The 58,412-nt window shown below is 37.1% G+C and overlaps 2 protein-coding genes across 6 annotated transcripts; one reads left to right on the top strand and one right to left on the bottom strand.

The window, feature by feature from the left end:
• The first annotated feature begins 998 nt into the window (after nucleotides 1-998).
• Nucleotides 999-4,686, top strand: LOC143864861 (GDSL esterase/lipase At1g71250-like). The gene is made up of 5 exons (XM_077375725.1): nucleotides 999-1,322; nucleotides 1,611-1,738; nucleotides 1,958-2,200; nucleotides 2,992-3,247; nucleotides 4,334-4,686. Exons 1-5 carry the CDS (start codon nucleotides 1,055-1,057, stop codon nucleotides 4,552-4,554), a joined length of 1,116 nt encoding a protein of 371 aa, XP_077231840.1. The 5' UTR covers nucleotides 999-1,054; the 3' UTR covers nucleotides 4,555-4,686.
• Nucleotides 4,687-6,604: 1,918 nt separating this feature from the next.
• On the bottom strand, nucleotides 6,605-45,240 carry MAD1 (mitotic checkpoint family protein). Of its 5 annotated transcripts, none has more exons than XM_077375685.1 (17): nucleotides 44,842-45,240; nucleotides 39,342-39,441; nucleotides 38,104-38,264; nucleotides 32,542-32,739; nucleotides 32,367-32,459; nucleotides 31,761-31,871; nucleotides 30,537-30,784; nucleotides 29,747-29,918; nucleotides 17,136-17,240; nucleotides 16,839-17,042; nucleotides 15,340-15,502; nucleotides 13,933-14,020; nucleotides 13,760-13,829; nucleotides 7,493-7,621; nucleotides 7,356-7,394; nucleotides 7,075-7,205; nucleotides 6,605-6,942 (listed from the first exon to the last, which is right to left on the bottom strand). In XM_077375685.1, exons 1-16 carry the CDS (start codon nucleotides 45,004-45,006, stop codon nucleotides 7,116-7,118), a joined length of 2,136 nt encoding a protein of 711 aa, XP_077231800.1. In that variant the 5' UTR covers nucleotides 45,007-45,240; the 3' UTR covers nucleotides 6,605-6,942; nucleotides 7,075-7,115. The 5 variants fall into 5 exon arrangements, with proteins under 5 accessions (XP_077231800.1, XP_077231799.1, XP_077231798.1 ...); XM_077375684.1 differs by having other exon boundaries at nucleotides 31,761-31,883; nucleotides 38,104-38,258; XM_077375683.1 differs by having other exon boundaries at nucleotides 7,085-7,205; nucleotides 31,761-31,883; nucleotides 44,842-45,238.
• Between the last annotated feature and the right edge of the window lie 13,172 nt (nucleotides 45,241-58,412).

The following is a 58,412-nucleotide window of genomic DNA, read 5'->3' as shown; positions in this document are numbered from 1 at the left end:
CTGGTGCCTAAATGATGTGGATTTGGTTGAATTTTCCAAGTCATATATTCTCCAACTGTTGTCATAGATCCTCATGCAACCTTAGCCATTCAAAACTTCCCCAACTCATGCATTATGGTATTAAGGATGAGCTCCATCCTCTCTTTTGGTTAAATGATTGAAGAAAATATCATTCCATTAGGAAAACGAGATGGGCCATTCAATCATCCAGAGACTTTCTTCCCCATGTCGTCCAATTTTGCAGTTGGGTTTTGGTCAAATTCTTGGGATGTACTTTTCGTTTGTTATGGGTTACTTGTGAGAAGCCACAATCAGAGGTCCATCTCTAACCTCAGCTCAAATGGTTTTGGGCCTCCTCTTTTGCTTTTTCTGTTGAAAAAGAAAGCTTCTACCTTTGTCTTTCATGTATTATGGAAGAATGTTTGCCTAGCTTGTTTCAACCAATCTAATAATATAATTGATTTGCTCTTTCTATTTTAGAAACCTGAGTTGCAAGTTTCAACATGAAATAGGACCTAAAAAGAGAAACAAACTAGCACTCAAGGGCTATTATGTATTCATATAATTTAATGAAATGATATTTCCACCCACTTTCCCAACATTACCACCCCATTTTCTTTTGCCTTTCTGAAAAAAGACATCATTTTCTAGAAAAGACAAAAACGGGGTACGTCATTTTTATGAGGTGACAAATATAAGGGGCTGGAAAAGTGGTGGAAATATACTTCCCATGAAAAAAAGTTTCACATGTTCTCATATATCTCATGGGTTATGCCCTATATGATACAAATAAGTACTAAAAGAGCCAAGCCAGTTTTGCACAAAGGAAAAAGACATACCCACAAAATGAAAAATAGTGTAACAAAACCGCCCAAAACCTGCAAGAAAATAAGGAAAAGGAGCAAAACAAAAAATGGATTTCATGGGTTTGCTTACATGAAAGCCGTTTCAAAAGCTTCAGCTTTTTCACATCCACCATATTTATAATCAAAACCCAACATCACATGTTTTTCCATGTAAAACTACTTCAAGGTTTTTCTTGATTAAATAAAAAATGGAAAAAACAAGCTATGGGCTCGCCGGACCAGCTCGATTTTCCGGTTGGCTTGTCGTCATTTTCCTGTTCTTTCAATGCTCAATCATGGTGGTTAGATCAACTCAAGTTCCAGCCATGTTTGTGTTTGGGGACTCTGTAGTTGATGTTGGAAATAATAACTACTTAAACTCCTTAGTAAAGTCTAATTACTTTCCTTATGGGATTGATTTCTATCAAGGGCCCACTGGGAGATTCAGCAATGCAAGAACAATTTCGGATTTGTTATGTAAGTTTTTATGTGGCAATGATCTTGTCTTAGTAGATCAGACCTCTTTATTTTTCAGCTCATCTCATTAGCCATATTCATCAAGTTTTAGTAAATTTAATTCTGAAATGCATATTCCCTCACTCCCTTTTCTTTACTTTCTCCCATTTTTTTGCATGTTTCTTGGCCTAATTAAATTATTTCAATAGTAAGAAACAAAATATTTGTGATCTTTGAAAATTAATAACTTATATTTCCTTTTACTAACAAATACTGTAATTTTCACTGTTAGAACTTTGAATTCTTCAGGTGAGATGTTGGGTCTTCCTTATCCTCCAGCCTTTGCAGATCCTAGCAGTAATGGAACAAAAATACTTGGTGGAGTGAATTATGCTTCAGCAGCTGGAGGGATCCTTGATGAGACAGGCCAACACTATGTATTTCTTCCTATAAATCCCTCATCTGAAAAGTATTTCCCAATCAGTGATAAAAAATGATGAAACAGCCAAATAATTTGACATTTCAAAAAATATTTCTTTCGAGTCCCTAAACACTACACCAATCTATTTTGATGAAAATGCCCCTAAATGACTTCTATAGTCGTGATTATTTAAGAATTTATGTGACATCTAATCTTCTATTTGATTCACTGGCAGGGAGATCGTTTCAACCTAAATCAACAGGTTCTTAATTTCGAAAACAACTTAAATGACTTGAGAAATCAGATGGGTCAAAGGAACCTAAATCAGTTCCTTGCAAAGTCGATTGCTGTATTGGTCTTTGGGAGCAATGACTACATCAACAACTACCTTTTGCCTTCCTTATACTCTTCAAGCCAACAATACAGCCCTCAGGACTATGCTAACCTTCTCCTCAACCATTACACTAGACAGTTACTGGTAAAATTCCATATCTACCATATTTTCTAACTACACACATGCAATCAACATACATGCATGCATGGTGCATTTTTAGCAAAACCACAGTTTAGTCTTTCTCAGAAACTTCACATGTATGACCAAAGAAGTCCTTGCCAGAAGGGGTGGGCAATAGATCATACACATGGTGCATTTTAGCAAAGCCACAGTTTTATCTAGTTAATCTTTTGGACATCATATTAGTAAAAGACCTATACTCAAAACTCTGAAGGGGTGGGTGATCTCAAAACTTGAAGGAGAGTGCAATAGATCATACACACATTGCGCATGTTAGCAAAACCCTGGTTTTACATGGTTAATCTTTTGGACATCATATCAGTAAGAAATTAACCTAATTAATCTCAAAACTCGAAGGGGAGGCAATAGATTATACACACATGGAGCATGTTAGCAAAACCCTAATTTTGCCTAGTTAATTTTTTAGTGTTGCCTAATTAATCTTTTGGACATCATATTAGTAAGAAATTAATCTAATCTCAAAACTCTGAAGGAGAGTGCAATAGATCACACACATGCATTGCACATGTTACCAAAACCCTAGTTTTACCTGGTTAATCTTTTGGACGTCATATTAGTACGTAAGAAATTAACCTAATCTCAAAGCTCTGAAGATAGTACACATGGCGCATGTCAGCAAAACCCTACTTTTATCTAATTAATCATTTGGACATCATATTAGTGACCAGAAAGACAGAGAGCTAATCACAAAACTCTTTTATGTACATCTAACACTGCATCTATCCCTCTTACAGGCACTTTACAGTGTAGGGCTAAGGAAGTTTTTCCTGGCAGGGGTGGGCCCACTGGGTTGCATCCCCAACCAATTAGCAACAGGCCAGGCCCCACCTGGGCGGTGCGTTGATTATGTGAACCAGATCGTGGGACCATACAACGTAGGGCTCAGATCACTCGTCGACCAGCTGAATGGCAACCATCCGGGCTCGATCTTCGTCTATGGCAACACATATGGGGTCGTTGGAGACATACTGAATAACCCTACTGCTTATGGTGAGTCGTAATCAGATCTTACAGTAAGATTGGGGATTCACCTTTCAGAAAATGACAATTTTGCCCCTGGATCTTGGTACCAAAAAATCTAGTGACTTAGGCCATGTTTGGCAACCATGAAAAATTATTCTATGGAAGAGCCCAGTTGTGTGATTAGGGAAGAGTGGAGAGAGCATAAAAAAATCCCCAGAAACTAGTGAAAAAATATTCCAGAAATTTATAATTGATTTTTTGTTTTCCTGGTTTTTAGGATCTTTTTGAGCTCACCTTACTCCCACCCTCCAACAAGTCACTACTAGCCCAACAAATATTCCATGGAATATTGTTTCATGGTTGCCAAACATGGCCGTAGTTACTGAAAATTAAGAAATTATCAAAAGGTTTAATTTTTTGGGAAATAGTTCTAAAATTTAATAAACCAAATGTTGTTGAGGAAAATACCCTTCATTCAGTTCAAAAAATATGATTTTTTTGCCAAAAATATTTACTCTTACTGTTTTCGTATTCAGAATGATTAAAGTTTTCATAATAACACAAAAAAGACAACAAAATTGGGGAAAATATCATGGTTTAAAGTTAATTAAAGGGCTTTTTTTTTTTTTTCAGAAAAGGTGTCTATGCATATGAGAACTCTACTATGTAGAAAGTTACTTTTACAATCAGTGGTAAAAGACAATTTTTTGGCCTTTAAAGGGGCATATGGGAGCATGTCTATCAGATCAAACCATTGATCATGTTAAAAAAAATCAACAGTTTATCTTTTCTTGATGGAATCTTAAACGAGGCTCGATTAAGGCCTGATAAATCAAGGGTCTAGAATCATCCGATCAAGGTATTCTCAAGGGCATTTGGCCAGACCCATGATTGCCGTTCAGATCAACTGATCTGATTGCGAGTGAGGCCCAATAAGTGTCGTTTAGGAAGGAGCATAAAAGTGACTTTCTTGTAAGCATTATCCAATGTAATATTAGCATTAGTAGTATTTTGGGACTATTAAGAAAATCATGATTTTTAGGGGTAAAAATCCCTTAAAACAAATAAAAAGACTTTTAAATTTGTGATCTAGATTTGGTGCTGATGTGGCAGGATTTAACGTCAGCGATCGAGGGTGTTGTGGGGTCGGGAGAAATCAAGGGCAGATCACATGCCTTCCCTTCTCAACCCCTTGTCCAAACAGGAATCAATACATCTTTTGGGATGCCTACCACCCAACACAAGCTGCAAATGTAATACTTGCTCAGAGAGCTTTCTTAGGAGGGCCCAACGACTGTTATCCAATCAATGTGCAACAGATGGCGCTTATATAGCCCTCCACGTCACCTTTATTGTGTTCCTACTATATGCATGTGTCATGTGTGTGTTTATGTATGTAACTGCATACAAATGTTTTTAAGTGTCATTGTGCCATGTATAAAGTGAAGCAACACTCAGTATTCTTATCTTCGTGTAGTACATTGGATGCCCGTAGCCCGTCTTCAAAATTTTATGAAAATTTCAATTTAAAGGACTTGTTAGATTCCTAGGACAAAAAAAAATACATTTGGGCCATGTTTAGAAGCCATGTCATGGAATATTAGCTTAAAGTGTTGAGAGAAGCCTAGGTAGAGTAGGAGACGGAGAGAATTGAGAGGACACGAGTGAAGAGATGATGCAAAGGGGCTGAAAATAAGGAAAAGAAAAACTTTATTTTGATTCCAGTTTTTCTTTTCCCTGTTTTTCACCCACTTCTCACACGCTCCTCAGTCATGCTTTCTCAATTCACTCCCTCTCCCACCTTTCTTGCCCCTCTCTCACCACCACTTGATAACTAGTATTCCAAGGAAAAACCTTTCATGCCTGCCAAACATGGCCGTCATCTTCTTCTTCTTTTCAGAAGTTGCTGTCTTGCCCTACCAAGAATTCTTGGAATCAATAATATATTTCAATAAATCTAACGGTTATAATGTACAATATGAGGAAAATGATTATATTGAGAAGCTTAGAAAGGAAAATGCTAAACAGAAAGGTGGTGACGCTTATTGAGCCCCACTTCAGCCTTGTGAACATGAACAGAGCCGTTGATCCAAACAGAAAGTATTAAGTCCAGCCAAATGCTGTTGGGAACACCTTGATTAGATTATGCTAGAATTTCTGTTTGGGAGGGACCAAGCTCATATGGGTCGCCCTACAATATCAACGGTCTTGATTTCACATACATGTCCCCCAAAGGGAAGAAGTGAGGGCCGTGTTTAGCAACCACGAAAAATTACCCCCCACGGAATATCGGTGGATCCAATCGTGTGAGAAGGAAACAGAGGGATAGGGACAAAGTTAGAGGGAGTGGAGTGGAGTGAGCATAAGAAATTTCTAAAAACATGCCAACTACAAATTCTTGGTAGGGTGTCTGCTATGTAAGTTTTTTTTTTTCAATTTTTTAGAGCTTTTCCTGCTCTCCACACTTCCCCGCTCTTTAAGATATTTTAGCGCTTTTAGAGCTTTTTTCTAGGTTGCCAAACATGGCTATTTGTGAGAATTAACTAATCAAAATGGTAAATTTGTCTCAGTATTCAACAAAAAAAAAAGGCAAAGAAACCTAGAAGTGTTTCATTAGACCAATGAAGTAAGAATCCGACAACTGTCCAAAGAAATCCAAGTAACAACGATGCACAGAGATGTATGTATGTAAGAAAAAACCACTAGACTAGAAACATGCTGACATTTAATAAAAGAAACTATAACTCTCTCCCTCTTTATTAAAAAATTCAGGAATTAAACCAACAATAATAATTTTTTTCCCGTCTCCTCGTGTTTTCTTCCTATGCACATACATGCATTGCATGAAAACATATTCATGAGTAACCAAGGCAATAGAAATACAGTGCAATTGATGCAAGAAATTGTGAAATTCTGTGCCCATTAGCAAAATCAGGATAGACAACAGTTCACTCAAAAGGATGGAAAAATTGGTTTTCTGAGTCCTTTCAAATATCAAATTCCCATATAGATATATAGCTCCATTGGATCACCTTAGGGTGTCTATTTGTGGGGCCAGAAATGGACAGATTTGTGGACAAACAGTATCTATCCATTTTTCGCCCCACAAATGGACACCCTATGGTCCAATGGAGCTGATTTGTGGTAGGCCCCCCATCCATGATGGAGCCTTGCAAATGAATGGTTTGGATCAACCCCCCCCTCCCCCAAACACGCGCACACACACAGTTTCCAGCACTCGAGCGCAGGAACCCTCTCTCTCTCTCTCTCTCTCTCTCTCTCTCTCTATATATATATATATATATATATATATATATATATATATATATAGAGAGAGAGAGAGAGAGAGAGAGAGAGAGAGAGAGATGTGATTCTTGGAAGAGATCGATTGTAATTTTAATCACAGATGCATCGATTATCACTACAAAATATTCATAATCTCAAAAAATCAAGGACTTATACAAGTACCAATACATGGCATGCTTATGACACATTTAATGTACCCTTGAATTTTCATTAAACACAAAGAATTCCAAAACATATCAACATGACCAGAGGTATGAAGAACTTACCACGCAGAACACACAAAGCTATTCTTTTTCGGTGAAACAAACAACAAGAGGGGTTGTGCCTCGTGCCAATGCAGTGAGAAACTTGTGTCTGAGCCATCATTCTCACCAAAAGAATAGGATCATAGCACAGGCATTTCACAGAGCCTGAAACTATAGTTTAAAATGTCAGGCCAATCCTTCAAGAAATAGGTGAAAAGGGAAAGAAATAAAGAAACCTTGAGACACTGAATCGCATAATTTATTTTCAGTAGAAAAGACATGGAAATAAATTAATGAACATACTGTGGATTACATATTTCTTTCGTGAATTTCATACTTGGATTTCAGCTTAAGGTTCGCCTGTTGAAAGACTCAACTGTTAAGTTGGCTGTAAATGCAGGAATAGAGCTCATTTTCCGTATGAATATCTCAACCTGCAAAATTGTGCCCCAAATGTCTTAGACAATCTTAATTCTTAAATATGTATCTAAATGTATGCATGAGTGCATGAATTTATCTGCATTGAAAACTAAATACAGTAATAATTATCTTCATAGAAAAGAAAATAGATGGTTTGCAGATACCTGACGGGATAACTCAGGCTGAGAGGTATATTCATTTGCCTGTTAGGAAAAAAGAACATAATTTTAGGATTTAAACCCAGTTTAGTTAAATTCCAAGTATAATCACCATACCATAATTCAACTGAAAGGTCAGTTACCAAAATATTCATGTTCCCTGATTCATATTCGAATTCGAGCTTCTCATCATCAGTTTGGGCATAAATAGATTGGAGAGTAAATTGTGTCACTGGGATCCCGTTAGGGCGCTGGTGATCATCCATCACAATCTGACAAAGAAGTGGAACAGGCATTAAGATAGAAATAAAATGACAAGATTGAGAAAATGAAAATTGGAAGCCAACTAGCGCAAAAGATTGAATAGGGACTCAAACTAATAACTAGAACGGCCTAAGCACATTGAATCAACAAACAATGACCATAAAGTAAATTAACAAGACAAGCATAACCACCATAAAAACAGAGCAATGTATCGAGAAATGGAAATAACAGCACCACAGACAAGGACTTATGTTATTTAGGTACCTCATGCTACTTGGGTATAATTAACACATGCTATTTTGGTACAATTAATTTATTTTTAAAATAATATATCAAGGGAAATGATATTTCCACCCACTTTTCAAGCAACTCCACCCCCTCTTGTTTGTCTTTTCCTAAAAATGGCTTTATGTCCTCTGATTGTTTGTCTTTTCGTGAAAATAACTTTATTTGCAGGAGAAGTCAAACAAAAGGGAATGAAAATGCTAAGAAAAAAGGTGGAAATATCATGTCCTAACATAACATTTATATATAAAGTAATGGCTATTGATGTTGACACTACCATGTTTTAATAATTGCACCAACTCACCTTGTCTTCTATTTTATTTAATTGGAGTTCTAGAGCTTTTTGGGAATTGTAATAGCTATTGACAGCTCATTAAATAATAGCAGACACGATGAGTTAGTGCAATAATCAAGAGATGTTACTGCCAATATCAGTAGCCTAAGTAATTTTTGGTATATTAGGCCAAGTGATAGACTAAAGTTACTTAAAATATATGTTGTTTTGCCTTGCGATATAATAAATATATTATTTTTTTGAATGGCAATTATAGATATATTATTATAATAGATATATAATTAAGTTATGTTTTTAGGCTAAAATTTACTTAAATATGTCTATAATTATGTTATTTAGGTATATTATTAAGTTATAATTAAGCTCTCTGGTGTTGAAGAAATTGATGTGCACTACAACACGAGGTTGAAGTCAGATACTTGAAGAGACGCCCACGAAATAATGGCAACTATGACCAATAGACCTACATTACATATTTTATGGATCAAATAAGAGGGAAAGACTGATGCTTGCAATACAAGATGTGAAAGCACAAGCAGCAGAAGTGGCCCAAATTAGTAGTATTTCTCCCCTTACTGCAACTCCACTTAATAGTTTGCCACATCCACATTGTTTTGGTTATGATGTGGACGTTTCTACAACTATTTACAACATGTTGAGGATTATGATGAAGGAAAGTAGATCCTGGGACCGGTAGCATTACATCTCTCACAAAAATGATGATGATGATGAGGGTCGGGTGACAGCAATGAACACAGAGGTGGCAGACAATCAGTGATTTTTTATTATGCATATGGAGAGTATAAATATGACGGCTATCAGAGCTATGGACATGATCCTTAACCTAATCAACAAGTTGGAAAAATTGATCCTCCTGGTGATCGGGCATAATACTACTTTCTCTCTCATCAACTCGAACCTCCTTGAGGTTATGAGTACAGATGATCAGGGCAATTATCAGCCACCCCCATCCCCAACTCCCTTTGTTAATGATGATTCGAGGTAAGTAACTACAGTCTATGGTATAGAATAGTTCTTCGGAATCTGAATATTTATCTTCAATTCATGAACTACCATATGTAGTATATATTATACTGCTATTGCAATATAACTTGTGTTGTACAGTTCTTGTGCTAGGTGGAACTTATAAGTATTTAATTATTAATTAATTATGCAAGTATGTTAGTGTTTTACGTATTTTTAATGTTTATTTGAATGTCATCAATTCATGAACTACCATATGTAGTATATATTATACTGCTACTGCAATATAACTTGTGTTGTACAGTTCTTGTGCTAGGTGGAACTTATAAGTATTTAATTATTAGATAATTATGCAAGTATGTTAAGGTTTTACGTATTTTTATTGTTTATTTGAATGTCATTAGTTAAAATAATTTTTTTATACACTTTTGCTCGAAGTAGTAAAAGAAAAACTTGACAAAGGAGCAAATAGGCAAGGGAGTGATACACTCTCTGATGTGATCCGGCCTTCCCCCGATGCTGCTAACCATTTAGGAGGCTTTCTAGTGTGTTATTATTTTCAGCACACTATTTTAGTATGTTATTATTTTTAGAGCCTAGATGTGAGGGTTGATCACATCATCTTTGGCCCATAACACCTCCCACACACCTCATCACCTATATAGTCCAAATTTCCCTCGAGTTGTTTTGTTTCTTAGACCTTTAAGGGCACCTACGTCATTACTTAATGACTTAAATGGCCTTAAGTGGTTTAGTTCCATGGAGTTTTAACCCCTGCGCCGCGCCTTTAGTCCCATTAAATAGTATAAAAGGAGGCAGTAGGGAAGAGAAAACACAAGTTTTGATTGCATGACACCGCCACCCCTGCATTTGATGCAATTGCCAAAGAAAAAAAAAATCATCTCCCTCCCTCTTCTCTCCTACCTATCCCTTTTTTCTTTCATCGTTTCTCTTCTCTCTCCTTTTCTTTCTTTCCTTCTCCTTCGCTCTTCCTCTTTCCTTTTCCTTCTCTCTCATCTTCCTTTCTGTGTTTTTTTCTTCCCCACCTCACGGTTTTCCCTCCAAAATAAGTCTCTTGACAGTCCTTATAGCCTTGGCTGCTACAGTGGTATCACAGTCCTTCTCCGGGTTCACAAAGTGAACCACCTCGGTTTGCATCAAAGTGGTATCAGAGCCCAGCGTACAGAGTCCTAGTTGCGTCCAGACCTCTATGCCATCTCGGCGTTCGATAGGTTTTCATTTAGGGTTTAGGTTGTTTATTTTTCTTTGTTAGTGTGTCCTAGCCTCCTAGGTAGTAGTTGAGTTACAAGCAAGGTTTCAAATTTCGGTTTCGGAATGCGTTTCGCTCCCCACCGAAACCAAAATTTCAGGCGAAATTTCAAATTTTCAGCCGAAATCCAACGAAATAAAAAAATACTATTTTATCCCGTACGAAATTTCAGCCGAAATTACCGGAATTTCAGAAAATATTAAATAATGAATAAATCCAGGATTTTTTGGTGATTTTCCTTAAATTTCAGTCCGGAATTTCCGGAAAAAGGTCGAAATTTCAAATTTTCAATCGAAATAAAGTATGGTTTCGGATATTAAAATTTCGATTTCGGTCAGAATTGACCGAAATCGGAAATTTCGGATTTCGGTCGAAATTTAAAACCTTGGTTACAAGTATAGTGGTTGTTGACCATAGGATCTGTCTAGGTAAGCCAGTTGACATTTCTATTGTGTCTTAGCTAAGTTTCAGTTTTCTCATCTAGGGTTATCTTAGACTCTAATTAGGTCTGTTGTTCCAGAGTCCGTAGAGCTGTCCTGTACACGATCACACATTTCTAGGTTATAGCTAACAGGGCCAACGCTCCACGACAGGACAGGTTGACCTCAGCCTGGAGGATGCGGCAACAGCAAACAGGTCACGTTGGATAGCATTCACGAGCTTATCACGGATAAGGTTACTATGTATCTTTTTGGCCTTCCATAGATATGTTGGCCAATATCAATTTTTGAAACCTTGGTCTTACATCACACAAATAAGACTCTTTTTGCCTCCAAAATGTTTCCCTTCCTAAAAGTACACTTTCAAATACTTTCCCAGAAAAGTATCATTTTCTTAATAGAAATTCACAACATTCATTATGGTTAATGCGCTAAAAGCAAAATATTTCTGTGAGAAATCCGTTTGCAATTCAAAAGTCTTTTTTTTTGTTTTGTGATAATTGTTGCATCTTGCATTGCTATTTTTGGGCCATAAGGGCTTGGCCTGATATCCCTGTTTTGTAGTAGTTAGAGATGATTCTGCATTGGATTTAATTTTTCTGCTAGTTCAGATTATAATATTACTTAATGTCATTTATAAACACAAAAAAAACCAAATGTGTGAATGCTGTCAATGAATTGGGTGGATGTCCTGTGATGTTGGTTATCAACAATTACTGTTTTGGCCTAATTATTACTCTGTTAGCTGCCATGAACTTCATGGTTTCAGTTCTTAATTCGATAGGAGCTCTTCAGATTAGTGTAATCCGCATCGAATCTACTGGTTATCTATGGGAGCAGATTCTATTGAACGGAGAGTACAACTATCGGTGACCACTCTCTCATTTTACCATCTTTATTTACTCTTTTGCAATTTTACATGGTTTTTTATTTTTAAAATAATTTTATTTAATTAAAATAATTATTTCAACACTTTTGCTTAAAATATTATAAAGACAGACAAGCAAACAGACAGTTGACCAATACAATCACGAGCACAGTATAAATATAATAAATCATGTTCAAAATCGAAGTAAAATTTTTAGTTGAAATAAATATGCCAAAAGTCATTAAAAATAAAAGATACGGACCACAGATTTTATCTGGTCAAGTTCTAATTGTTCATGTTGACTCCTTAGTCATAAGATCAGCTAAGCCTCATTTGGCCACCCCAGGGGCAACCGTTCATGACCATTATAGAGAAATCCTTTACGAAGGGGATACATTAGTTACATTTATATATGAAAAATCGAGATCGGGTGATATAACGCAAGGTCTTCCAAAAGTGGAACAAGTGTTGCATAACCTCGAAGCCAAACGCCCTATCTTCCTCGATCCCACTCATGTTCGGATTCACTAACCATTCCCTTTCTCTTTTTGCATTTCTTATTTCTTGGTCGGTCGCTTCCTTTCGCTTTCATGCGGAAGGCCCCCTACCGGCCAGAAAGAAAGAATTTTTTCAACTCCCATCGAATTATTTGGTCCCACTTGTTATCAGTGGAATCAAGGATACTTCCAGCAAGAAATATATCGAAGAGTTGGCGCCGGGCTAGCCGAAAATCTGAGTTTATCAGAAGCTTGGTCTAAAATTCCCAAAAAAAATCTCTTTTTATGATTACATTGGTAATAATCTAATCCGGCGAAGGGGGTTTGATAAATCTCTAACTTTAGGTCTTTTTCAAATTGATTGAACTGTGAAATACCATGACGTATGTATCTAGGGAACATGACGATACTAGGTAGTATAGATATCATTATGGGAGAAGTTGATCGTTGAAATGATAATTGATACTACAGAAGTACAAGCTATCAATTCTTTTTCCAGATCGGAATCTTTAAAAGAAGGCTATGGCCTTATAGGGATGCTTGTCCCTATTTTTACTCCTGTATCGGGGATCACAATAGGGGTACTCGAGATTGTGTTGTTAGAAAGAGAAATATCCTCAGGGATATAACGAAAACTTTAAGGCCATAGCCTTCTGATGTTTCAAAATTTAATGTTGGTTCATTGGAACCGTATAAACCCATAGCTGGAACTCCCATTAAGAGAAAAATAGAACCAACACCCACCCTCCCCCCCCCCCCCCCCCCCCCCCGCGCCCCCGCAGTGTACAAAATGAACTTTGTAGCTAAGTACAGACATTTCTTACCTCCCCACATGGATAAAAGTAGGTAAACAAGAATTAATTCTAACTCCCACATGATGATAAAAAGTAAAAGGTCTCGAGAAGAAAATGATCCTATTTGACCGCTGTACATTGCTAACATCAGGAAATGGAGCAATCGCGAATCTCAAGTAACTGGCCAAGCCACTAAAGTAGTGATGAATCCCGTCAGTAAACAGATATATATGGTTGAACATTGTGCACCTCTCTGTTTCTACGACCATAAGAATCCATATCACCCGATTCACGGGCGTATCACTAATACACATTGGGACCTTGTTTTTTAGTGAAGCACACGAAACAAATGGAAGCATAAAGTGAACACAGTACCAAGCTCTTTAATCAAAAGACTAAATGTATCAAGGGCAAGTGTATCAAAGGTATGTCCAACTTTTTTTTTATTTAGGCCAATATGGTTTCTGTGTACATTGGAGGAAATTATTAATACAACTCGGATATCACTGACAGTGCATCTAGAATAAAAGAGGGAGACACAAAAACATTGTAACAAAGATAAGTACAATACTAGCTTATCTGGGAAAAAATTGTCAGAAAAGCATACTGATGGTTTTCAAAGACTGAATTGTACACTTCCTCCACAACAGCATGAGGAATGTGTAAGAAACATAGAAGAATAGTTGCACAACCTAAAATAATAAAGATGGTACCTTGTAACCAAAAAGTGAGCAACAAGCCCTTCTGAAAACTGAGATTTTCTCTGCGAAAACTGTTTTGTATCTGGTCCATGTAAACATGCAGAACCTTTAGAAGAAATTAAAAAAAGATGGAAAAAACCCTGTCATAAGAGCTATATTTATGAAGATAATCAACTACCAGTCACCTTTCTTCACGTTTCTCCAGTGTTGCAATCTGCGCCTTGAGCTGTGCAAGTTTTTCAGGTATTTGAGAATCTACCAAGTTTCCAGCATCTGCCAAAAGATACATGAAAAAATCCATCAGACAGAAATGTTTACATGATATAAAGGTTGCGGTTATACCCTTCGAGCTGTCAAAGGATTGTCACTTTGCTAGAGAAATAGTAAGCATTGAACACCATGCATACTCCTAATATAGAGTCGAAGATCAAAGGATATGATCACAAGGATCTAGGTTGTGTGTGAGATTGCACTAACTATGAACAAGTTTGGCATCTCAGATTGACGCATTGCACGTACGAAATTCAAAAAATCTAGAAAAAATCAAGTAGCAAATGGAACAACTAAGAGAAACAATGACTATAAAGAAAATCACATTAACTTCATTGGAAAGCAGAAAATACGAATCAATAGTGTCTTCTTTACATAGATTTTTTTGTGTATATATGAAACACTACTATCTTTGGAAAGTAGAAAATACAAATCGTAGGTTTCTTCTTTACATAGGTTTTCGTGTATATATGAAACCCAAAACTCCAACTAAAAAGTTCCAATTTAACATAAGAGAAAACATCAGTTCATATTTCAGAGAATAGTTGATATTCTAATTACGTAAGAGAAAACATGACGCATAGAAAACCAACCTACGAACCCTCACATATTTAGAAATCCATCCAAAATGTATCAAAAATAAAATATGTAATAATTCCCTAGATAAATTAGAATGATGCATCTTTTATCTCCTCTTTGCAATCAGACCACATGTTTGGGAAGAGTGAGAAAGAGAGGGGGGAGGGAGGGGGGGCATTGTGACATCAGCATGATGTCATGACAGAATCATGGTAAAGGCCTATTTCGAGTCTCAGCTTCATCCTTAGGTTGTATATCTTAAGTGAAGTTAGAGTTTCAATTTGGAGCAACAAAGTAAATGGTAATTTTCCTTCGATTCATAAACTATTATTTTCATGACTTTGGAGAGTCAACATATTAACTGAACAAAATATCAGGAATTCAAATCACCCAAAACTAAACAAACCAAACACCGTTAAACCAATAAGCTGTTGCCTGTCAGCAAAGATCAGGAAAAATTGTAGCATTTACATCACAAAACTGGAAGGTAAAAAATGGCAAACTGATACGTGGTTAAGACTACTAAATTATCTAAGCAATAAATGTTAAAGAAATTGCTAATTTCAAATTAAGATAGCTATTTACATAGGCCATCTTCTCCGAAGCAACGGTCATGGATATAATCCAAATATAAGGCAAGAAATTGATCAAACTAACTATAACGCAAGAGCTCCTTTCCCAAAATGTAAAAGAAAATTAATATAATGCTCCTTTCCCCAAAAACTCTAAGACGTCAATAATACCTGACTGTCCTTTCAAATCTTCGACAGCTTGTAGCTTTGCCCGTGTTCTCTGCAACTCAGTTTGTAATGCCTCTATAGTATGTTTTGCCTCATTATCAACAGCCAAGGTGTTCACCATTCGCAAGACCTTCGTGCTTGCGGCAGAATAATCACCGTGACCCAACTGTGGAAAAAACATATGATGAATGTTGAAAGGCATGAAAATAGTTGGCATGCTTATAATCAGAAGAAGATACTAACACTGAAGAATGTTGATCACAGTCGTAAAATCTATCCTAATTTAAGCCAAATATTTTTTAGGTACATAAAATACAAAGTCTACTATCATTCACAAGTAGATAACATTTCCATTGATTTAATGTCAGATTCAGCACCCATGAATATGTATTTCACACAAAATGTGATACTCAAACCATGTAAAGTAATTATTTCATGGGATACTCTTTCACTGGGAAAAAAACAGTGTATCCAAATGTCCACCTAAAACCTAATGTTGAGAAATGGTCATTATTTCCCTATAATATAAAATCAATCATGCATTTCTGCCAAGGGTTACACAAACTTGGAAGAATGACAAATAACTATTGTTACCACAAAAAATGGGGGGAAACATCAACTATTTACAGAGATAAAAACAAATAGCATAAAATCCTTTCCATACATACGTACAGGGAAAATACAAGAACAATAAAAAATTCCCTTTATACACTTAAAGATCAAATATAGGGGTGAAATTTGGGTCAGGTAGGGTCAACCAAAATTCCCCAAAAATCGACCCGAGTTGCACTCCTATTCCAAAACAAAGATGGCACAAACGTAGAGGCACACTTCGCCAACACACAAGGAGACAGTCTGTCTAGGTGAAGACAGATAGATCCAGTTTTCGTGAGAATGATTTGGGGCTGTATGGTCAGCTCCTCCTTTTGTTCACTTAAATGACATTTATTAAAAATGAAAAGTATACCTATGTACATAACATAGAGCCAAAAACCCATATTATTATTATATCAATTTAAACAAAGCCTCCATAAAAAAAACTACTCAAGACCTCGCTGCATAAAATGCAATACTAATGCATAAACAGAAAATGCAACATTAATAATATATGATTACCAACAGGTTTATGTGGCTGTAGAAATGACCAGTAAGGATTTTCCCCATCATAAGGAGTTTCACCTATCCTAGAAAGGGGATTTTGTTTACAGATTTAGCCATCCATTCTTAAATCCAGAATGATGATAGCATTTCAACACCATTACAGTATATTACAAATATTCCCCATCATCTCTGTCCCTAGCTACGAACTACATGTAAACATGCATGGCGCATAAAGGAGACACTGAAAGAGCACATATCACTAGCAATCTTTAGTGGCACAAATAATACGTTCAGCCCACAGGAAAAGGGAATGGTGATACAAGAAAATTGAAAAGCTTAACACATCTAACCACAACCAACAAGTTAGTATTAATAAGAGTATCGAGCTTTCCAAGCCACACCTTAGACTCCAATAAAGAAATCTCAGAACGAAGTCGATCGCCCTCCCGCTCCAAAGACTTTATTCTTCTTGCTTCATTATTCAGTTTTTCATGCAGCAACTTCAATTCCTCTCGTTGACCATTAATGATTCCCCTTTGTTCATGTAAATTTCTTTCCAGATCTCCAATTGTGGCTTCCCTTTCAGCAAGGGATGACTCGAGCTCCTGCATTTTTCGAAACCAGGGGAAAAAAGAGAACGTGATATACTACACAATCGATAAATAAGTAACAACAAAAGAGAGTTGTTTGACCATTACAAGGGATTCATTTGTCCTTCCACTTTCTACTTCCCCACTCTTCTGCTTCTTCCATCCAATCGAATCATTCCGTAGTCTATCTCTTTCTTCAGTGACAGAAGAAAGCTGTTATTCACATAGAAAAGTTACTACAAAAAGGAACATAAAACAACCAAGATAGAGAGGTTTCATAATCCAAAGAACAAAATGAATCATAAATACAAAAGTTAGGACATGATCATAAAATAGACATCTCTAGGTATCCTATATTTCCAATGAAGAGAAGACATGACATTGAACAAACGGTAGCAAAAAAATTGAGTAGAAGTGGTACATGATCATCCAAATTAATCAACACCAATCAATGAATAATAAAAAGCACATAAACGGCATAAAACTACAAGGTTGATCAATATTGACAAAGAAAAAAAAAAGCCCAAAAGTAAAAATAATATGAGTAAACAGTTCCTGCGCTTGAGCTCAGATAAGCTTATCTGCGTTCGAGTGCAGGAACAAGGGTGGGCCCACATTTTTTGGGTGATCCTAAGCATTCATTTGAAAGGCCCCATCATGGATGGGGTGTATACCAAAATTCAGCTCCATTGGATCATCTTAGGGTGTCCATTTGTGGGTGAGAAAATGGACATATACTGTTTGTCCACAAATCTGCCCATTTTTTCACCCCACAAATGGAAGGGTTAGGTTGATCCAATGGAGCTGATTTTTGGTACACACCCCATACATGATGGGGCCTTTCAGATGAATGCTTAGAATCACCCAAAAAATGTGGGCCCACCATGTTTCCTGCACTCGAGCGTAGATAAGCTTATCTGGCTCGAGCGCAGGAACTGTTTCCTCAAATGATATATAAACATAAACATATATAATATGGTAGCTGGCATTGCCACCCACTTGTTTTTTAATACCTTGCAGCCAAAGGCAATCCACGGTGGGGACATCTATTTGGTGAGGTCCTACATGCCTAATATGCCCCACGTGTCCGGAATATAAAACGAGCCCAATTAGATAAACAAAAAATAGAGCCATTTCTATTAAATAATAACCACTCCATGATACGAATCCAGACTCAGGATTCTGAGTGTAACAGCGGGCAGATGACTTCGATCTTCGATCTGGATGGACAACTAGCTTATTTGATTCAGACAACCCAGATCGATAATCTGACGGCAAAGATCATCCATTGATGTTAAAAACATATTCCAAATAGCCGGTTGACCTACATATATTTTTCAGAGATGATTCAGATGTCACACAAGCCCTTTTTGAATTCCATAAGGGCTCGTTTGGATACCTCGTGCATTTGTATTTTGATTTGGATTTGAGTTTTGGATACAAAACACATCAATCGTCTTCATGATCATGTTTTAAGAGAGAGAGAGAGACAGAGAGAGAGAGGGATGTCTCGCTGCTGCCGGAGCAACGTCGAGGAGCAGCGATGGTGAAGGAAGTTGCCACAAATATTGATTTCCAAAAAATATCTCGCAGAAAATATTTGAAAATCGGATTTTTTTGCACCGTCGTAGCTGATTTGGAATTCTAAGGATCTAATTTTTTATTTTTTTTTTTTTTTTGAATGGATCTAAGGATCTAATCCAGTTCAAAATATTAACTAAATCCAAATCTAAATCTTGTTGGTATCCAAACGTGGCCTAAATTCTTTAGGGTATTCTTTTAGTATAGGGTTTTAAATTAGTCCTTTTATAAGTCTTTTACGTCCTAGGTAATAGGGTATTTTTTCCATCAAAAGAGCTTTAGTTATTTGAATTATTAGTATTTTAAATAGGCCCCACATAAGTATTATAAAAAATTTAAGTGGGAGCAAGTCTTTAAGTCCTTAAAGAGGGTAGTTTAGTACTTTGGGTTTGTAGTTGTTGGATATAAATACTTTATGTTGGGTGTGGAAGACAGGTGGGGCCACCCGCTGAATTTAAGCATATCAATAAGCGGAGGAGAAGAAACTTACAAGGATTCCCCTAGTAACGGAGAGCGAACCGGGATCAGCCCAACTTGAGAATCACATGCCCATGCCATTCGAATTGTAGTCTGTAGAAACGTCCTCAGCAACGGACCGGGCCCAAGTCCCCTGGAAGGGGTGCCAGAGAGGGTGAGAGCCCCGTCGTGCTCGGACCCTGTCGCACCACGAGGTGCTGTCGGTGAGTCGGGTTGTTTGGGAATGCAGCCCAAATTGGGCGGTAAATTCTGTCCAAGGCTAAATATGAAAAGGCTTCTTGTTCTTGTTCTTCTTCTTCTTCTTCTTCTTTGGTGAGATCCCAAAGAAACTCATGGTGTGAAACATTGGGATAAGTAGATTACTTCTTATTACTTGTCATCTAATGTTCTACTAATTTTCTCTTATTTTTCTTGATTTTTTCCCTAACCACGTTCTTGGGAATCCCAAACCTCATTATTCTTACCCAAAATCTCTCTTGCATTATTTCTGACCTTTTTCTACCCATCCCTTACCTCTATAAGCCATGCGCCGACTTCTCTATACACTATACAATATGTCCACCTCTACCTAACCATGGTTTTAGATTTCAGCTGAAACATTTCATTTTGGCCAAAATATTTGGATTCCGGCTTCTATCAAAATGAAATCCACTTGAATTCGCAAAAATACCAGATTTAACCTAAAATTTCAGTATTTCGTTAATGTTTCGGTCAAAATATGCGAAACATGCATTTTCATATAAAAAAGTAAAGTTCCGTCGAAATGTCAACAATTTGACAGAACCCCTGACAAAAATCAACTCCACTCGCAGAAAAGAGAAGAACAAGAACATTCCTTTAAGATATTTCTAAAACTGACAAATACTAAAAAACAGTGGTGAAAAATCTTACCTGAATTTCAGCCATGATTTCGTACCAAAATTTTTCCGTGATTTTACAAAATTTCGTACCAAAACCGAAATGTTTCCATTGTATTGATGACCAAAACTGAAACAGAAATTTAAAACCTTGTACCTAACCCTTAACCAACACCAACACCTCACGCACACCTATCTACCTGAAACCCCAAAATATCCATTGTACAAATTCTCCTACCTTCAAAACATCATTCAAATCCATCCATACCCTGCATCCCTTTTTCGTTTTGTCCCAAAACTAATTTTACAACTTCCCGACATCTGCAAATTCCCGACTTGTGTCCGCACACCTCTTGACCAAGCTAAAAGCCTTCTTTGAGATCCAGAATCTCATAGGCCTCTGCTGTTGTTTTGAGACCTAGTAAGATTTTGTACGAGGGATTAAAATTTATTCCTTCTGGGGTTGCTGAAATTTCCTAGTTGCGAGATTGTGACTTCTTCATATTCTTGTTATTTGCATGTTTATGTGTAGATTGATTATATAATTCAATTTACTCGTGAAACTCTCAAAATCTCTATTGTTTTATTATATATTCATGACCAAATCATAGAAGTTGTCTGTTGTCCAGATTTGTCGCACTTTTGTTATCATTCTTTGGGAAATGATAATTCACCCCTTTTATTTACTTGGGACAGCCAGCTTCAGTGTATCTATGATTGTAGAAGGGCTGATGTACTTCACGTGGGAAGGATTCAACGTGCCTGATTGCCATGTACACTAAAGCTGGCTGTCCCAAGTAAATAAATGGGGCGGATATATATATATATATATATATATATATATGAGAAAAGGGTTCCTTCGCTCGAGCGCAGATAGCATATCTGCGCTTGAGTGCTGGAAACATGGGTGGGGCCACATTGTTGGGGGGATCCTAAGCATTCATTTGAAAGGTCCCATCATGGATGGGGTGTGTACCAAAAATCAGCTTCATTGGATCTAGGGTGTCCATTTGTGGGGAGAAAATGGACAGATTCTCTTTGTCCACTAATCTGCCCATTTTTTCACCCCACAAATGGACACCCTATGGTGATCCAATGGAGCTGATTTTTGGTGGACATCCTATCCATGAAAGAGCCCCACAAATTAATGCTTTGGATCCCCCCAACAATGTGGCCCCACCCATGATTTTCTATGGAAATGATTTTACGGGCACAACCTACCTATTGATGTTGTGTTCCATCACATGGACGGTTTGGATCAACCTATGATGTGGTACGTACAGTTCCTTGTCGGCCCGTGCATCGCACGGGGTTTTTTTACGTGTGTGTGTGTGTGTGTGTGTGTGTGTGAGAAAGAGAGAGAGAGAGAGAGAGAGAGAGAGAGAGTAAAGGGTTCTTGCGCTCGAGCACAGAAACAGGGGTGGGCCATATTGGGGGGGATCCAAAGCATTCATTTGATGGGCCCTTTCATGGATAGGGTGTCCACCAAAAATCAGCTCCATTGGATCACCAAAGGGTGTCCATTTGTGGGTTGAAAAATGGGCAGATTTGTGGACAAACAGTATCTGTCCATTTTCTCCCCCACAAATGGACACCCTAAGAGGGTCCAATGGAGCTGATTTTTGGTACACCACCCATCCATGATGGAGCCTGTCAAATGAATGCTTAGGATCCCCCCCCCCCCCCATGTGGCCCCACCCCTGTTTCCAGCACTTGAGCGCAGATAAGCTATCTGCGCTCGAGCGCAGGAACCCTTCTCTCTCTCTCTCTCTCTCTCTCTCTCTCTCTCTCTCTCTCTATATATATATATATATATATATATATATATATATATATATATATATATATATATATCACTTCCCTATTCTTTTCATATTCATGGACGTCCACGATTCGATAATCTGTCACCCTCGTTCCAGTCTCTGGAAACCCCATACAAGTGTGATCTATCCTATATCACTCCACAATTGACATTCACGGGGCAAAAACTGCTACGTTCTCAAGCATGCTAGTAGGTGAGCAACTACCAGACTGAAGCCATTGAAGATTGCCTACCAATGCTTTAAGAAGTGTGCAGAGTACAACACCAAGAGGAACCTAGCAATTGAAGACAAAAGTAATAGGCCTTGCACTTAAAAGTATAAATCAGGAAGAAGATTCAAAAACTCAAAACAGAATTATGGCGTTTGAGTGTTTGGGATATGGATGCACATGTTTGTATGTTGTGCAGTGACATTCTTGTTAATAGTATCCTTAACATGATAACATCACATCTGTTGTAAATATAATATGCATGCTTAAAATTTGTAGAGGTGGGGCATACAGTTGAAGAACATTGGAGATTGACCAGGTCAAGATATTAAACGTTGACATCTCACACATGGCAAAGTAGGGGGGATGATAAGCACTAAGAAATTTAAAGTGGAGTGACACGATTCTTATTTTCATCTCGTGAGAATCCATATTCACATGTAAAACGGGCCCTTCTAGTAAAATAACACAAAGGTTGAAAGCTAAGTTATAAATCCCGTTTTGTTCGCCGTTTTGTTTTGGCGACCGGAACGGAACGTTTCGGTGTTTCATCCGTTTCTTTCCGCATTTCGTTCGAAACTTTTCATTTCGCTACGACAAGGGAAATTTTTTATATTTTTAACAATTAAAAATATGAAAAAAAATCCAAAAAATCAGAAATTGTAAGAAACAATTAAATGAACTAAATATGTAAAAAATGCATCTTTATTACTTAAAAAACAAGGTTTACTACAACTAATACATAAAAACAAGAAATAAGCAAAATACATCTCTAAATCACATCTCTCATAACAAAGCTCACTAGGTCAAGTAACTCATCAATCCTCCTCAGGTCTGGGACTTTAGGATCATCATGGTGAATCGTATGGTTGAGGATCATCATACTCAACCGAGTGGTAGCCCTCGTCGTCGTCGTCACCACCATCTCCATGAGGAGTATCTTCAAGGTTTGTGTCGGCGGCGGCGGCGGCCCCAGCAACTCAGGTAGACACTTCAATATTTTCCCAACCAATGACTTTTGGCGTTAAAACAACACCGCCATCTTCTACAACCCAATCCATCATAACATCTAGGTGATCTATACTCAGTGGGTCGCTAGTGATAGAAGATTTTATCTTTAAGTCCCTGAAAATAATGTCCAACACAAATGAGAAAGTACTAAGTTTAAATTTAAAGTTTAAAAATCTAAGAGGTGAGATATGAGAACATTAATTTCAGTTAAGTAGCATATCTTTCTTGAAACTTGAGGTTCTAATGGACAAACACCAGGTCATTCAATCTCTAGTGCTCCAACCAGTTTCTCCTTGACGAGTGGATGTGTTCGAAAGTGCTCCGGTTCCTTTTACATCCAGTCGCACTACAAGTTTGGCTAGAATTCAGACGGTGAAACTCTGTAACTCCGGGACGCCATTTCCAAAGGGGTTCCACCATGCAACTGTAAAATAAACAATAATCAAGCATTTACTTGTAGAAAGTTTACATGAAATAAAGTTAATTAAATTAATAAACCAATATACTTGGTCCCAATGGATTGCCATCTTCAATGCAGACATATCGGAAGTCTCCCGATAGCTCTCAATTTGACTGGTGATAGTGTCATGCATAACTTCATCAAGTACTAATCGGTTAACGCATTCCATCAAGCCTCTGGTGACTTCATTGTGCTTGGAGAAAGTAGAACTGAAAAAGAGAAAAGGTTAAGAAAGTATCCTGCTGCATAGAGGGGACTGTAAAGTTGGTTTTCCCATCTTTGGTCCATAATCCTCCAGATGGGAATATAATCTGACTTTTTACTCCTTAACCTTTGGCCCTATCCATGGCCTCATATAGGTAACCCAACGCCGGTTTGTCTTGCCGGTCTACTCTCACTAGAGGCTCGCTGATGTTTAGAATATGCTTACAGTAGTCCCCAAAATTCTTTGTCCAACACTGTAGTAACTATCTCTTCACTCAATTGGTGTCGGACATACCTACTAGTAGCATACTCGTCAGACATGAACATTTGTTGAAGTGCTTTCTTATGAAACACCAAACATTGTATACTTAAGAAATTTGTAGCAAATCTGGTCTGCGCAGGTGGACACAAGTCCCTCCCACTTGTGAAATTCTTTCTCACCAAGTTCAATAGAATTGTGTGATTGTAGATACACCTCGTAACCTTTCAAGCCTTGTCAATTGTGCTTCCTATTAGATGAAACACATCCGGCTAGCCCAGGTGCTCTAAGATCAGATCTAAACAATGGACTGCACACAGGGTCGAGAAGAAGGTGTCATATTTGATTTCTAATTTCTTCCCAACAGCTTTATAACTTGGCTCACTATCAGTTATAAACTGCACTACATTTTCTGGACCTACTTCTAAAACAATCTCATCAAAAATTTTAAACAACGCATCGACATTCTTCACTAGGCCATATGCATTAATGGATTTTAAAAAACTACTCCTTTAGGACAATACACCAAAAAGTTAATTAAGGCACGTTGTTTGGTGTCTGCCCATCCATCGACCATAGTGTTGCAACAACTATTCCATGAATTCTTAACTTCCCCCAAGTAGCTGTTTACTTCATCTACAGTTTTCTTCAATATGCTCCCCCTTAAATCGTGAAAAGTAGGTGCCTTATAACCCGAACCTACGACATTTATGGCATCAAACATCGGTTGCTAATATGGTGAATTGGCAACATTAAAAGGCAGGTTGGCATCATAGCAAAGCATGCCAACTGTCATGTTTGCCCGATCTACGGTTTCTTTAGTTGCCAAAGCACTCTTAATGCCTGGTTGGGATCCAGGGGTTGTTCGTGGTGCAAAATAATCTCTCAACCCCCTACAATACCCTTTGTTTTTCTCTTTGCCTCACTCGGTTCTACAACAACTTCATTCCCCTTACGCCTAGGCGCAGGTGGTCTCCCACTGCCAATGTCTTCCTCCTCCCCCTCCTCCTCCTCTTCTTCCTTCTCTTCTTCTTCTGGGGTGCCATAAAAACTACCTACCTCTGCTCTAGTTACATTTTTCCTAGCCTTTTCTTTTCTCATTTGCTCTAACATTACCCCCATTCTCCATTTTACATGGCATTGACTTTATTACATGCTGCTACTTCGCAAGGAACACCCACTAGATGTTCTTTAAACCGGATTATACCTCCACCCTTTATGAGTTTATCACAAAAAGTGCATTTAACACAGTTTCGGTGGCCCAAAATCACTAGGCCATAGGCCCATGTCAAGTCATCTGATCTAGCGGGTGCGGAACCAATAGACAAGACTCCTCTAGAAGGTACCCAACTCATATTGTATTTTGAGTTTAATTGAAGAAAAAAAGAATAAGGAAATGAAATTAACTTAATGAAAAGAAATGAAATCAAAGAAAGCTTTCACTTCCCTTAAGTTGAAGTGTTTTGTAGGAGAGATAGTAGAAGCCTTCCAAGTTGAAGCCTTTAGAAATGGGGGAGATCGGAGATAAAAGCCTTTGAAGTCGAAGCCTTAGTCGGAGGAGATAAGCCCTTGTCTTGTAGTATAGTTGTATGTGTTGTGTAGTGGAAGCTTGTAGTACTTTGAAGCCTTGCTCCTTCCCTTTGAGAATGAGATTAATCTTGATCTTGATCATGATCCAAATTATTTGGATCTTTGGATGGGGAAGACTTAAAATGTAGAGATCTGAGAAGCTTGAAGAGTCTAAAAAAAGCTTAGAGTAGATAATAGTATGTGGGAAAGTGGTGTAGTGAAAGTTGTAAGAGAAGGGTGAAGGAGAAGATGGTGGAAAAACAATGGTTAGAGAGGTGTATATAGTGATGTGAAAGCTTTTGGATGCGAAAAAGACGAAAAGTGCCCTTCCAACGTCTATAAAACGGTCAAAAATGAGGGTAGAAGGGTCAAAATAAACATATCCAACAGCCATAATGGCATTTCAATAATTTTTTTGAATTTTTTCCGCCTTTTCATTCAATTCCGGACGAAACAGGGTGTTTCGCCCGTTTCATCCGGAATTCCAGTATTCGCCGAAATTCCAGCTGGAATGACCAGAATCCACCTGAATCCGGCCCGGAACGAAATATTGGGGTGTTTTGTTGCAGAATCCGGACCGGAACTGGAATTTCGGTGCGTTCCGGCCGAAATGAAACGGATTTTATAACTTAGGTTGAAAGAAAGAACTCCATAGTCCATATTAATCCGTAAAGCTACACTTATAATTCATTAATCCGTAAAGCTACATTTAAATTTGTAGATTACAAAAATTATAGCAGTTGTTCCTTTGTGGGATGCATGAGAAGGTAGTTGAAAAACATAGCGGGGATTCAGAAGCTCAGAAGACCAGCCTTCATTTGTAGGAGGCCCTAAGTTCATTGCATTAGATTGTGTGGAACCATGAGGCGGCGTCAGCCTAAAGGAGAAGACGAAAGGCCGAGAGACACATATCATATCAATAGAGCTATTTCTTATGAAAATATTATGCTCGACATTGTCCACTAAGTCCCATCATCAGACTAGATGTTTCACCACACCAAACAAAATTAAGGATGAGTTTGGTACCAGTTTCAGTTTGGTGGTCACAACTTTCAACCGGTGTCTTATTTTTTGCAGAGGTTTCTTGAATCAAAGTTTGGTGATAGCAAGAATTCATCAAAACTCTTAGCATGTGAAGTGTGTTAGGTGAGGAAGTAGTCAAGGTTTTAAATGTCAGGTTCAGTATGATTGTCGGTAACCACAGAAATGCAAATGTGTCAGTTTCTGTCATAGATTTTGGTGAAAATCTTGTAAAATGACGGAAATTAATGGAAATGCATTCAAATGATAAAAAAGTAAGATAAAACTTTGTGAAATGAAAACACAAATACAAACTTAGAAACCATCATATAGGCAAAATAGACATCCATGATAGTTTTAGCAAGTACAAACACTAAATGACATAAGCTGTCGCACGTGTCCTGAACAGAAAGGTCCATTCTAAACTGAAGATGATCAAATATACATATGCTTCAATTAAACACAAAATGTAGGGAAAAAAGCCACTTCATTCATTAATTTCACAAAGTACAATATAATGAAAGAGTATAATATATTGATGGAAATTTAAAAGATAATAAAAGATGAGTAAAATAATTAATTTATGAAATTAAAAAAATCTTACTCCGTTAATTGGTAACTTAGGCAGGAATAATTCATATATAAAAAAATAGAAACTTAAATGCATATATGATAAAAAAAATCCAAAAAAAAAAAATTTCTATTTTTAAAGGATTTAATGACAAAATAAATAAAATAATTAATTTTTATAAAAGGAAAAATAAAATAAAATAATTAATTTTTGAAATAAAAAAACCGACTCCTAACAAACCCATATAAAAAATTAGAAGCTAACATGCATAAATGATTAGTTTTTAAACAAAAATATACTTTTTCTCAATTTCTAAAATCATAAATTCATGAAAAATAAAAATCAATGCACTAATCCATGTGCAAATGCATCAAATCAACAACAACTACTTGATGTATTTGGACGATGATTGAAGAAACAATCAAAAAATATTAAATAAGCATTTAACAAACAAAAATGTGCAAACACAAGGTTTTAAATGCACTTTGGTCGAAATTTCAGCACGTCATGCCTAAGTTTTATAATTTACATGCTAAAGTGACTATGTTTCGATCAACATGACAAAAGTTATATAGATCTATACGTTTTGACTGAAAGATTTCATTTCGCCGGGAATGAAAACAGAAACATATTGAGCATTTCATGTCAGTTTTGAACGAGAATTAGAACCATGGAAGTAACGTGCATCTTTTGTCATCCAATGAGAAAAAAAATATAGCATATGCTTATGATGGAGAAAGACTAAAGGTTTTCGTTTCAGAAAATAGAAACAGGGCCAACATAAGATATTTTTTGCCCGATGGAGTTGCCTTAGATACAAAAGAATAAAAGAGTACACAGAGCCTCTTCACAAGCATTTTCAGACTCTCTTTCAGGTCTCTCACATTCAAGGGAAGAGAAAAGTCTCAAATTACAAAGATAAGATATTATTCGATTTCCCAATGGAGTTGCCTTAGATACAACCATTTTCATGAGGCATTATAGTGACCATGACCAACCAAGAGATCCGTGTATATTTGGGTTTTATTAGCTTAAGAATTTAGTAGCTTACCTTTATAACCAAGGGTTTAACTTAAAAGGGTGTTAGTTATTTTTTTAAGTGAGGGCATTTTAATCCTTTCACGATTCATCATGTTCAAGCAACCGGGGAAGACCCAACGTAGGGTTTAAGCTTGGGTTTCATTTCTTGAAAACGAACTTGGTTCTTTCTCAGGGATTCCAATCCCCAAGGGCTTTCGACTTGGATTGGAACCTTAGTGTGCTGTATTTTGATACTTTCTCATAAGATCTCTTTAATCTCTCTTCTCTATTATTTGGATGATATTTTCTGTTTCTGGATTTATTCTTGCTTAAATCTCTTAGATTTGCCCCTGATTTGTGCTTTGCTATGATTTGTGGACATGGACACGGGTGTCGTGTGTCGATACGGACACGAAGTGTCGGACACGGCGAACCCCCAAAATTTAGAAACGGGGACACGACTAAAATATAGAAAGAATATATATGATACAACAGCAAATATTAGTTAAACAAGAGTTAAAAAAGAGTATTAAAAAAAAAGTTAATAATAAAAGAGGTAAACACAATATGCAATAATAAAACAAAATGTCACACTTGACACAGCACAAAAATGTGTCCACGGACTCCACGCAACCAAATCAAGCCTAACACTTACAGCAGTACATTTAAAAGTGTCCAAAGGAGTGTCGACACGGGTGGACACGCGTGTGCTGTCGGTCACGGCAGGACACGTGTGTCGGCAATAAATTCGAAGTGTCGGCTACATCATCAGTGCTTTGTTTGGTTTCGGGGTTGTTTTCCATGCTCTCGAAACATTTATTGTAGATCACATCAGATTTGTTGTTTTTGAACAGTTAGAACACTCTCTTGCACCATTTAGAGTGTGAAAATCATTCCCAGAACTGCATCAATTATGTGCACATATATACATAGAGAGAGAGAGAGAGAGACAAACAAACAAACACACACACAGAGTCCCCCTAAAAGAGTAGGTTTTTTTCTCTTGGATCATTTCCCGGCTTAGCAATGAGTGAATGAATCCAAAATCTCCAAATGCTTAATCAGCCATTAAATCCTCACATCTAACTGCAGGTGTTTTAGACTCCCAAGTCTTACTTTTATATTGCAAAACGACAACCAGAATGCTATGTAAAAGAGTACACCAACAGGAATTGCAAATGTTTGTCCATAATTTCTCTCCCATGAAACTATAGCTTCCAGAAACAAAACTCGGATTTTAGAAAATAGCTAACTGTAGAGAGCATGTGACAAACAATATGCCTCACAACAGATTAGGGACAACTGAAATTTCTATAGATCATATATGTCCAAAATGGCAAGGAAAAAATAGCATGGCTGAAAGTTGCTAGAGAGCATGTGACAGACAATATGCTCACAACAGATCAAACACAACTGAAATCAAGGTTTGAAATTTCGGTTTTGGTTTCGGAAACCGAAATTTCGGTGGATATTTTTAAAATTTGGGTAATTTCGGTGTAAATCTTAAAATCTCTGTATAAATTTCGGTTTCGGTCCCAGCCGAAATCCGAAATTTCGGTGGAAATTTCGGTATTTCGGCTGAAATTTCTATAGATCATATATGTCCAAACTGGCAAGGAAAAACTAATATGGCTGAAAGTTGCCTGATCTAATACTCACCATCAACTCAAGGCGTTTAACCTCTGCCATTAATTCTTCTGCTTTCTCTTTGGCCAATGTGACCTCGGTTTCAGCAAGTTGTTTACCGAGATCTGTGACTTCCAGGGCCACCTCCAACTCTTTCAAACGAGCACTCACCTCACCAACCTTCATCATGCTCTCAATCACCTCCCTACATCACACACAAGAGCAACAAATTAACTATGAGAAGAGCATTAAATGGTAGACACTGCATATGTGAAGTGTTAAAAGTATAAAACATTATATAACACCATCTCCAACGGGTTTGAGCTTTTGGAGTAATTCGTTGTTTCACATGGTATCAAAGCAAAGGTCCTGGTTTCAATACTCCTTGATATTAAAAATCCACATGTAATGGCCAACCCAAAAGAGGGGCCACATGTGCAATGTGTAGGCCAACCCTAAAAAGAGGGGCCACACGTGAGGCGGAGTGTTAAAAGTATAAATTATTATATAACGCCATCTCCAACGGCTTAAGCTTTTGGAGTAATTGGTTGTTTCACATGAAGTTCAAGAGAAATCTAACAACCTAGAAGATCTGATATCATACACCAAACAGGCTTTGTGCGGAAAGTTTTAAGAAGCAAGATCATGATTTTCAGGCTAGACTAAGTTCTGCAATGGCCCCCAGACAAATTTTCCCTAACGAATATGTAGCCAAATGGCTGCAGTAATTATATGAGATTATTTTAAAAAAAAAACTACCTCCATCGAAGATGTACAACAAGAAATGAAATTAAAAATTATTGGAACAGGAGAGAGCACATACTTTTGCAACCCTGCAAATTTTCTGGGTACGTCATCACAACAAGAGACACCAGGAATCTCTTTGAAGATAGATTTCCAAGACGTCAGTTCATCTTCCAATTTCTTCACATTCAGCAGTTCAGCCTGTAGTTTGAAGAAGTCCTCTTCTGCCCGTTCTCTCCGGCTCTTCTCTTCCAACAACTTTTCTTTCAATAACTCATTATTTACATGAGAGGATTTCAACTTCCTTGCTTCTCGCACATCAGCCTCCTATTAGTAAGTGAAATCAAACCAAGTAAAGTAGATAAATTTTTTAGAAAGAAAATGGAAAGAAATTATGACAGGAAACAAGAAAGTGGTCCGTTGCACAGCTCAAACAGAAAGCAGCTCAAATAAGTTCAGCAGTAAATCAATAAAGGAGAAACCTAACAGAAAATAATTACAAGAAATTATGAAGTTTCAATAGCTATTAACACTGATAGAATGATGAGTTTTTAAGGTTAATGGAGGATGATAATCTTGATTGTTATGAGCACTTGGTAGTCTCTCTATCAGGATCCCCAATCCATACATGAAACAGAAGAAGAAGAAAAAGAGAGAAAATTATTTTTAGGAAAACAGTATTGTATGGAATGGACCCACCGCCACATGTACGGTGATTGAGTCTGAATCTTGTCAACTATCACAAGTCCGGTCTATTGCCCCTAGTCCCACACTCATCGGATGATCCTAGCCCCTTGGTAAAGGGAAAAAACACCCAATCCTTGGGTAATGCTAAAAACCACGCAGTCCTTAAATAAGGCTTGTCCAGCTTAGTAAGGTTGACATAGGTCCCTAGCAAATTGTGAACAGTTAATGAACCAGTTTGCAGTATGAACTGCAAAGTAGCAAACAGGTTAAGTGTATGAAATCCAAATAAAAAAATATTTAGCTTATATATCTGCGTCCTAATCATTCATCGCATACTAAGGACTTTAAAATGACCAGGGAAAGAAACCATTACTATTTAAGTATCTTGAAGAGATACAGAGAAGCATAAAACTGAGGCAGTAATGGGCATATAAAAGGAAGAACTTCGAAAAGATAAATGCAATCAGTCCAAGGAAAGATCCACCCTATAATAATGAATGTCACTTGTATATCATAGAAAATAAATGAAGAATAAATTTAAAATTGCATGATTTTTTCTTTTTTTTTAATGGAAAAAATTGCATGAATATGATACCAGAAAAACTAAACAACTTACACAGTTCCTAAGCTCTTCTTGCAGATGCTTCACCAGAGTATGGGCATCTGTGGAAGTAACTTCTTGAGATAGAGCAGTGAGACTCGACAGTTTCTTATCTACTTCACACTTCTGATGAAGACACTGGAAAAGAAAAGTTAAAATGGCATATCTATGAGTAGAATTTCATACTATAAATGGACATGAGGCCTGGATAGTTGAATACATAAGTTTCAAAGCAAACTGCTTAAAGTAGAAATTAAGTTATATAGTTCAGAGAAAACACGTAAAATCTTAAACCCTGTCTCAATCGATTTATCATCGTCAGTACTTTTGATACTTAATAAAGCAAATTTTATAAAACTGAAACTAGTTCAAATCACATTACTACAGGTTTCAGCCGCTAAAACAATTCTTGCAGAAAACATCACTTGCAACTACAAAAATCTATCCAGTGATTTTCTTTCTAGGGTTTGTGTTGTTTACCATATTAAGATTAAATTTGAAACCCTTTTAAATAAGAAGCAAATGCATAAAAACAATTAAAAAGAACATTCCCGAAAATTATGCTAATGAACCAACAGCAATTATGTGCAGGGCAAGATAACTTCAAGAAATGTTGACAACCTCATCTAGCTGTTCTCTGAGCTCCTCTAATTGCTTCTTCAGTAGCTCCGACTCTTTCTCTGCATTATTTGCTCTGCAACCCATTCGTTCAAGCTGAAACAAGGAAAAGAGCAATAAAATTATAGAGAATAAATATATCAAGTCAAAACCAAGACCAAGGCAACCTATGACTCACATCTGCATTTATTCTAGAAAGAGAAAGCTTTGACTCGCTTTGCAAATGTAAAAGATCACTATAAAGACGATTTTTCTCCCTTTCCATGCCTTCAGAAACCTGCCGAAGTTTTTCTTCTAGCTGTATAGCTTTCTCTTCAGCTGTAGATACTGAAGACTCAGCATTCCGACGAAGGTCTAATTCCTTCTTGAGTTGTACCTGGATTTCAAATCACATAAAAATAGTACATATGTATCTCATGAAAATTGAGCATAGTAAGACGCAAGCAAAAGTCCTCAGGTCCAACTACCACACAAGTAATGTACACAACAATATCAATATGACTCCAGTCCAGAGAGAAGTAAAAACGGAAGCAGAAGTACATCACAGCCATGGTTTTAAATTTTGACCGAAATCCGAAATTTCTTTTTTGAAACCGAAATTTCCAGAAATTTGATATTTAAAGAAATACCAAATTTCGGCCGAAATTTTGAGAAAATGGAATTTAAAAAAAAAAAAAAATGTTACAAAATTTCGGTTCGGAATTTCTGGCCGACATTTTAAATTTCAGTCCCAAATTTCGAAGCTTAATACCAAATTTCGGACCGAAATCAGTCCGAAATAGGTACCGAAACCGAAATTTAAAACCTTGATCACATCCATAGTCACAAGTTTAGCGGGAATTTATCTGCACTTGGCAACCTAGCATATCACTAAAAATTGATTTATCAGCTATATATCAGTAATTTCTAGGCAGTAATCTAAAATTTAGGTTATATATCGACAATAGGCCATAAAGTGCAATAATATTTACTTTTAACATTCTAAAGGCAATCGATTACATTTATTTATACTCAATGATATTTAAATAATTGATTTCTTATTGCTATAAAGCAAAATACTTTTACCACGAGAAAAATGCACAAAGTTTAAGGTATAATTGGCTTTTTAAAAGTACTCTTGGTACGATGCCACATGATGCTCCAAAGAAAATAGTAGATTTTTTGTCATGTAGGGTAGTCGTTTTTGGTAGATGAAAGATGAAAAATGAATAGCCTTCACCCAGCACATGAATGAAACGCATAGTTAAAGGTTCAATGATGAACCTATATGATGGAACCTAAATTTTATATATTACCCCCATTTAAATCCTTTATTGAATCTTTCAAAAAAAAAATCCTTTATTGAGATTTCACTTTCCAAAAGTTGCATGGAACCTATATTAACTTGCGAGTATTTGTTTAGGCAAAAAAAAATCTAAACATACAAAGCAATAAGTTACAAAGAATATAAGAGATGATAAATAGAAAAAGAAATTCAAGTTCCAGAATTCTGTTCAAAAAGATGTTTAGATTTTTGCAATGAAAAATGGCAAGACCGTTAAATTCTGTTCAAAAAGATGTTTAGCTAGATTTTGTAACGAAAAATGGCAAGACCGTTAAATTCAGTTCAAAAAGACCATTAAATTCTCACAATCCCATTTATCATATGTTGGATTGTCTTCCTTTAGTGCACTCCTTCACCCGTAACATATCCCAATTTACCTTGGCCGCTAATATACATCTTAGCGAACCGTGGTCACTCAGGGATAACTTGTGCCATCCAACTTTACAGTTTTGATCTGCACATGCTGGGAATGATTTTCATAGATACTCATTCTAGAACTATTTCTTGAGGCTCTAGCTACGGTAGAAAATAGTAACAAATATATCCGAAATTGCAAAAAAATATCGTATTTTTTGCTATTTTTGAAAAAATCACAAAATTTCCCAAAATTTTGAAAACGCATTCGCTCACAAAAATAGGACCAATCCCCCATTTCTTCAATTTTTATTTTTATTTTTGAATGGTAGATTTCTTCATATTTTACTTTTCATAACAAAAATATCTCCATAAATTCATGATATTATTTGTTGTCCTAATTTTATTCTTAAATTTTATATTTATGTATATTTAAAGGTTTTTATTTTTTTCAGTTTTTTCCCTACATAAACCCGAAATAAAAAAATAAAATATCCTGAGATACACCCTAGGCATTAGAGAACTGTAAAAGTATTCGACGGTATAAAAATAAAATCTTTTTACAGCTCTCTAATGCCTAGCCCTATGTTCCCTATTGAAGCAAAAGTATGGAAAATCCATGAGCCCCCATCGGTCTGCACTTTCAGCTAGGGTGCAACTCGGGTCGGGTTGAGGCCAACCCGACCCAACCCGAGGAACCCATTTTTCCAACCCAACCCGATTTGCAAATCATGCTTGTAAATTTGTAAGAAATTTAGGCACTTCCACCTATATTAGATCTGTTTTCTAACCACCTCAAGCTGGGTTGTTTTGGATTTTGAGAACCGATTGTTTCCTCCCCCCTTATTATATCCTAACGATATCTGTTAATGGGGGGAAATATCCAACAGGGGGGAATATCATTGCCCTTTCTTGACACCCAAAATCTATAGAGAAGAAAAGGGAAAAAAGAGAAAGGAGAAAAGCATGTACCTTCCTTGAATAGTAGGCCTCGCTGCTCTGTTTTCGCACGGACGTGGAGAGTGGACACGAAGCCTCAAGCCGTGCCACTGCCACCAGCCGCCATGGGGGACTTAGGGACTTAGGGTTAGGGTTTAGTAATTTTCGTTAGTGAAGAAGAAGAGAAGAAGTTTTAGTCTTTTAGAAAAAAGAGAGAAAGTTTTAGTCTTTGTCTTCTAGTCTCACATTCTAATATTCTTGCCACACTTGTGACCCACTTTCCCAAAAAAGAACAAAGTTTTAGTCTTCTAGTCATGGAAAAAGAACAAGTTTTAGTCTTCTAGTCTCATATTCTTGCCAGTTGTGACCCACTTTCCCAAAAAGGTGTAAAACTCTAAAAAAATAAAGTCTAAAATAGTAAATATTTGAAAACATAAAATAAAACTTAACAAAAAAGTCGGGTCACAATTCGGGTCGAGTTGCCAGACACCCCAACCCGACCCAACCCGATTTGCAATTCGGGTTGATTTTTCCCAACCCAACCCAACCCGATTTGCGAAAAAGCTTAACCCGACCCAACCCAAATTCGGGTTGAACCCAACCCAAGTTGCACCCCTACTTTCAGTTGGGCAGCAGTTAAAGGTCAGATCCAAACGATTGACTTCCTGAAGTAGAGGGGGATGTTGATAGTGGATCATTGTGCATTGTGCATAGGCGTGGGAGAATCAGTGGATCATTTATTCATCACTGCAGATTCGTCAGGGAAGTATGGAGTAGAATCCTTCTCAGGTTTGGTATTTTGTGGGTCTACCCATCTAATCTTAAAGATTTACTAGAAGGGTGGTCGTTGGTTCCCTGGAGATCTAAAGGGGAGATCCTTTACAACATGTGCTTGTTAGCCACTATGTGGGTCCTGTGGAGATAAAGGAACGCAAGAGTTTTCGACGGTGTTTCCAGGTCTCTGCCTTCTCTCTTCATTAAAGTCATAGCATTGACTATTGCTTGGGTAAAATGTCTTCCCTCCTTTCAATTTGTCTCTTCATATGCTCTTTGGGAGGGATGGAAGGACGTTTGTCTTAGTGTTGAAAGGAGGGAGACCATTTTACAGGATTGGCATCCTCTTGCGCAGGGGATGCTAAAATTAAATTTTGATGGCTCAAGTTTTCGTAATCCAAGTCCTGCCGGAATAGGGAGAGTACTTAGAGATTCTGGAGGAGGGGTTGTGTGGGTATTTTCAGGGCCCATTGGGACTGCAGATGCAAGTGAAGCTGAACTGCGAGCGGTTTATCAGAGGTTAAAAAGCTTGGCTAAGGAGGATCTGGATAGGGTAATGGTTGAGGGCGACTCTCTTAATACCATAAGGTGGCTAAGTGGCTCTCTTGACCCGCCGTGGAGATTTACACATTTATTTGACGAGATCAAATATAAAATTGGAGGTTTGTCAATTATCTTCTCCCATGTTAGAAGATTAGCGAATAGTGTGGCTGATCGGTTGGCTAGGGAAAGAGTCATCAAGCAAAGCTTAGAGCTGTTCAATTTTTTGCCTCCGTGATGTTTCTTTTTCCTTGCTTTTTTTTGTCCTTCCTTGTATTTTCTATTTGCTTGTATTTTTTAGGATGACTTTCCTTGTCATCTCCTTTTGAAATGAAATTTGCTATCATTCAAAAAAAATCCTGAGATACACCCTTCCCAAATGATTCCCGAGACAAATATTTGTGAGTTAGTTGTAGAAGTAAACTCAGATTATATTTAGTCAACATCCTCTCCCGGAGAACGGTGACTTATATGGTGCAAGATCTACCTACCTTCATCAAAGGATGCCCCGTGGCCGTTAATATGAATCTGAAAAAAAAACATATACGGTCTACAAAATTCCAAATCTGATCAGTTCCAGATCTAAATAAACAACTACATAGCTGATCAGGAAAATTCCAATTCTGAACAACCAACTCTAGATCCGGTATGAGACACTTCAAATATAAAGTTTCTACCATTTTCTCCACCTTCAACTATCCATCAACCATATTAAAGTACGATGTAAATCCCAAAAAAATAAAATAATAGAACATACTTCAAAAAGAAAAAACATGCTGCAAGGCCATACAACTGCTAACGTTAGTCATCGTACAGCCCAATAATATCTCGAGAAGAAAGAAGGCATGGTTTTAAATTTCCCCGAAATAACCAAAATATTTCTATTTCCGTCCCCACCAAAACGAAATCTACATGATTTCCTTTTACGTAATTATTTCTCCGAAATTTTGATCGAAATTTCTGAAATTTAACTGAAATTCTCGAAATTCGACCTAAATTCACAAAATTCGACCAAAATGGTCGGAACAAAAAAAATTGAAAAGATGTTATTATCTGCATTTCATTTCATTAATGTAAAGGATGATATTTGTAGGCAACATCATTAAACTGCAAAGCAAAGTAACCGTATTTTATGCATAAGATATCAAATTGGCAAGGGACCAATAATACCTTGTAACGCTATGTGGTATTGACATAGAGTTGGGGTCCTTAGAGGAGAGACGGGTCATTATACTCTCTTATACTTCATTACATTATACTTCTTTATTGACTTTACTATTCTAGACATGTGTGACAGCGCATGTCACTAGCTGTTCGATGTGATTAAGCCATTATGGATGGCTTTCTTGCTTATGTGATGGTTTCTAAATATGTATTTGTGCTTATTCTAGCAATTCCCAAAGTTTCATCTTAAAATTTCATCGTTTGCATATGTTTTTTAAAAGATCAAGAATAAATCATCATTTGCATATGTTTCCATACGTTTCCGTGATTTTACAATATTTCCACCGAAACCGAAATGTTTCTGTTTCCATGCCGACCAAAGCCGAAACCTTGGCTATAATGACAGTCTAAGAGTAGATGGTGAGCATTGGAGCATTCCCTGAAGCAACCAAAGTGTGCTTATGAAGAGACATTGTCAAGACTGACAAGCACACTAACAAAAAAAACCACTAAGTCACTCACTCAAAACTTGGTTCCAAAATCCAATCTTTTTTCTCCAATATGGATGTAGAAAAAATTAAGTAAGAGGACCGAATCATCTAACCAAAAAAGGATTTCATACTTATGAAAAGAACAAAATAGTACCTCAAGTTCACTGCAACGCTTTACTAGTGTTTGATATCTCTCTTGAGAATCATTAACCTCCTTTAAGAGCTGCTCTTGCAACGCATGTTCACGTCCTTTGGCAGCAGCAAATTCCTGTTCTACAGAACAGAACTGATCTTTGAATTTCCTTTTCTCTGCTTCTGTCAAAACAAATAAAACTAAGTCAATGGTATCAAAACAAACTGATAACCCACATGCATTTACGAAAAATCATAAGGAATAAGAAAGCATGAAACATAACTCATACAAAGTTGAAACTTGAAACATTATTTTCTCTTTTTCTAATGGTGTTTATTGATAAGGTTGCTCCATTGTGACCCGATGGTCACGGGTTCGAGTCACAGAAACAGCCTCTCTGCAAAGCAAGGGTAAGGCTGTGTACATCTAGCCCTCCCCAGACCCCGCAATGGCGGGAGCCTCGTTCTCTGGGCCGTCCTTTTTTTCCTAATGGTGTTTATTGATATAACATTTTCCACCAGATCATATGTGACATACTGTTAAAATACACCAAATAAGATATTTGACATATTTGCACCATATAGCCAACGTTTGCATTCATCACAAGATGAGTATGACATGAAACCACGTGCACTAATGATGTAATCCCTTGAATCAGGACAGATAACAAAGTGATGTATGAACCACATGAGACCACTCGGAGGAGAAATCTAGAAATATAGTGTTAGCCCCATCAGAAATTTGGTTGTTTACCAACAGGTGGAAAGAAATATAAAAAGGGGACATAAATTGTTAACTTACTAACTTCTCCAAAAGCTTAAGCTGTTGGAGAAAGGCGTTATTTATCTGTTAAAGTATAAAAGATAAATAACGCCTTTCTCCAACAGCTTGAGCTTTTGGAGAAGTTGGTTAGTTAACATGGTATCAGAGCCAAAGAAAGCTTAAGCTTTTGGAGAAGTTGGTTAGTTAACATTATCTTTTATAGTTTAACACTCCCCCGCACGTGTGGCCCACTTGGCAAACACGCGGCACATGTGGTCACACTTTGGGCCGACCATCACATGTGGATTTTTGCTATCTGGGAGGTTTAAACTCGGGACCTCCAAACGCTTAAGCTGTTGGAGAAAAGCATTATTGATCTTTTATACTTTAACATAAATAAAGCAGTAGTATATTATAGATAGCCAAAAGGAATGTTAAGCAATATCATTCGAAGTTACAACATGCTGGAACAAAGCTCTAACTTCTGGAGGTCCCACCTGTCTTGCATAGGTCATTGTTCAGGGCCTCCAATCTAGATTGGTAAGCATGTACTTGACTCTCTGCCGTGCCTAATGCATCCATAAACTCTGATTTCACCTACAAAAAACACAAGAGAAACTTCTCCTAAGCAACAAACAAAAGACGACAATGGACGAAGGCTAGGCATTAAATGACTAATTTTTCCAAGACTAACAAAATGCAAGATGATTGAGAAAACACAGTTCCAAAAATAATATCTGCTGCAGAAGGAACAACTTGTATCCACTTTGATTCTTACAAAACTTAGAAAATAGTAAAAACTTCAGCTATTCATGTTTATCATGCAAAAGGTTACAATTGTGCTTTATAACAACCATTTCTTGAAGATAGTGAGCATATTCTAAGAATTGGGAAATAATTGGCAAAAAAAAACAAGGCAGAATCTGTAGAGAATCCTGTAGGAAACCTGCAAAGCAACTAATGATTGACAAAGCTAGATGGTGGAAAAGGGAAAATGGTAGGGTATTATCAGAGTATCCTTTCTTGCAAAAGGTTACAATTGTGCTTTGATGGAAAAGGAAAAATGGTAGCGCATTATCGGAGTATCTGAAAGTTGGTGGTGGAATCTTTATGCACGGTTATAATTGTTCTTTGATGGAAAAGATAAAATCGTAGGGCATTATCAGAGTATCTGAAAGTTGGTGGTGGGATCTCTATGCGCGGCGGAAGCTAGTATGTGCGAAAAACAAAAAATTTCAATTTCCACCAACTCAACCAAGATCCCAGTTACTAGATTCATATTGGTGATGAATTGAATTACATGAGCGAAAGAAAAACTTACATTGATTATCCTTTATCCAATATTCGCTGCTTGATCTACTCCCCGCTAGGTGTACTCGGTGTTTCTCAACCCGAACTCCTCCGAAAGTCGAAGTAGTGGCTTCTAAAGCTTGCACGGGTGAAGGAGCTTGAAGAAGAAGTCCTTGGGTTCCAAACCCAACTTGAAATCCAGAGGCTACTTTGGTTTCCAAAACCCAAATTCCAATTGAACTAGATATAGAGCCAAGACGAAACTAGAACTCAACTCAACTCAACTAAGCCTTTGTCCCAAACTAGATGGGGTCGGCTAATGAATCCTTTAGAAAATTTCCATGAAGAAGGTGAAAGAATCTACCCGGCTCAAACTAAAGTCTAATCCTGGCACTAGTTGGGTTCGTCTACATGGATCATTTTCTTCCATTCTCTCCTATCCAAGGTCATGTTCTCTATTATGTTCCTAGCCATCAAGTCTTTCCTCACTGTTTCTACCCAAGTTGTTTTCGGTCTGCCCCTTCCTCTTTTTACTCCATCAACTTGGCACAAGTCACTTCTTCTCGTTGGAGCATCCAAAGGCCTATGTTGGATATGCCCAAACCATCTTAAGAAGTGCTCTCTCATCTTCTCCTCAATTGGCGCCAATCCCACGTTTTTACGGATGTCTTCATTTTTAATTCTATCTAACCTTGTGTGGCCGCACATCCATCTAAGCATTCGCATCTCCGCTACACTCATCTTATGCACATGCTGCTTCTTGGATATGCCCAAACCATCTTCAAGGCGAAACTAGAACTAGAACTTGAAAAAACTAAAAAGGAAAGGGGAAAAGATTATGGGAGAGGGGCTGGATGACGTTATCTAGGGATGAAATTAGGTTTGTAAGTAAGAAATTTGTCCACCCTAGTGCCCGTTAAATAGAGCTCCATATGAAGTTCGTTTCCCACTAGGAATCCCTATTAATTTGTTATTAATTTGGAAAGAGTTGTGCGATTACAACTTTACCTTCCACCATGCTTCTTAACTTAAAACAAGGGGTAAAAATGATTTTTACCATGGTGGAAGTGTGTAGAAACTTTCCAATTCAAGTGGGCTTCCATGGCCTTATCTAACTCTCATTTCCTTGGAACTCCAACCAATAGGGATCCACCATTCTAGTAGCCAATGGGATTTCACTTAAATCCCAACCAATAGGATTCAAGTGTTTAATTAAGCACATGCACAATAAATCATTTAAGTCCCAACCAATAGGATTTAAGCTTTTAACTTAAACCTCCAACCAATAAGATTTAAGTATTTAAATAAAGTGCACATGTCAATTAACGATAACACCGCCATATAATGGTGTATCTCTTCTCCTATTTAGTGTGTTGCACCCTACGTATGGTGCGTCTCCTCCTTGTATCAAATACAATGAATCCAATCCATTGCTCGCGGGCAATAAAGTTCGGAACCTGGATTGTCCAAAAATCTTTTAAGGGTCTAGCGAGTTGTGAGTGGGAACGTCGCAGGGATTCATTGTTCCTGCATGGCCCACCATGGGCCCCACTGCGATCTCACGCAATGTAGTATAACTACGACCGCATTAGGCAAGTGACCCCCCACCAGGACATTACCCTAGAGAAGACCATCGAATCGAAATACCCAAGCACTTCCAAGTGCATGTCCTTCCTCCAATCAGCCATTTACCAAGTTGGGTCCTACGAGGGGTGGACATAGTTACCCCTCAGGCCCACTGTATGGTATACCTTTCATCTATCAGTTTAAAGTACGCAAATGCATTTGCAAAGTCTATTAAAAAAAAGTTTTCCAAAACCTTCAATAAACACTTTTATCAAGTGTTGGCCAGCCTTTTACTAAAGGACTTAGCTGAGATCGAAACTGTAAATGCAATCTCTCTTATAGAGAGATGGAGGATTCCTTATTAGGCATCACTAATGATCCCATGGGTTTGCCCGATGACCTAGTACACCCTATGGTAATCCTATTTGGACTACGGTTAATTAGACCAAAGCCACTTGCCCACAGAAGAAAACGATCCCTCGGGTCTACGGACATAATATAAGGGTCCTGACTGACGGAACAACCTTATCAATTCCTTGTCCACAGGTTATTCCGTTAAGTGATCCGTTCAATGTGTGACCCTATCAACGCACCCATTCCACCTGCTTAGGGTCTACTACACTAGTGACGGAGATAGGCAACCCCAATGCGTATATGGAGGCAGGATCAATGACGGTTGTGTACAGGTACGAGGTGTCTAACCTCAACCGTGAATATTCTAGGTTTGCAGAGATCCGGAAGGCCATATCTCCCTGCCACATAATCTCTATGTGCATGGCCTGTCCTATGATGCTACTTAAGGACAAACGTATGTCAAGAAGCATGTCACATACTCCAAAATTTACTCAATTAGATATCACGAAACAATCAATTTATTCATTTAATCACAAATTCAATACAAGTTGCGTTGGCTTTTAGGGCATTTACTCTAACATTAACCTTTCATAGTAGTCCAAGGTGCCTAAGCATTCACCCAGGAAACAGGACTCAGAAAACACATTCTTTTAAGCATATATAAGGGCAAGCTTTTCAATTATCTGTGTTTTTTCTTTTTTTTCTCTAGCCTTCCAATTGAAAGACATAATGCAGAACAGGAAGGCATCAATCGGGATCTCTGTAGTGGTGACAGTTTACTAATACAGCATGTTATCATGTCATCCTGACATGAAGTCAAGGAAGATTAGCTAAGGAGAAGAATTTTTAAATCACAATACACAAGTATACACGTTACCGTTAGAAGAAAAAAATAGATATACACCAAGTACAAATATTGGGTATCGATCAATGTAAAGGCAGGAGGCCAAAACAATACATATCGGTTCTATGGGTGATATGCCCATGGACAGGGTGATACGGATTCTAATTGTCTCAGAAATGGAGTGTGTTGAATGAGCAGTGTAATTAGAGTACCCAATTAGGGGTATTCTTGTCTTCTCACATGTAACGCTTCTTCTCCTCCTCCTCCTCCTCCTCCTCCTCCTCCTTTCTCTACAATGGAGATTCGAATACTGCGAACAGAGTGATTAGCAATATTTTGACCACATATTTGTGTTTACTATTGTTTAACTGTTTTTTTTAATATTTACTTCAACTAAAAACTATGATATTTTTAACATGATTTATTCAATTTGCATTAAGTTGCAGAGCATATTGGCCCCATGGCCCTCATGTGTATTTGCTTGTACATCAATTTTTTTATTGCTAAAAGCAAAAGTGTAGAAACAATTGTTTTAACTAAAGAAATGATCTGATGAAGAATGAACATATGTAATGCAATAACATGTCTGCATAAAAGATCAGTGACCTATGGTATAGACTACTATTATCTACCTAAAATGACGAATGTAAGATAAATAAAGATCATTAAAATGAAAATAGAAAACGATGATCAAAATGGATAGACAGACCCATACATATATGGATCATTCTCAAAATATGTACATTTAGAAGTATGCTAATGGGGTTGCCAATGGCCTTTCCAGAAAAGGAGTTTCGAAGGATGCTTTGGCGCTTTTTTATTCCCTCCCCCCTTGATCTTTGTTCTGTATCATTTTTTCTTTTTTCTGATGTTTATGTTGTTACTTGTATTGACCATCTCAGTCCCTTTTTTATTGAATGAAATTGGCTACCATTCGGAAAAAAAATATATGTACATTTAGCTCCATAACAATTATAACATATCATTTATTAAATAGAAACGGAAAACAAAATAAAAATAAACATAAAAATAAAAAAGAAGAAAAATACCAAAATCAAAGGAATCAAAGAAACAATGGATTAAACAAACAAATCTATCATTAAGAGATGCAATGCTACAAAAACAATAGAAAAAATTTATAAAAAAAAATGCATAAATTGCACCCAAATCTCAAGTATTGTCAAAACTCAAAAGCATGCATTAAAGAACTTTTTTTTTTTGGTTGTTTAGAGCCTTGTTCATATTTCTTAGGGTATCCTATGCGCTTTGACTATTGTTGTCGTATATCAAGTTACCGCGACTTTACTTAATCCAGATTCTTGGGTTTAAACTTAAGAGTTCAGTTGCTAACACTAACAATGAAAAAGAAAAAAAACAAGAGCACAAAAGCGAAGAATAGCGTCCATTCCTAGATATAAGTAACACAATTACTCTGCAATCAAATGAAAGAGAAGCATAAATGCAAAGTTTCTGTGAATTTAATTGTAGATGAGCTGAACATGTTATTGCTAGGTTCTGAATTCAAAAGCTAAACATACTTTCTGTAAAATCAACCAAAATATAGGCAAAAATAAGATGAAATCGATGTGGATACACATTGATTTTCTATGAATTCTAAAAGAAGAAGAAAAAGATGAAGGAATGACATGAAATGCAAACGCCACTATATAAAGCCCTGTTTGGATTGCAGTAATTTTTTAGCTCAAAATTTCACAGCTTTACCTTGCTTGATTACATATGAAAAAAGAGTGAATAGAACCATCACAGTTCAGATATTATTGACGGTGACGATTAGCTTACAGTGATATCCCTAAAATTTATCATTTGCCTCTAAATTATGGAAACAAAAAAAAAATACCTAGGAAAAACATTTTCTCAAGAAATGATTGCAATCCAAACAAAAATAAAGATGGAATTGAATTCAGGGAAGAGAGTGGGATTACCATTTGACGGCATTGATAAGTACAGAGCATCTGATCGGAGGGATCCTGAGAAGATTCTAGGGTTTCGGGATCTTCATTGATTACGAGACGGCGATCGGATGTAGCACTTTCGGGGACGATAACGGAATCCGCTCTCCGTTTCCTAGGTGGAGTCCTGATTATCATCTCTCTCTCTCTCTCTCTCTCTCTCTCTCTCTCTCAATATGAGTTATAGGATGTGGCGCGATAATTTTGTTTGGAGAACAAAGAGAACGTGTAAAGAACTAAAAATACCAGCAGAGGGGTGCAGCTCGGGTAAGGTTCAACCCCCAAAAAGGTCAGGTCGGGTTGGGTTGAGTTCGCATTCCGGTTCAGGTTGAGTTCAGGTTGGGTTTGGGTTGAGGGGCCTTGGGCAACCCGACAATTTTTGTCACTCTTTTTAGTGAGCTTAAAAACTCGGGTTGGGTCGGGTTGAACTCGGGCTCGGGTTGGAAAAAGGGTTCCTATGGTTGGAGTTGAGTAAATGGTTCTTCGGTTTGGGTTGCACACCTATATCAGCATCAAATCGAAAGAGTCCCACGAATAGTGCCATTATCAACATCTGACAGTACGGATATCAGTTCCTTTTTAATGAAAAAAGGAAGGTTTATTTGTCACTACTCTGCCTGGTAAATCTTATGTAGATCAAACATTATGAATGTTTGTCTCCTCTCTATTGACTACTTGTACCACTAATCTACAAGGAAACCATCTGATGGGCGGTTTGGATCATCCTATTGTGAGGGTAATACCGTACTTTGAATAAAGTGAGGAGTGCCCTCATCAAAATACAGTAGTGCTGATAACATTTCCCTTCACATAAAATACATTTTATATAGTATACAGGTTGTACAACCATCTTATATTTTGTTCATGTATAACAATGCTACAATGGAACATAAAGAAAGAAGAAATTAAATATGTTCTAAAGGGAGAAGGAAATCAAAAAGATAGGTTGAGTATGTTCTTAAGGGAAACTCCAGGATGGGCTAGCCGGTCATTATCACCGTCAGCGGACCTCCACACACCGCTTGTTTTCTTTATTTTACACTTTCTATTTAGGCTAAAATAAGTGGAAAACAAATCTCACGTTTTAATCATCTTTTGGTGGAAATTTTTTTTTTTTTTTTCTCCCTGCAATTTTTACTTCAGCGTATGACTATTCTACTAGGTAAGTCCTAGGTAGATCAAATGTTAATTGTCTCCTCCCTATTGACTACTTATACCACTAATCTCCAAACCCTAATCAAGATCAAAATAAAGGGCATACAAAACACAGTGACAACTGAATTGAACAGTCTTCTTCAAACGATAAAGATTGAATCAGTGTAGTCATTAGAATGGATAGAAAGTTGAGGGACTTCCTAGGAAACTTCCGGGAACCTTGCGAGAAGGGTTAAAGCATACAATTCAAATTTAATGCTTTTGAATAAAATAACAAAGTGAGGTTTTTTGCTTCTGCTCTGTTCCTCGTGTGAACAAGTGGTATCAAATTCTTTGTAGTTTGATCCTTGTTTCTACTTATACTTTCTAGGGAACTTCTGTGTCCTTTCCGCGAAACTACCTTGGTGAGAAGGAGAAGGTTTACTTCTTTGTATTCTTGGGGTGCCTCATCTCGGGCTCCCGTTTTTATCTTATACAATATTGCCACATCAAAAAAAAAAAAGAAAAAAGGAGAAGGGTTAAAGCTGTAGTTAATTTGATCCTTGTTTTCCATAAAAGTCTGAGCGAGGACGAGAAATGGCTGGGAATGGATGGGAAAAGCTGATTAAGATCTTGCTAAGCTTCAACCTCACCGTAGCCGCAGGCTTAGTAGTATATCAGAAGCAAGATAAAACTAAAACATCACTACCAGTGAAAGTTGCTATTATCTCCAACCTCATCTGTTTCACTGTTATCAGCTCTATCTTCTCTTTCGCGGCCGCCACAGCTCTCATTTCTCATCTGTTACTTCTTCTTGCCAATTTCATTGTATCTACCCTACACTCCATTCCTCTTTATGCAGAATTTAAGGGATGGATTGCACTTCTATACACCCCTTGTCTTCTTACTGCCTTTGCCTTATTAAACCACTTGTATCAAAAACTAAATTCCTTGAGGACAGATTCTACTTCACATCAATCTGCACTCTCCATTCAAGGTAATCCTCAGCAAGATCTCGGAGTTTAACATTTATATTTCATACACTGGTAGAGGTCTTGCCTAACCCCAACTTACCTACCAAAAAAAAAATTGTACGTATGCCCTTATGGAAATGATTATAATGTAATTTCTTTCTATTTCTCTTGTTTTAGTTGTAAATATATCTATAGCAGCAAAGGATTGGATTATGTTTTTTTTATTTATCCCTCATCCCCAATCTGTTGCTTTCTCATTTTCATTTAAAATTCATTTGATGTGGAGACTACACCGTCAATCTCATACACCAAAAGGCCAAATAAAAATTGCAGTGATGAATTCACCCCCATTTACAATCGGTACTCTCTCTCTCTCTCTCTCTGGATGATTAAAACTAAATAATATAAAAAGATGTATCGAAAGCACCTCAGAGATCCAGTCGACCGGTGTTTTTTTTTCCGATCTCTCTTCAATCAGTATTCTGTGCTATCTTATTTCCAGTGTCTGTAGATATTAGTCAAGATATTAGTTAAAAAATATAAAGGAAAGAAGAGATGAAGTTTCTTTTGTCTTGCCAGGGGAAAAAAAAGTGAGGGGGAAAAGCAAGGGTGGAGGGAAAAAAAAAGGGGAGGAGCGGTGAGTTGTTTTCTAGTTTTTTTTGCATTAAAAAGAATTATGTAAGGCAATTAATATTGGCACTATCATGTTTTGATAATTGCACAATCCCCACTTGTATTTTATTATTTAAACCGCTGCCAAAGGTTATTAGAGTTCTCAAAAAGATCTATGAAGCCCATTTAATTGAAACGATTAGCTGACTTTGTGCAATTATTAAAAGATGATTGTGCCAATATCAGTAGCCTTAATTGAAAGGAGAGAACTGTTTTTTTCTTTTTTTTTTCCGCATAAATTAAGAGAGATGATATCACCACCAGAAACAAGTTTTGATATTTGCACTAACCCATCTTTTCTTTCTTTATCTGTCAAAGGTCATTCCAGTTCCCAAAAAGCTTTCCGAAGTCGATTAAAAAAGAAAAAAAACAAGATAGGTTTATAACAGTCAAGTCAAGTCAAGTGTTGATTTTATATGTGCGTCTAATTTTATGTTCAAATCTCAATCATCTTTCTAAATTCTGTGTTTTTTGGAGATGAGTTTTACAATTTCAACGTGCCCACTTCAATTTTTGTATAGGAAGCTGCCTTGAATGGAATCCCTTTCATACGTTTGCAAGTATACCATTATGAGAAATGATATTTCCAGCCAATGCACCAGCATTTTCTGTTTTCTTTTATCTTCTTATATTTCTAGTATTCGTGTTTGTAATCTTCTTATATTTCTCTTGTACTGTACGTGCAGAAAAGGATAAGAACATGATTTTTTCATTTTACCAAATATAATGACACATTATTTCTGTTAGACAAGGCTTCTGTTTAGGGATGTGGTCCTAAACAGAAAAATTAAGATGCAACATACATTGAAGAAAAGATATATCATGGAACACAGAGGGAAATTAATGAAGTGAATTACTATAAATGGGGCGGAATATTAAACAGGAAATTAAATTACTCAAGAGCCCTGCATTCGCATGCAATAAAGGCATAAATTTGTGGCTCTAGTTTTTTTTTCCAAACAGCATGCCAATTTTGACTTTGGTTTTCTTGGCTTGCAAGATTTCTATTTCTGCCCAGCAACGCGTGAAAGTATATATGTTGGGATTTATGCCAGCTGTATCCCAAAGCCATTCATTCTTCACAGCGCTAATTCCCCAAGAAGAACAGTCCAAAGCCCATCCATGACTTGCATTCGAGTGGGTAGGGCTGGCAATTTCACCCGTGAAAATGGGGATCCTCCGACTTAGAGCAGGGATGGGGAGTTAAAAATTTCGGCCCGCTAAAAGCCCGCCCATAATTAAAATGAGAACAAGCCAAATCAAGCTTGGTCAAAAGTTGAAGCCCGAACTCTAATTTGGGCCGAGCTTGATCAAGGGTCGTCCAGCCCGTTATAGGCCCGGGCCTGATAATATATTTACTATATAATTTTTCAAGATTTTTATGCCCTTAAAAATAACAGTAGATATTAATTAAATAAGTACTTAAACATTAACAAAATAGAGGTAGCCCAAGGATCACCCTTTAAGATGATCTTTAAATGAGTCCCTGCGAATCATTTACAGTTGTTCATTTTTCAAAGCAGCTGCCTCTCTCTGGCTCTCTAGTTTAGTCATTCCCAAATGGCAAGCATGCAAGCCCGAACTCGGCCCAAAGCCCGTTGTGAAGTTTGTGTTGAGTTTGGGCAAGCAAATTTTCTAATTTAGTCAGGCCCGAACTCGGCTCGTAGCCTGTTGTATAGATATGGGCTGAGCTTGAGCACCTCAGGCCCGCCCAAGCTCGGCCCGATTGACAGTCCTAATTATCAATATCCTCTTATTTTAGTAATGTTTTAGTATTTTTTTGTTAACAGTAAATATTTCTCTTAGGCTAGTGATATTGGCACTACCATATTTTGATATGTGCACAAACACAGCTTGTCTTTTTCTTTTTTATGGGCGTTAAATAGCTTTTTTGACGTGAGGGTTTTTTGTGCGGGACGGGGACGGGGAGGGGATGGGGAATAGATATTCCCCGCGGGGCAGGGACAGGATTCCTCACCATCCCCGAAGCGGGGACGGGGAATTTCCCTTCCGACGGGGAATGCAACATCCGGCCCCTACCCTGCCCCATTGCCAGCCCTACGAGTGGGCGGCCAGCATTCAAGGTGAAAGCTGAACTCAAGTACTTTTAGCATGGCAATACATTATATTAATTGTTTTAATTTTGTGTTTGGAGTTTCAATTCTCATATTTCTATAATGGCACTACCCTATTTTAATTAGCTTTTCATGGCCGTTACAAAATACTCAAGATGCTATAACATCTATTCAGCAATGTTTAAAACAAAGTGAGGTTTGTCATTATCAGAATATGACAGTGGTATGGTGATGAAATGTTAGAAATAAATTTTCTTATTTAGATGCTTTCCTTATTTATGTTACTGCCATCTTATATTAGGTTTTTTTTATTTTCTTTTTTCTATTCTCCTTATTTCTATTTCCTTATTTTGCTTCGACTAATTTCTACATAATGCAGATGCCGTATGGCTATTCAGCAAGGAATAATCATAATTAGCGCAATTAGTGCATTGGAGGTCGAGTTTCCTCGAATTAACCCATTTGCATTGGAGGTCGAGTTTTCTCGAATTAACTCATTGGAGGCCTGAGTTTCCTCAAATTAATTCACTTTCTTCTCCTTTTTCTTCTCAAACTATTAACCTTCTATTTTATTTTTTGTTTGATAGAACAATCAAGTTGGTATCAAACCAGTTTCCCGGTAGATGCCTCGTACACGCTGTCAAAAGAACGAGATTGGTATTAAGGATTTGAAGGCTAATTTCATTGCTACAAGAAATAAGAATGAATCGTCCTCAGAAGAGCAAGCCTTGGAAGCAAAGTTGGATGCGAGGAATGCGCGGATCGAAGCATGAATCCAAACTCTTGGAGCAAATTTGTTGAAGTTGTTTAAAGAATTTCTCTCTCAAATTCTGAAGGCTCCTCAAGTAATGGTCACCCAAGATAGATGTGATCTTGTGTCTGAATATACCATTGTGTATAAGGATCAGTCTAAACAAGGTGCTACAAACTTTCATGATCGTCAAATCAATGAACGAGATAATCAAAGCGGCGAAATGTATATTGATCGATATCAAAATTTTCCTTGCATTAAAATTGAGTTTCAGCGATGGGAAGGTAACGATCCGATTGGCTGGGTGTCCCGAGCGGAGCGATATTTTTTATTCCATTAGACGGCGGAGGATCTCAGGGTTGCAATTGCTTCCATCAATCTCGAGGGCAATACGATGGGTACGATTGGTTTAAAGCAACATGTTATGGAGTTCTAACTTGGAAGGAATTCGTGGAGCGTTTATTAGTTCGTTTTGGCTCATCTGGGTATGAAGATGTCCATGGTGAGCTAGCAAAAATACAACAAACAACAACTGTCTTGGAGTATCAAAGTCGCTTTGAACAACTCTCAAACCAAGCCAATAACTGGTTGGAGCCATAGTTGGTTGGGACGTTTGTCGCAGGATTCCGTCCGAACATTAGGCAGTAAGTCAAAATGTATCATCCTCGCTCAAAACTCTCCCCTATGTTCAAACGACTCTTAAAAATCACCCAAAACTTCTTCCTTTCTTTAATTAAACAGCCCCAACAACTACTTGATGTTCTTGAACCTTTCTTGCATTACCCATAAGCCAAATAACTACTTCTTCAATTCTTGATAACCCCCATAATCAATTATAGATTTCGTTCTTTAAAACTTCAGAACTTATAAATTCTCAAACCCTATCAAGATCACCTATATTAGATTACCCACAGAACCACCTAGTTTTCCTTCTCTTTTCTTTTCAATTCTCTTTTAGCTTGAGCACCTCTTTTCTGCTATCCGCCCCTGCGGTAGTGTTGAAGAAGCTCCTATTTTAGAAGTGTTTTCCGTAAAAGTTTTAGCGAGGAGGAGAAATGGGTGGGAATGGATGGGAAAAGCTGATGAAGATCTTGCTAAGCTTCAACCTCACTGTGGCCGCAGGCTCGGCGGTATTTCAGAAGCAAAGTAAAACATCCCTACCAGTGAAAGTTGCTATTATCTCCAACCTGATCTGTTTCACTGTTATCAACCAGTGAAAGTTGCTATTATCTCCAACCTGATCTGTTTCACTGTTATCAACCAGTGAAAGTTGCTATTATCTCCAACCTGATCTGTTTCACTGTTATCAGCTCTATCTTCTCTTTCAAGGCCGTCACAGCTCTCGTTTCTCACCTGTTACTTCTTCTCGCCAATTTCATTGTATCTACCCTACACTCCATTCCTCTTTATGCAGAATTTAAGGGATGGATTGCACTTCTATACACCCCTTGTCTTCTTACTGCCTTTGCCTTATTAAACCACTTGTATCAAAAACAAAATTCCTCGAAGACAGATTCTAGTTCACATCAATCTGCACTCTCCATTCAAGGTAATACTCAGCATGATCTCGGAGTTTAACATTTATATTTCATACACTAGTAGGGGGGTCTTACCTAAACCCCAACTTAGCTAGCAAAAAAAAATTGTATGTATGCCCTTATGGAAATTATTAGAATGTAATTTCTTCTATTTCTCCTGTTTTAACTGTTTTAACTGTAAATATATCTATAGTTATGTGCAGTAAAGGATTGGATTATGTTTTTTTTTTAAATTTAACGCTCATCCCCAATCTGTTGCTTTCCCATTTTCATTTAAAATTCATTTGATGTGGGATGGGGAGAGTACACCGTCAATCTAATACAGAAAAAGGCCAAATAAAAATGGTAAAATTGCCAATGGGGGACATCAAAATTGCCAACGCGGGGGGGGGGGGGGGGGGGGGGGAGGCGGGGGGTGAGGTTGCACACTTTTGAAAACTTGTTGTTGATAACCCCTTTTCGAGACTTGATGACCCCCATTTCGTCCCTCTCTAACAATTTTTCAAAAGTGTGTCCCCCATTGGCAATTCTCGTATTTTGAAGTCCCCCATTGGCAATTTTTCCAATAAAAATTGCAGTGATGAATTCACCCCCATCTGCAACCGGCTCTCTCTCTCTCTCTCTCTCTCTCTCTCTCTCTCTGCCACTTCTGGATGATTAAAGCTAAAGAATATAAAAAGGGAAATGATATCAGCACTACTGTATTTTGATGATCGCACTCCTCACTTTATTAAAATGTACGGTATGGCCCGCACCATAGGATGATCCAAACCGTCCATTAGATGGGCCACGGCCTGTGCCTCAAAAATTATTCCCATAGATTTATCCTAACCCTCCGATCTATATAGGGTTATGATCAATCATCTAACATTCTAGTACCTCTACAGATCGAAGAGTTAGGATCAACCTATGTAAATGATTTTTGGGGCACAAGTACCTATTTAGGCTGTGGCCCATTTAATGGACGGATTGGATCATCCTATGGTGCAGGCCATACTGTACTTTTAATAAAGTGTGGAGTGCGGTCATCAAAATACATTAGTGGTGATCATTCACTTAGTTGATCCCACATTTTGTCCATTTTAGGCTTTTGATGCACGGTGGGCAATCTGTTTCAATGGTTATGATTGATCAGAAGTGAGGCCACATAACTAATGTTGCAACTTGGGCTGTGTTTTACCCAACCAGAAAATAACATGGGTTCGTTTAGAAATCATGGGTCTTGGGTTGGGACGGGTCGGGTTTCATGTTAAAAAACCCGACCCAGTCTCCGGTCAGGTCAAGTTTAAGTAAAATTTAAAAAAAAAACCAAAACCCAGCCCGCCTCTTATAAGTGGGCTATGATTTTCTTAAACACCTCTTAAATAACATGTCAAATGACTTTCGAGTGTATTAATATAATTGTTTTCAATGAGGTGATCGTGTTTGTAATGTGAAACAATAGTTTCTTTCTTAAATTTATGTACTTGACAGCTTAAATTTAGAGATTTTTAGAGTAGAATCTGTTGTTTTCTACAATCTTTGAAATTAATCACTATTTTGAGCTATAAATATTAAAAACCCGACCCAACCCAACCCGAGAAATTATCTCGGGTAGGATCAGGTTGATTTACTTAAATTTAGAGTTTTTTAGAGTAGGATTTATTGTTTTCTACAATCTTTGAACTTGATCACTATTGTGAGCTCTAAATATTAAAAACCCAACCCGAGAAAATATCAATATATTGGAAAAAAAAAAAAAAACTCATGTTACAAGTTTCGTTTTTTTCCTTCTTTTAAACCAGAACTACCCAAGATTGGGTTGGGTTTTCAACCTAAAACCCGATCCAACCCTAGACCCATGATTTCTAAACCCGACACAAGTAATTTTCGGGCCAGTTAAAACCCGACCCAAGTTGCAACCTTATTAGTGTGGAGCGCCTTCTGTCAAACAAAGGTGTGGTCAACTTTATCCATTGCGCAAGTTTACCTCTAAAATTGGAGAAAAAGAGAACACCAAAACCAGATTTTCATTTTAAAAGCAATTGACAATAATAATACCCTTGTATAAGATAAATTGTTGGGAAGAAGAAATGGATTAGGGTTCCCTCTCATGATATTAGAATGATCGGGACCCACTATTTGACAGATCCAATGAGACTCAATTTCATTACGATTGCAATGAAGCATACATATTATGTAATTGGTGGGCCCATCTTCCATTACGATGCAATGAAGCATACTTGCAGTGAAATTCTAAGCCTGAGGATCAATGAATGGAATTCAAAAGAGACATTTCTGTTTATCGATTATTTCTATGTACAACACTAAATTAAAGAAATGGATTAGTATTAATGTTGGATATTGAACTCTTTTCTTCATCCTTCCGTTTTGTCAAGAGACAATGCTGACGTTTTGCAAATTGGGCACTAGCTAGTTCTTCGACAGCTATTGTATAAAGTTTTGCAAATTGGGCACAAGTTCTTCGACAGCTATTGCTTTATACAGGCAGCATGTTAATTGTGTATGGAATCCAAGAGTTCCAATTTGCTCGTTCTCCTTGCACCCAACCTAAAAAAACAAGTTTACCAGACATTAGCATCATAAAACTACATCCAATTATTTGAACTCAAGAAAATACAATCAAACTCCCACCAACTTAGAGGGAAGAAAAGGTAGACAACATTTTTAGGAATCATAGCATTTTAGTAATCATATGAAAAGCTATGAACTTCGCACACAATTGGCAACATTATAACCACTCATCCTCTTTGAGTAATAAAAAATTTAATTGATCATGGATTCAAGTGGTTTGATCTGTTGAGCAATCAAATCAAGCTCTGTTAATCTTGGCTGATGGACCTGATTGACAAGCATTGCAACTCCATTGTCATTGGCTATGCAATTTGATGGAGGTAGTTGTCACATGATAACATTTAATTTGTCCAAGAATGTAGAATCCAACATTCGCAAGATGGAAGGTACATGGTTTGTAACTTTATAGAAACTCTTTAAATCACCTAATATAGCACACAGGCCATAAATTTCAATATCGAGCCAATGACTCAATTAGAAGAAGCTTTTGCTCAATTACAAATGCACATCGATTCATGTAATTAGAAAGTTTATCACACCGCATCATACAAAACAAATGTAAAGCAAAACCAAAGCGACGAAACATCATAGTGTTTATGATTGTCTCTGATGAGTGTAGACTACCATATTGAGGGTCACTTTTGCTCCGATGGTGACAGAAAGATAGAAGCGATTGAAAAACCTAAGTTGGGACTTGTAGTCTCTACTCCTTTTATCAAACTGATCAGCTCCGAAAGGAGAAATACAAAGCCCTATACCTGCAGCTCCAAATGCTGTTATGTAAGGACTGCATATGGGTATAGCATTTGCCACAGTTTTTCTGGCTCACAGGTCCCCAAGATCAGTGAGAGTTTCTCGCAATTATCTTGGATTGGCTTCAAAATATTTATCATAGCACAAAAGCTTTTTCCTGTCAGACATTGCATATAAAAAGCAATAAAATTTACTACAGTCATCAATAGATTTCAAAAATAAACAAAATTGAACAAATTAGTAATCACACAAGAGATACTACACCATAGAGAAAAGCTTTTTCATGGCCTACCATAGTATAATAGGTAAAAAGCCATAAGCACTTCTAGATATTTATATTGCCTCGTAAAAAATCTCTGAGACTGAATGTTTCCTATACAGAGCGGAGCTTCTTTTAATATGTAACTTCTCATATGATAAGGGTAAAAAATGCAAGGGTGTTTTAGTAGTTGAAAATGTAACTTATATTGGAACCTTGTTGGTAAATAATGCTTGTTATGTGGATGTAACGCCTTGGTTGTTTCCTATGCAAAGCTTCTTTTAATATGTAACTTCTCACGTAAGAAGGGAAAAAAATGAAGGTGTTAACAGTATTGTATTCATATTCAAACTTTTATAGTTTCTGAAGAAAAATTGTAGAACTTGCTAATTCGAAAGTCATTCCAGTTGGGCTCTATTGCTTGCTTGTAGTTTTTGTCTATGTTCAGACTCTTGGTCAGATTGCTAATATCATTACTCCCTTTCCCAGATTGCTAATATCATTTTATCAGCATGAATTTTGAGTCGTCAAGAGATCAAACTTGGTTATTAGATAGACGATTTAGATGAATGTTATATGACTCAGTTCGTCATATGCACAAGGCCTTAGTTGCCTTATCTAAGTCGCAGAAATTATCCAAGTTGCAGAGATGCTTTATTTATGTGCATCCCCACTGGAATACAATGTACCTTCTATTATAAGATGATCCCACCTTTCATTGAACTAAACCATTCATTATATAGACCTTGCTTTCTTTAAGCCCAGTTTTTTTTTTAATTTTAATAACTGATGAGTCAAAACTCACTATTGAAGTCTAAATTATATTTAATTTTGAATCAATATTTAGTTTTGGAGTCACAATCGGTTCTCAGAATCTAAAACAAATGAGGCCTTAGGATAATATAAGATTGTCTGCACTTTCCTTGTCCAGGTAATCTGAAATTAGAAGATCTTATAGAGGAGAGATATTAAAATTGGCCACTGGAACCAGAGGTGTAAAACTGATTGAATAGATCGCTCGTTGATATAGAAAGTCAAAGCATCAGTTAAATTCCAACAAACTTAATCAAAAGAAGAGGTGAAATCAATAGCTAAAAGTAATTAAAACAGTAAACAACATGAACGGGAGCCACAACCAGCTTGTAAGTAACACAAAGCAGATATGGAACTCTGAGAGTTATACATAGAGATAAGGGAGTTGCATTCAACACACACATATATGGATGGGTTAGGATGATCCTATGGAGTTGATTTTTGGTACACACCCCATCTATATAAGGGCTTTTCAAATGAATGCTTAGGATCATCTTAAAAATGTGGGCCCACATGTGATTGGGCACTCGAGCGTACCATAAGGTTGGTACACTTGAGCGTACTATATATATATATATATATATATATATATATATATATAGTACGCTCAAGTGTACCAACCTTATGGTACGCTCGAGTGCCCAATCACATGTGGTTATATATATATATATATGAGAATAGAGTTCCTAAGGTGTCACCTCATATAGCTTATATGAGGTGATGCTTAAAAACATAAGAGGCCCACTTTGTTTGGATGATCCAAAGCATTCATTTGATAGGCCCTCACATAGATAGGGTGTGCCCAAAAAATTAACTTCATAGGATCATCCTAACCCTTCCATTTGTAGAGGTTGAAATTGATGGGTATAAACCTCCATAAATCTGCCCATTTTTAACCTCTATAAATGGAAGGGTTAGAATGATCCTATGGACCTGATTTTTTGTAGGCAGCATATCCATGTAAGGGCCTTTCAAATGAGTGGTTTGGATCACCCAAAAAATGCGGGCCCCTTATGTTTTGTGAGCGCCACCTCATATAAGCTATATGAGGTGACACCTTAGGAACTCTATTCTATCTCTCTCTCTCTCTCTCTCTCTCTATATATATATATATATATATATATATATATATATATATATATAGTTAGTTAGTTAGTGAATTCGTAAAATGGTGAAGAATGGGAAGGTTCGAAAGTCATAAAATTCAGCCAATAGAAATCATCCAAGTATTCCTCTCAGAATCATTCCTAAACATTTTTTTCTATAGTTCTATCATGAAAGCTTCAAACACCTACAATCTAATCACTGGCCTTGCGTTGAGTATGGGTTTTGAAGTAATGTAAGACTAAACAATGCACCACAAGTATTTTGTAATCTTCAAAGTTCAATGTAAATGCCTTTGAAATGTGAACCATTTTAAAATTTAAAAGCCCTGATTTTTCGATCGGAAAAGGTACTTTGAATAGAAAATAAAATCAGGATGGAAAGCTATCTAGACACTTTGAATTTGTCAGTTTGAGTTCAAAATTGATTTCAAAATTTGGGAGATTTACTCTGTTGTATTCTATTTGATCCTACAGCCCATATCAAAATTATTTGTCCTGAAGTCAAATCATAAATTAAAAATTAAAAATTTGAATGTAAGAGATGATTTTAAATCTTAATTAATTCTTTCAATTTAACCCCCTATTCAAAACTTTATCTCCCATAATATACATTCACCATCACTAGAATACGTCTTCAGAAGCTGACTAGTGTCAGGTCCAGCTGAAGAAAATGTGTCTTCATTGGGAGAACTTTGCATGTTTGGAGCATTTGTTTATTTGTGCAAATCCTATCTATAGAGGTTTCCATAATGTGTAGCCCCCACTATATCATATGAAAATGACTTTTGGGGCATAACCCATCTACGTTGGTGGCCCAACAAATGAACGATTTGGATCATCCTGTGAAGTGGGCTGTACAGTACTTTTTGAATAGTACTAGACTATACGGCCACAC

This window comes from Tasmannia lanceolata, unplaced genomic scaffold (genome assembly GCF_043159265.1).
Source record: "Tasmannia lanceolata isolate RefF3 unplaced genomic scaffold, GAP_Taslan_0.1 ptg000054l, whole genome shotgun sequence".
Taxonomy (NCBI): Eukaryota; Viridiplantae; Streptophyta; class Magnoliopsida; order Canellales; family Winteraceae; genus Tasmannia; species Tasmannia lanceolata.
Note: the sequence above shows the minus strand (reverse complement) of the source record. Positions and strands in the feature narration are given on the sequence as shown.

Coding starts and splice junctions, on each gene's coding strand:
- LOC143864861 (XM_077375725.1), top strand. CDS start 1,055: ATGGAAAAAACAAGCTATGGGCTCGCCGGACCAGCTCGATTTTCCGGT. Junction 1,323..1,610: donor AACAATTTCGGATTTGTTAT/GTAAGTTTTTAT, acceptor TGAATTCTTCAG/GTGAGATGTTGGGTCTTCCT. Junction 2,201..2,991: donor ATTACACTAGACAGTTACTG/GTAAAATTCCAT, acceptor TCCCTCTTACAG/GCACTTTACAGTGTAGGGCT.
- MAD1 (XM_077375683.1), bottom strand. CDS start 45,006: ATGATAATCAGGACTCCACCTAGGAAACGGAGAGCGGATTCCGTTATC. Junction 14,021..15,339: donor AGATTTGAAAGGACAGTCAG/GTATTATTGACG, acceptor ATCTTTTGGCAG/ATGCTGGAAACTTGGTAGAT. Junction 7,206..7,355: donor AGCCTGAGTTATCCCGTCAG/GTATCTGCAAAC, acceptor ACAATTTTGCAG/GTTGAGATATTCATACGGAA.